General features: G+C 43.7%; 1 long non-coding RNA gene across 3 annotated transcripts; it reads left to right on the forward strand.

The window, feature by feature from the left end:
- The first annotated feature begins 22067 nt into the window (after positions 1 to 22067).
- LOC106021953 lies at positions 22068 to 54802 on the forward strand. 3 transcript variants are annotated; one of them, XR_005877181.1, is made up of 3 exons: positions 22068 to 22439; positions 24332 to 24534; positions 54511 to 54802. It is a non-coding gene; the product is annotated as an uncharacterized LOC106021953 (long non-coding RNA). The 3 variants fall into 3 exon arrangements; XR_005877182.1 differs by lacking the exon at positions 54511 to 54802 and adding an exon at positions 28179 to 28464 and having other exon boundaries at positions 24332 to 24508; XR_002384886.2 differs by having other exon boundaries at positions 22069 to 22324.
- The last annotated feature ends 6146 nt before the right edge of the window (positions 54803 to 60948 follow it).

Below are 60948 nucleotides of genomic sequence, written 5' to 3' on the forward strand. Positions count from 1 at the left end.
AATTACTTTTGATACTTCCCTCCTCTTTTAGAAAACAGTAATGCCTCCTAACTTTGACTGTTTGTCGCCTGCTGTCCAAAGTCTGTGCCTAGCCACTCTGTTCCCCAATTCACTTTAGTAACCAAGCTCCTAATTCACTCAATTAACTTCCTCCTTCATCACTTCCTAATTAGCTTAAGTGACTTCTTTCCTAAACCTGGCCGTTTTACAATCTGCCCTGGCCAACCTGTATCTTCAAGACGATCTTTTCTTTCTTTCTTTCTTTTTAGATCAAAACCCTTTAAATGCTTGTAACAGAACAGAGCCATTTAAAGATAAGTTATACTGTGATAAAAGTATAGGTTTAGTGTTCCATATACATCAACTGATTTATATTCCCAATACGGTATTATCAAGGAAGGCAATGTGAGTTGAATCCAATTTCCCCCCTTTGATGCTATAGGAAGGAGATGGAGCATTTGACTAAAGGCCTAAAATCCATGATTTAATGAATGTGAGGTGCTCATTACAATTTAACAAGTGAGAAGCTGAAAGAAACTAAAAAGAAAATCATCCAGGGACTCCAACCTTCTAAATTACAAATGCATAAGACTATCTTCCATCTTTGGCCAATATATGTGTGTAATGTTGAGCAGTGTGAAATTTTCAAAAGCATGCAATCCTAACAGCTATTCACATATAACCTCGATATAACAATACATTACATTCATATGTAACATTCATATGTACTACATTCATGTGTAACCTCAGTACAACAATATATTAAAACCCCACGGGAAATCTCCCAATCGTCGTCGTCATAATGTCTTGCTTGCTTGATTTCTGTAGGGAAGCCAAAATGTTCCACAATCCTTCTAATGAACCTTGGACATTGAATATATGTTTTACATGAATTTTTGACAAAGATTTGGTAAAATTTGTGGTTAGTTTCTAGGTATATGGTTCAGGGGGATTTTGTTACTTTAACATCTTCATTTTATAAGCTAGATTTATGGTTTCAGATTATAATAATGAACATATGTGTTTGCTTTTTCTGAACTCTTAGAATCCCCTAAGTGATTAGAAGGTCTTTTGGAATTCATAAGCGGTCCCTTTCAACCATCCAGAGTTGCTCTCATACAGGGTGACTCTGGTGGGGGTCTCAAGGTAGAGTCAGGATTGGACCCAGGCACCGGAAAACCCAAACATGTGATTAGAAGGCTGACATTTCAGAGGGCTGGAGAGGGAAGCCAATCACCATAGGCCAAAGATCTGACTAATTGTGCACATGGAGTGAGACTTTGGTATGAACTCTTTTGCTAGGGGAATTCGAGCGCTTCTAGGATGGTAACACTGACATCCTGGGCCAGGGATACTCCTAACAATGGCCTAGAACTTCTGCAGTCATTTTGCCCTGTGCAACTCCTGGATTTAGTTGTTCCTAGCTGCGTTTTACAAACTTGGAATAAAATACGGTCTTAATTACTTTCTGAAGCTTTGCAATGTGTTCTAGAAAAATCTAGCAAAAACAAGGGCACTCACTGGAACTCCTGAACCTGCAAACCAGTAGTACACAGGTGAGAGAAGCGTGGAGACCTAGAGAAAAATCTGTCCAATCCTTTTCTGTATTGAGTAGACATCAATGACTTGGCTAGTGCAGGTGTGGCCTGTGCTAGCTCCACTATTGAAAGAAACGACAGAGCCCACACAAACTTATCCCACTCAACTCACAATAAAAATTCCTGCCCAAATTCTCTCCGATAAACTCTCCAGTGGTTGTGGGGTCTCCAACACCAGCTGAGCCATGTGAGAATTGCGCAAGGGGAAATGTCTGAATGGAAAGAGGTAACAGTCACAGCTACAGTTAAAATATTTTGCCTTTTCAAATTTTGCAGACGCATAGGATGGCTTTAGCATGTGACTAGATGGATGTACCCTTAGCAGAGGTACATGAAATTGAAGATTCTCAAAGTTCAAACCTTATAGACTGTCTTAGTTAGGGTTTCTACGGCTGTGAAGAGACACTATGACCATGGCAACTCTTATAAAGGAAAACATTTAATTGGGGCTAGCTTGCAGTTCAGAGGTTTAGTTCATTACTGTCATGGCCAGAAACACGGTGGCATGCAGGCAGATGTGGTGCTGAGAGTCCTACATCTGGATAGGCAGGCAGCAGGAAGAGAGAGTGACACTGGGTCTGGCTTGAGCACCTGAAAACTCAAAGCTCCAGTGACATACTTCCTCCATCAAGGCCTCCCCTACTCCAACAAGGCCACGCCTCCCACCACTCCCTGTGAGCGCATGGGGGCCATTTCCATTCAAACCGCCTTGTAGACTTCCCACTGAAGTTTCCTGTCAAGTGCAGGGCCAAGGGCAGACCAGGTTCTTAGAAGCTTGAATCTGTACAAAGACTAATTCATCTGCGTGCAAGCCCGAGGGGAGTGGGGGCGGGGGCAAATAAGTTGGTAGGGGCTGGGAAGGAGTGAATGCGTTGAATCAATTATTATAAGTCAGGGATTGTCTATGTGCTTTCATTATAAAATGTGTTCTGATTCAGGAAGGGAAATAATAGGTTCCTCCAGTTAGAAACAGTTGAGTGACTAAATCTTAACAGCTCTGAAAATAGCTTTTACAGCACATACCTCATAGTCTCTCCTTGCTGCCTAGAAGCAAAGCGAGGGCTAGCAAATCCCATGGGCAATGAGGGGGCCTTCCTCCTGCCTTCTGGCCTCATTTGGGATATCCTCATAAAGCCTTGGTGTCAGGGCCCCGGCTGAGCATCACTATCATTTGAGATACAGCTCGGATATGGTGAGGCCTTCCTCGTCCCCAGATCACCTCAGGTTCATCAGATAAAGACGCAAAAGGGAGCTTTAAAAAATGCTATTGGCACTGGCACATACCATCAGGAGGACGCCTGCACAGACTGTTCAGGGAGAGCTTCTGATACCAAAAGGGACTGACATTTCCAGAAGCGGAAAGAAGAGCCTCAGCTAGCACGTGCAGACGCACTCTGTCCCGACAGTTCGGATCACTGGTGGTCTAGCCTGGGAAAGGAAACAGAAGCCGTTTGCTCTACCTTTTCTCTCCTGGCCTGGGCCCTGCCGTGCTGGCCCCGGCTCCACACTGGAAAAGAAGTTTAGTTGGGAGTTAAGGAGTGGGTGTCACAGTTGGCTAACGAGCAAGTCTAAAGGTTTAGGAACTAAAGCTAATGAAAAGGTACGCAAAAGATAAGGAGCTATGGGCAGGGGCGTCAGGAGGCCCTGCTCTTTAGGGTGTACTTGGTGGCTTCTTCAAAACTAGGTAGCTCTTCCCAATCGTTTCAAAATCACATGGGAGGTATTTATTCTCTCTCTCTCTCTCTCTCTCTCTCTCTCTCTCTCTCTCTCTCTCACACACACACACACACGTACACTACATATATGAGACAAGGTTTCACAAAACCCAGGTTATCCCTTAACCTTTGATGTAGCTGACCTTGAGTTCAGGTTCCTCCTGTTTCCACCTCTGAAGTGTCAGGATCACCACTGTACACCACTATGCTGTGTTTTCTGAGTTCTGGAGTTCAGGCCCAGAGTCTTAAGAATACTAAGAAAGCACCCTACCAATTGAGCAATACCCACAGCTACAAGATGGCTGTTGCCAGGATGTCTTAGCTTCTGAACCCCTTCTTGTGTTTGGAGGATCCTATTTTCTGAGAGTTTCTGAAAACACTGCCTGCTTTTAAAATGCCACTTTAGAAGCAGAAAATGCCAGATCTTCATTTCCCAGCTCTCCTACTGGAAACTGGTAAGTTCTATAATATGGGCAAAGCCACTTAAGAATACCTACCTGTCTTTGATTTGGAGTCAGTAAGACAGACATAACTACTGTGGAGGACACCCCCCCCCACACACACACTCCAGTCACTGTTAGTCAGTTCATCTCCGTGACCAAATTGCAGCTTCTGACATAGTGATCACAAGTAAAAGACTATTTTAGAGGGCTTGAAGGGCACTGGGAAATTCATGTAGTTCTGTAAATTATTTAAATATGAATTAGTGCTGTATTTTTTTTTTACTTTAAAACAATGTTGGCAGCTGTCTTGATCACCACTCTTCATAACAGCCTGAAATACCTGGGGAGCATATCCTATTTTATAGTACAGGACACCGAGGCCCAGAGCCTAAGTGCCCCGCTTAAGCAACAAAGCCTATTCGAAGGCAATGCTGGAAACGAGGAGCTGCAGCTGTGACCTCTCACTCCCTTCATACATGATCACAGTGGCAATCATAACAAGCACACAGAGAAAGCCAGCTCACCAGAGCGTCGTCCCAAAAGAACCAGAAAGGAACACCCAGCATTAATGCCACTTAGGCAGCCGCAGTGTCACGGATGCCCCCAAAGTCCAAGACAGGACCAGGAGGTTGGAGTCTGACAGCTTTAATAGGACCTCCCTCTGTCTACAAACCAGCTTAGACCGCAATCAACTGCAAAGGCCAGCTACAAGACACGTAGTTATTGAGTTTTCTCTAAGAACGGAAGCCCTCTCGTGAGAGGGGAAGACTGTAACCAAAATGTATTATATGAAAAAGGAATTTTTTCTTGGACAGGGTTTTTCTGTGTAGCCCTTGCTGTCCTGGGACTCATACTGTAGACCAGGCTGGTCTCAAACTAGGAGATTCACCTGCTTCTGCCTCCTGAGTGCTGGGATTAAAGTCGTGCACCACCATTGCCTGGCTCATATGAAAAATCTTTTAAAATATATTTGAAAAGAATGATCCCTGGATGTAATCTTAGCACCCTGGAGACTGAGTCACGAGGGTTGCCTATAGTTTGAATCTAGCTTAGGATACCTGAGTTCCAGTCTAGCCTGGGTTACAGAGTGGGACCCTATCTTAAAAACAAACAGACCACCAAAAGATTTATGGTTTGGCAAAACACCGGTACCAGTATTCAGGAGGTTGAGACAGGAGGACTGTGGGGTTGAGATTGGTCTGGGTTTTATACTTGGACCCCCATCAAGAAAGAAAGAGCTGAGCATAGTGGTACACACCTTTAATCCTAGTACTGAAGAGGCAGAGACAGGCATAACTCTGTGAGTTTGAAACCATCCTGGTCTACGGACCAAATTCCAGAACAGCAAGGACTACCTGAGAGACCCTGTCTCAAAAACAAGGGGTGGGAGGGAGGAAAGAAGGGAGGGAACTTATGTCAGCTTATCTTAAGGGAGGCTACTTAACAGCTAAAGCACAGTCAAGGAGTAATAATCGGAGAAGTTTTCTGGTAAAATCCCCCAAGACGTATCCACACCAAGTAACATACTGGAGACAAATGTACTGTACAGAATCTGCTCTTGCTGCAGCAGAAGGCTGAGGCCTCAGGTACAGAGTCAGCACTATGAAACAGAGTAACGTGAACAATCATCACTCCCAGGATATCAGCCACAAAACAGTAATGTGCACTTAATGAGAATTTCAAGGAGCGTTCCTTAATTTGGAAGAGGTGCTGTCTATAGGCATTGTCTGCAGTTATTGCAGGCAAACACTGAGAGTTCAGCTGTTGTGTTAAAAATAAAAGGTCGGGTTCCATCTCAGAGCTTCTCCTAGAGAGATCATATTCACAGTGACAAATAACACATGCTTTGGGAAGATAGCCTTCTGGGTACACTGTTTTAATTCTGGTTTTTTTTTTTCTTTTTTAAAATCTAGATTCAGATTTCATTGCTATTTGTTTTGTTTTGTTTCATGAGACAGGATCTCACTATATCACCCAGGCTGGCTTGGAAATAAATAGCCCAAGGCAGCCTTGAATTTGAGGTCCTCCTGCCTCGACCTCCTGAGTGCTGGGATGACAGGCATGAGCTATCACACTGGGACTTGGATTCAGCTTACATGTCTTGTTGATGGTTTCTATGCTGTGTTCTTCAAGACAGACAAGACACTTCAGACAGCTCACAGCAGAAGGCAAACACTGGTTGTGGTGAGCCTCACAAGGCCAAGGACACAGCCCAGTGAAAGGGATGGTTCACTTTCCCTTACAACAGACTTAAAATCAGATTTAGATTGTCAGAGTTGCCTGAGGTTTTCAGGGGGCTCCCACTATTCCTGACACCTTAAGTCACCTCAGGACATTTGCTGAATTAATGTCAGGCATCAATCTATTACTCACTGGGGTGAAATTCAGGTTTCCTCTTTTGTCCCTTCTCTGCTGTGGGATCCCCTATTACAAGCTCCTCCTGGCTTCAAAAGTTCTCCGTCATCATTTAGGATGCTCTTCTGAGAAGGAATGCTCCTCCAGTGGGATTCGCTTGATGTTTTCCTTGTGACTGAACTAGGGTTATGGGCAGGAGGATCCCAGAGGCAAAGCACTATTCTCTTCAAACTGTATCAAGGACACATACTATAGTATAATAGCACAGCTCACTACCATACACATTTGGGAAAGTCACTTTTCCCTTCAAATCTTAGGTATAGTCTTCCAGATGTCTGTATAATCTTGATCTGCTTTCTCTTTCAATGAGTTATTATATTTTTCAAAGAGAAATTGGAGATCAGATATTCAGGAGTAGACAGAGTCTTTAATGGCAGGGGGACTTCTGGTCCAGAACTCCTTCTCATCTATGTCCATTGCCTTTTCCTCGTTCCCCTGACAAATCAAATTATCTCCCACCTGTGGGACTCTTCTCATGCCAGAATACAAGCCAGGTGACTACTATCAGTAAAAGCCAAGAGGAATCACCAATTGTGTCAATCATATCATCCAGTACATTTTTAGAGAGCTTTAGTTTGGCTAAATATAGTTGCAATCCATTTCTGTTGCTAAGCATTGCATTTTTATTAGGTGAGGCACTTGGTTTTAAAATGCAGAGTCCGGGTCTCATAGCGAAGTGCTTGCATGAAAAGACCCAAGATGTCAACAGCTCCAGTCAGTTTGAGCTCAGCAAGGTGCGGTGCACTTTACTGAACCCCCGGTTCCAATGGGCCAATGGAGAAACCTGCTCTATCGTATAGCCTGCTCTACTTCGTCTCTGTCTCTGTGCCGCAGCAGAGCTGAGCTATGACTGTGACTGCTCAGCTGTGTCTGTCTATAGTCATGCGCTTCAGGTGACAATGAAACAAATAGCTCACACAGAGGAGCAAGGGCAATCTGCAGGAGAGGGAAGCAAAAAGTTGTCCAAAGCCCTTCTTGAGGGAGAGACTCTAGCATTAAATCAGACAGCCTTCTGCAGTCTCTGGCTGCTGGAGGGTGTGGCAGGTGATACAGGCAAGTTTATGTAGAGAATTCTTCTCTGGCAGTTGAGGAAAAGCAGCATGGCTCTTGTCTGTCTGAAGCTTACGAGTCTGTGTCTTACGAAACAGGACCGGACTAAGTGTGCCAGTCAGGCTTCTTACTTCCCAATACGACACCAGAAATAGATCACTTAGACAGAAAAGGCATATCTGGGTAGAAATTGGATAGGGGGGATCCACCATTTGTTTGTGTGTGGCCCAGAGCTAAGTATACTTTGTAAGTAGTTGGGCTTTTTTGATATGCCTATGCAACTCACATTGCAGGGTACATAACAAAATGTAGGTGCACAGCCAGGCCCGTTTGTGTACATTCGGTTTGTGGCTGTGTTCGTGTTACTGTAGCAGAATGGAGTAGTTACAACAAAGCCTGAAATGCTTTCCAATGTCTCATTTGGTTCAGTATCATAGCCTGTGTGGCTTAAGAAACAAAAATGTGTTTTTCTCACAGTTCTGAAAACAGGAAGTCCAAGATCCATGTTCACGGCTGATTTCTTGAGAGTGCTCTTCTTTGATTGTGGGTGATGGTGTTTCCCTGGTGTGTTGCAATGTGGCAGGGAAATGGCTAGCTCTCTGATAACTCACATTGGGGCTCTAATTCCATCATGAGGACCCGTCAACTTCCTGACATCACCCAACCAAGCGCTTCCCCAAAGGGTCCACCTCCAATAATCATCACCTTGAAGGCTGTGATGTTGACTTGCTAAGTTTGGACAGGGAGGGAACACAATTTAATTCATAGTAGCTTAGTTTGCTACACCTTTACAGAAAAGGTGGCCTATCTTTGCTTACAAGGAGACACAAGGACTGTCTCTAAGACAGTGTTTCTCAACCTGTGGGTCCTGACCCCTTTCAGGGTCAAATGACCCTTTCATGGAGGTCATCAAAGACCACTGAAATCACAGATATTTACATTATAAATTCATAACAGTAGCAAAATTACAGTTATGGGATAGCAATGAAAATAATTTTACGGTTGGGGGTCAGCACAACATGAGGCGCTGCACTAAAGGCCTTCAGCGTTAGGAAGGTTGAGAACCTCTGCTCTAAGAGGATACTGTCTTGTTGCTTGATCCCACCTCACAAACTGTAGAACCTGATGCAAAATGCTCAGTGTTTTCTAGTTATATAATTGCTTTCTAGAACAAAGCTGAAAAATTTGTATTGTCATATGAAAATATCCAGAACCCAATGGTCTAAAATTTACAGTATCATATACCTAAAAATAAAAACCCATAAAAAAATCAGCTGAAGTTGCTAAAACACACACACACACACACACACACACACACACACACAGGTAAAGACATTACTGATAAGAATATTAAAACAACTATTGTTACTACGTTCAAGATACTTAAAAAGTTAAATAGACAAAAATATGTTAAATCAAAATTCTAAAGACTAAGAAATTTAAAATCTGAGAAGAAAATCACAGCAATGGGATTCATGGCAAAAGATTTGCAAATTTGAAGACAAAGCAAAAGAATGCGTCTAAAAGTAAAGCCCAGGAAGAAAATGTCAGAAAAAACTTCCTAACAAGGACGAAAGTATCCTTGCTTAGAACTCGTGACAGCCTCAGAGACTGATAAACACGCCACCAGTATCCTTCAGGTTCGGGGAAGGACACACAATTTGAAGAAATTAAAAATTTCCAGCTTTGTTGAGAATAAGAAACAAATGGGTAGAAGAAGCCTAAGCACAAAAATGTCATGAAGAAAACACCACAAAATCCTATCCCAATCAAATCGCTCAAAAATCAGCCATGAAGACAAAATATTTCAAGACAGTCAGTAAAAACAGACAAATGTTGAGAGGAGCAAAGGTAGGGATTGCCATAGATTTCTCCTAAGAAATAACACAATGGAGTGACATCTTTAAGCAGTTGAAAGAAAGCTAACCTGTCATCTAGACACTTAGTCCAGGGAAAACATCTCCCAAGGATGAAGGGGAATCAGAGGTGTTTTTTTGACATATAAAAGCTGAAAGAATACATTGCTACCAGACTTAGCATACAAGAAACATAAAGGAAAAGTTTGAGGCAGAACAAAAGTAGCACCAGATGGAAATATGGATATAGATAAAATTGGAGACTGACAAAAGGGGTAACTCTGTGGGAAAAATATATGAGGTTATTTTTCTTAAGATCTGAATATCTTTATAACTTTAAAATTGATGGTTTAAACAAAAATACCAATGTTTTGTGGGTATTACAGTAGATGCATAAGTAAAATACTAGAAGCAATAGCATACAAGCCAGGAGGAAGAAATGGATGACATCCTTACTGGAATCATATGGTATGTGACTAGGTGTATCCTAGGTGAATATAATTTTATATTTATATATATAGATATATAATTATTATTCTATATATATTATAAACCCTTAAACACCCACTAAAATAGCAGCATTATAGGTAGTAAGTTGATAAAGGAAGCAAAATATAATCATAACATACATTCATACAATTGAAAAATGACATCACTAAGTTGGGAAGCAAAAGAAAATAAAGAGAATCAAGAATATATAAGTCAAATGGAATCTGGGCATAGGAGCTTGCTTATATCTATAATCCTAGCATTTAGGAGTCCGAGGCAGTAGGATTAGCACAGGTGTGAGGCCACTCTGGGATACATAATGAGTTCCAAGATGTCCTAATCTGTGATATAAAACCTTCTTTAAAACAAAGCAAAAAGAATCTACAGGCCAAAAAGAAAACAAGCAGCAAGATCTAATCATATGAAATGTAAGTGGACTAAACATTATGATTAAAAGACAGAGACTGATCATGGTGGTGTTTGTCTGTAATCTCAGCACTCAGAAGGCTTATGTAGGAAGATTGTGAGTTCAAGGCCAGTTTGGGGTATGTACTGGTAAGCTTTAACAGTCAACTTGACACAACCTAGAATTTCCTGGGGAAAGAGTCTTAACGAGGAATTGTCTTGATCAGTCTGGTCTGTGGGCATGTCTATGGTGGGTTACCACAATAGTTATTTGAAGTGGGAAGCCTGGGCCTTGAAATGTGTGAGAGTGAAGAAAGCGCGTTGAGTATGAATAGCAGCAGGCAAGCTACGCGATGCTTTTCTTCCTGTGTACTCCTGACTGTGGGTGTGGTATGACCAGTGGTCTTAAACTCATGCCACTGGGATGTTGCTGCAATTATGGACTATAACATGGAATTCTAAGCCAAATAACCTCCTCCCACTGCTAAACTGCATTTAGTCGTCAGGGTATTTTATTACAGTAGCAGAAATTAAAGTAGAACAGACTGTCTAGCAAGACTCTGTGTCTAAACAAACAAAAATAAAATAAAAGTATTCATGAACACACACTTACACACACACCAAAGAGAGAGAGAGAGATATGGATTAAATAAGAATAAACCTGAAGTAAGCAAAGAAAAGAAACGATAGAGATCAGACAGAAGATTAGTGAAACAGAAAACCAGGAGAAACTAAATAAAAAATCCAACTTAGTCTTCTTGTTTTGGAATAAGTTCTTCTGGAAGACATATAGGATAATGAATTTACATCCTAGGTGTTCATGTTCTTCTGAATATATATAAAACTCTGAAGATTCAATTGTATAAAAAGCAAGTTCCAAAGAGATATTTAAGATAAATAAAGACACAAAGCAAATAAGAAGATGCTTGGTTCTATTAGTCATTTGGAAAATCAAAATCAAAAATCGGACCTGATGGACAGTTAAAGCTAAAATGACTGACCATGAAGGAGATGTAGCTCAATGACAGAGTACTTCCTTAGCGTGTTCAAGGACCTGGATTTAACCCACAAAAACCACACAAAAGAAAAAAACCAGCCATGCCGGGTGCTAGAAAGAAGGCAGAAGAACGTTAACACCTGGATACCGCTGCTTGGAATATGAAGGGTGCAGCCATTTTGGGAAGCAGCTTGTTAGTTTTTAAAAGCTGCACACTCAATCGCATTGCCCAGTCATTCACTTTTAGGTGTTTACCTAAGAGAGCAGAAAGCACACATTTTTATAGACTTGCACATGAATGTGTCTAATCCTTCTTTTGTAAGAGCCCCAAATTGGAAACAACACGAATACCCATTGGTAAGCAGGTACTAACTTGTGTATTCACCCAGTGTTTATGGGTCTCTTCACACTTCACGGAGTTACAGCCAGCACGCTCCTAGCCTACAGCAGAAGACGGGTTAAAAGGGGAAGAGATTTATTTAGATAGTTTTACTTAATCATTCAGAAATGAAAACTCGGAGACGCGGGGAAAGCAGCCATAAAAAGGAACAATTAAGCTTGGTGTAGTGTTACACACTTGTAATCCCAGCACTTGGAAAGTGGAGGCGGGAGGATCAGAATTTCAAGGCCAGCCTGGGCTACGTGGCTACATAGCAAGATGTTGTTGTCCCCACAAAAGCAAGAGTACGTGTAATAGGAGTTCATTTATACTATAGACTAGAAAGTGAAAATTATCTGTACTGACAGAAAATACATTGGTGGCTTCTGGTAGATGAGCTGTGTGGAGATAGAGTAGGAAAAGATTACAAAAGAGTAGGAGGAGACTTTGGGGGTGTGTGGATGTTTCCATTCTCTCGATTGAGGTGACGATGTTATGATTACATTCTCATGCCAAAACAGACCAAACAATACATTTCAAATATAAATTATTTATTGTGTATCAGTTACACAATAATAAAGTTGTCAATCACAGCCGTAGTTCAAAAGAATCTGGCGTTACCTACACTGAGTTTTCCGGTCTTTGGGGTCTTTTCCCGACTAATATTGTTTAGTCCTCACAATGGCTGGACCCAGGAACTGGTAGGAATGTTTTTTATTTATTTGTTTGTTGATTTCTCTGTGTGGTTTGGGAGAAGATAAAGGCCTGCTCCCTTCTTACAAGTCTTTGCAAACAACTCAAGGTGATAGCAGGAGGCCAGTCAGGGTGTTAAGTTTCTGCTCACTCTCCCAGGCCTTTGGGGGTCTCCCAGCGTTAGCCAGTCTAGGGCAGGCATCTTCATTTTACTTTAGAGAAACATCAGGGGTTTCTAAACTAAGCAGGGCACTTGCAGATGTCCCTGTCTCTTGGCACACGTGTAAAGCCTGTCTTCTGAGAGAGGACAAAGAGATTATGTGCCTTGCTTAAGAACAATAGGCGATGTCGCATCCTGTTAATTCCACGGCTTCCCAAGAGAAGAAAGAATTTTTACGATGAGATGTCAGAGGGTCCCCCACGACAGCCCTCCTCTGTATCTAAGCAGCACACTCCACCTCCCAGGGCACCACATCTTATCTCTAATTGTGGGATGGAAGGTTTTGTCTTACTAAAAGAATCTCAGGCATGGCAAGAATGGAAAGTATTTTGGTGGTGGTGGTGGTGGTGGTGGTGGTGGTGGTGGTGGTGGGGTGAAGTCACATGATTGCATACTTCAGTTGTGTAGGGAAGAAAACTAACTACTGCCAGTCAGTATGTTCCGGAAGCTATTTGCTTTCCAGAGGCATTTGGTGTTGAGTGCAAGTGACTACCTAAGGACCCCAAACTGCCAGTGGGTTCCATGTTAACGGCCTTTTTCTCTGTGCCCCTGCATTTATCGTTTTGTGTGCTTATATCTGCATAGTGAGCAGTTCTTCTATTTCCCTGTTTCCATGGCAGAAGTTCAGCCGCATCCCCTGGCTCCAAAGCCTCCATCCCAACAGGCCACATAGAGGCTGGACCATAATGTGACATGTGAGTTCCCACTCAACAAACGTCCCTGCTTTTTACCAAATCTGGCCATTGTATTAATTGCTTTTCCTCCTCCGTGTGGCAAAAATACCCGACAGAAATAACTGAAGGGGATGAAAAAAAAATTACTTCTTTTTAGCTCATTTCCGTGCTTCATGGTAGAAAAAGAAGCTGGACTGGCCGTGCCATTCACAGTATGGAAGAGGAAACAGGAAACACAGACCAGAGCTGGAAGTGACTCTAGCCTTCAAAGGCCTGTCTGGAGTGACCTGCATCCATCAGAGAGGTCCCATGTCCCAAAGGTTTCACGACCCACCAAACAGCACCACCAGTCAGGTACCTGATTTTCAAACATGTGGGTCTGTGGGAGCCACTCCAGACTCAAACAAGAGAGCTGTCTTTCAGGTCTCCCCTTACGAGAGGTTGTTCAGGACAGCGGTCCATGTTGCTGGCCTAAAACCTGCTAGGAAAGCAGCCTTTGGCCTCAGTCCTCTGGAGACCTAGGAGAACCCGGTCCGTGGGCAGAAACGCAAGCCATCCTCTGGTAAGTTGTCTCTCCTCAGAGAGGACACCTTGTTGAGCATCTCCAAGATTTGAAGAGAATGAAAGTGCTTCTTTAATGTCCATTACTCGGTGGCAACTGTGAGGGCACTAGTTAATGGCCGACTTAACTATGGTGGTTTCAATGAGAATGGTCCCTCCCCATAGGCTCATGTTTGAATGCTTGGTCCCCAAAAGATATGGAGATGTGGCCTTGCTGGAAGAGGTGTGTCACTGGGGGTGGGCTTTGACATTTCAAAAGTCCATGCCATGCCTAGTCTCCATCTATCCATCCATCCATCCATCCATCCATCCATCCATCCATCTATCTATCTATCTATCATCTCTCTCCTCTCTGTCTCTCACTTCATCTCTATCTTTGCCTGCTGCCTGCAGATCAGGATGTAAAGCTTTCAGGTACTGCTGAGAACCCTGCCTTTCTGCTTCTCATCACAATGATCATGAACCCTCTAAAACTGTAAGCAAGGCACCAGTTCCATTTCACAACACTCACAGGATGGCTTAATAATCTCTGTAACTCCAGTTCCGGAGGACCTGACACCCCTTTCTGGCCCCCACAGGTACTGCATGCACAAGGTGCACAGGCAAATCACCTATACACATAAAATAAAAATAATTTAAAAGTGTCTTTTGAAAGAGCAACATTAGGCTAGTTTATTCTTTATGGCAGACCATCAGTTCCAATACAAGGAAACATCAGTTGGTGTAGGGTTGGATGGGATAGGCCCTTTTCTTATTCATCACAATCCTATGGCAAGACAGATTAACAAGAGAAGCCAAACAGACTCACTTAGTCAAAGGTTCAAATAGCACATGAACCTCTAGAAAAGAATGCCAGGCAGGCCTGGTGGCACATGCACTCAGGAGAGTGAGTCTAGAAGATTGTGTTAAGTACAAGGTCCGTCTGGATTTCAGAGTAAGCTCCTGTCTCAAAAACAAACATAACACAAACTAACACACTAGGAAGACCTGTCTGTCTGTGCTGTTTGATAGAGAGTGGACATGAGTGAAGAAGGTGACTGGATAAAAGTAACCCCTCAACTGGTGGCAGGAGGGCATCTCACCCCCTCCTTCGAGGACTTCCAGATTCTCCTTGGCTTTTCTGCGGAGAACTTCATCTGCCTGTTTGGGGCAGGAATCTTCTGGAATGTGCTTTCTCGAGAGAGAGGAGAAAAGGGAGAGAGACCACTCCAGGACTTAATGGCTTGCTTTAGAGGGGAGGGCTCGAGTTCTGAGACTCACCTTGGGGAAGAGTAAATCTGGTTTCATTTTCTGTTTTTTTAATGATTTTTTTTTTTACTTTAGCTCATGCCTTTAATCACAGAACTTGGGAGGCAAATCTCTGAGTCTGAGGCTAATCTGGTCTACAGAGCAACTTCTAGGACAGCCAGGGCCACATAGAGTAAACCTCTCTTGAAAACTACCACCACCAACAATGAAGAAGGATTTTTATTATTTTTTATTTTATGTATATGATGTTTTGTTTGCATGTATATCTGTGCACTATATGCATGCCTGTTGTCCTCAGAGGCAGAAGGAAGCATCAGATCCCCTGGAGTTAGAGTTACAGGTGGCTGTGAGGCACCGTGTGGGTGCTTGGGACCAAACTCGGGTCCTCTGCAGGAGCAGCCAGCTCTTTCCCACTGAACCATGTCTCTAAACCCTAATTTTGGTTTCTCCATATCAGTTCAGGGGAGACAGGCAGTGAATAGGAGGGCAGGCAATCAGAAAGATCTTGCTTCTGAAATTACAATTTTCATTTTAAAATATTCAAGATTCCCAGGCGCCATACTTCAGGGCATCTCACATCAGAAATGTTGATGGTTGACTTTGTGTCTCTGTGATGTGAGAATTCATTGAAAAAATAATAATAAATCTATAAGCTTTGTCAGTTTTACTGGCTTTGATTCACCAAGTGCTACCCATTTGGCTTGGTGGACACGGCTGCCAGCAGTCACAAGCACTTTCCTTCAGTCTTAATTACTGATATTAAACGTTTAGATCACACACTAGAGTTCACATAATAAAAGTGTAGATGAGACATAAAATGGCACTAAAAGGGTTAAAGAGGTGGAAGGTTCAAAGAGCCCTTGTTGAAAGCAAGATCAGAGAACTGAAGCGAGCACCAAGAAAGACACTGCAGGTGATCAGAAAGGATACGGGGAGACCAATCTGAAAGGAGAGGCAGACCCTGGTGGTCTCAAACGCTGAACAGGTGCAGAATGCAAGGCTCAGGGCTGGGTCTGGATAAACGAGGGTCTGAATAGGTCACATCCTGCAATTAAATCAGTCAGGACTTGAGCCCCAGGACAGAATCCAAGTGAAGAATTAGTTGCCTGTGGCTCATGCATGTCCTGGAGTGTTTGATGATTAGACAGTGAGTACTACTGTGTCCAATTGGGAGTGTCCCTCTGGTGAGGGGGTGGCATCCATTGTTGGTCTGATGTGCTTGACTACTTCAAACCCTGGCTTTTCTTATACTTTTCCCCCTCAAGTGTATGGATGTCTTCCTGCACGTATGTCTGTGTACCACTTGCATGCCTGGTCCTCTTGGGGGCCAGAAGAGGGAGTCTGATATCCCTGCAATTGGAGTTACAGACAGTTGTGAGCTGTCGCGTGGATGCTGGGAATTACACCCAGGTCCTCTGCGAGAACAGCCAGCACTCTTAAGAGCTGGGCCATCTCTCCAGCCCCTCTCATGTTTCCATGTGTTTCTTATTTCATTTGCTAAGTTCAAAGGAGGCTGCATGTCATCTTCATAAATAAGTTCCTTGTCAGTACTGTGCCATGGTTTGTGCTGGACAGAGGGTTTTTGTTTTTTATTTGTGTCATTCTGCCTCAGTGTTTGTGCTCAAAATGGAGCAAATTGCTCCATGACATATTAAGGGATAGACTTAGCCTGGGTAGCCAGTGTTTTCTGAACTATGGAGCAACTTTGAGCAAGAGCCACTTGAAAACTACTGTTCTATTCGGCATGGTGTAACGAATGGCAGAGCAGAGCCTGATCTGCATTGTCAGAACCTTGACCTTATAGAGTCTTAAAATAAGTCATATTGCTGATGCAATGCTGTACAAATACACCCTTGGCTGCCAGAGGGCAGAGGCAGGAGACTCCTGACAGGGAAAATAGTGGAACCCTGCCTGAAAAGTATAAAAGGTTGGGGTGTAGCTCAGTGGTAGAACACTTTCCTAGCATGCATGGGGACCTGGGTTTGATCCTTAGTATTGCAAAAACAGAAATAAAAATGATTTAAAATAATTCAACAACAACAAATAAAACAACATATAGACTAACCATAAGTGAGCCCTCATGCTTAAATTTTAACCATCCTCAAAAAAAAGTACCCAGGGATTTTTTTTGGGCAAAAGTTAAATCAAAATTTTGAGAGTTGAATACATAAACATAGAAATAACAATAAAGAAAGGAGATATGATCAAAGCACTTCCTTGTCTAGTCTCTGTCTCCCAGGCTTCTCCAGAGAGCAGTGTTAACAGTTCTTAAAATACGCATGCCATATACATAGCAAACACTGTAGAAGGAAATATCTATAGCATACATATGTATCACATATCCTTCGTATTATTACGGATTTCCTTGTACATACAAAAGACTGTGTTGTGTAAGCGATGAACAAAGATTATGACTAATATGAATACTGCTGCATCCGTCAGGGTCCTGGCAACAGATGGCACGCTGAAACTGTGAAATTGGGGCAGTTTTAATAAAATGACTGTTTGCAAAGTTGCAGGCAGATTTGGGGAAACCAATAAAAGAGAGCGCAGCACTCAGTAGCTTATCTGGAGTTTGTGGTATTTAAAACAGACTAGATTCTGAGAATGCTCTTTAAGAAAGAGGATACAGAATTGCCAGTGCAAAGGTAGGTACAAAAGCAATTCAGCATGAGGAGAAATCAGGCATATCAGATCTCAAACTTATAAAACTTATGTTTAAAAACATCACAATCTAACTGCCATTACCATGTAACTACCAGTTGCATCTCTACTGACTTCTTTCCTGCTTTGTATGAATGTGGAATACTTGTGTGTGTGGGGTGGGCATGTGTGTGAGTGTGAGTGTGGAGTATGCATGTGTGTGAGTGTGGAGTGTACATGTATGTGTGTGAGTATGCATGTGTGTGAGTGTGGGGTGTGCATGTGTGTGAGTGTGGAGTACACATATGTGTGAGTGTGGAGTGTGCATGTGTGTGAGTGTGGAATATACATGTGTGTGAGTGTGGGGTAAGCATGAGGGTGAGTAAAGGGTATGCATGTATATGAGTGTGGGGTGTGCATGTGTGCATGTGTGTGAGTGAGGTATGCATTGTGTGTGAGGGTGGAGTAGGTGTGTGTGAGAGTGAGTTATGTGTGCATTTGAGTATGTAGTATGCATGTGTGTGAGTATGGGGCACATGTGTGTAGGTATATGGTATGCATGCATGTAAGTATGGGGCATGCATGCATGCATGTTAGGGAGGGGTATGCATGCATGTGAGCTTGTGCATGTGGAGGCCAGAGGAGAGACACCAGATGGCCTACTCTATCACGCTGCCATTCTTTTGGGACAGGGTCTCTCACTGACGCTGGTGCTGGGGTGGCCCCAGGAAGTCCCAGAGAAGACTCCCCCTGCCTGTCTCACACAGGGCTTGGTCACACATGTGGTCACACTCAGCATATCACATGGGTGTTAGGATCCAAATTCAGGCCCTGTGCCTGTTCAGTAAGTGCTCTTAGCCACCAAACCATCTCTCTAGCCCACTCTTTTGTTTTTGTTTGATCACTACTTATATGAGATTAACATTATTTTCTATAGACAGAATGGAAGGCTAAATTTTTCTTTGCCCTGTGTAGAAAAAGCTAGCGTCATTCCTTTTAGGGGTGCACAACTTTGACATTTCAACATGACATTGTTACCCACAAAGTTCATCATGCTCAAACACCATGCAACTGAATTACAAAAATAAGTTAATGAGTAAATTGTAAAATAAATCACAATGTTTTAAGTAAGTTTAATGTTTTCTGTTGGGGCACATTCATAGTTATCCTCGGCCACATACGACCATGGGAAACTCATCTGGACACTGTTTCTGTGTGTTTTCTACCCAGTGGGTTCATGGGTGTCTCCCAAGAAGGGAGGAAGGGCACTGTAGTAGTGTGACTGGAAAACAGAGCGCAGCACCGTGTGTGTGTGTGTGTGTGTGTGTGTGTGTGTGTGTGTGTGTGTATGTGTGTGTGTGTGTGTGTGTTTCAAAGATCAAGGCATTTTACAAGGCTAAGAAAACACCCAATTCATTTGCATGGACAGGACTAGTTTCGTCACTTCCTTATCAGGAGGTACTCAGTCTCCTGCTTGCACAGGACAAAATTGAAAATCCTTTCTCAACAGCCTCTTCAGCCCCATTCCTTCTTATGTTCTGGATTTATCCCTCATCCCCTCCCACACCGGGTCTTCTTAGGTTACACCCGGGTAATCCCACTGTTCTGAGATGTGCTATCCTTAGTCTCCAGCCTTTGAATAGAATTGGTCCTAAGTTTGTCCACCTGGGGAACTGACGCCCTGCCTTGAGTGGCAGACAAAAATCCTACCCAAAAAAGCCTTTCTCAGCACAGTGTCTGGGCTTTTTTCTTTGCCACAGTCTTCTTCTCTAGTGTGGTTGCTGTAGGTATAGGTCCTCACTGGCCTGCAGAGTTTCTTAAAACCATGAACTAGGACTTCCAACCCTTGCATGCTGTCACTGCTGCACAGGGCTGGCACACAAGTAGCCACTCTGTAAGCGTGTGATTTTGTTTTGTTTAAACAAATTCTCACTACATAGCCCAGAACTGCCTAGAGTAATGATCCTCTTGAATTAGCCTTCCAAGTTGTGGAATTACAGGGGTGTTCCACCATGCCTGACTAGTAAAATGGGCTTTAAAGATGAGTATAAAGCAACTGCTATATGCCTAAACTTGTGCCAAAATTCTGTCTCATTTTTGTGCTGTTAACAATCTATGTTATTATCTTTATTCTTTTTATTCTTGTTTGTTTGCTTTGAGACGGGGTTTCTCTGTGTATCTGTGACTGTCCTAGAACTTATTATGTAGATCAGGCTGGCCAGGAACTCAAGGATCCACCTGCCTCTGTGTCCCAAATGCTGGAATTAGAGTCACGTGTCACCATGCCCAGCCCCCCCTCTGTGCGTGTGTGTGTGTGTGTGTGTGTGTGTGTGTGTGTGTGTGTGTGTGTGTGTGTGTGCAGTGCTGAGGGGCTGTTCCTCAGAAACTGTGTATCTTGATCCTTGTTTGCTTGTTTGAGACAGGGTTTCTCTGGAACTCTGAGACAGGGTCTTTCTGGGCTGGCTGAAGGATCTTCTCATCTCCACCTCCCTAGCTTTGGGATTATAAACATGCCTTTAGCTGTGGTCTGTAACCCCCTCCCCCATTCTGCTTAAACAATGACAATTCGCCAGGACTGATGAGACTTATTTTTCTGCATCATGCCCATATCCCTCTACTGGTCCTCCATGACAGCGATACTGGCTACAAGAGATGTCTATGAGTGCCGTATTGTTCCTCAGTCCATCTCCAGCCTTATTTCCCTAGCCACACCTCCTCAGGCCAAAAGGAACACATTTCAGATCCTTCTCCCTTCTGTTCTATGACTTCCTCAGCCTAAGAGTTTCTGATTCTTGGATTGAGGACCCCTCTGCAGATATTTCTTGAATATAGCTAGTGCTGCCATTCATTTCTTTGTCTGTCCCACTCTCTGACTTTATAGCATGCTGGTACATGCATGTTTATTATTATTATTATTATTATTATTATTATTATTATTATTATTAATGTGGTTTCTGGGGGATCAAACTCATGTCTTCATGTTTTGCAAGGAAAAGTCACTTAGCCAACTCTGCTGTCCCCAGACTGTGAATGTCCTGATCCTTGTAGATTCTATCCCAAAATAAATCACTCCAACATATGGCTTATTTTAACTTAAAAACAATGGAGAAACAGCACAGGCAAAAAAAAAAAAAAAAAAAAAAAAAAAAGTCCCTGTGCCCTCCTCCCTATTTCCCTAAAAGCAAGACATAAATTTCCATTTGTGAGTCTGTCTCTCCTGACAACCCCAAGGTAACTCCAGAATCACCAAGAGGAATCAATTTAACAAACTTTACTAAAATAGCCCTTATTTTCCGCTAGTCTCCTCGCTCCCCATGTACTTACCTCCCACAGCTTGCCACCCCTAAAAGCCCTTGCTATTTCTCTATTCACTGCCTTTTGTTAATGCTGTAAAAGAGCCTTGATTCTAACCACCCCTCTAGTTACTATCTCTGAGTTTCTCTAAGCCAAGGGTATCCTGGATTTGCAAAGTCTGCCTTTTGTAAGTCAGTTTCCAGCCTCACTGCAGAATCTGGGGGGAAAATAGAGAGGTGGGGGGCTGCTTTAAACTACCCTACAGTTTGCAGAGAAAAGAAACTCAATACGTTTAAATAATTTGGCCACACTTGTTTCAACCCTGTTCTGTCTGATGTCAAAACGGTGTGCTGGAGCTGGGCGGTGAGGGCGCACGCCTTTAGTCCCAGCACTCGGGAGGCAGAGACAGGAGGATCTCTTGAGTTCGAAGGCAGTCTGGTCTACAGAGTGAGTTCCAGGACAGCCAGGGCTGTTACAAAGCAAAACGCTGTCTCAAACCAAAACACAAAACAAAACAACAACAAATCTGTGTTCTACTCAGCCCAGGCTCCTTTGTTCTTTAAGCAGTTAAACTATAACTTGAGCAGCCGTTAGTATCTGCCTATGGCAGGGCTGACCCAACCTCTGAAGTAATAGAATAGACAACTCCGGCTTCTCTGAGTGATCACAGTCCCTGTTAAACTTCTGTCCCAACCCCATTGACACTCTTCTTTTCAAGGTCATGGGTGCTCTGTCCTCTCAAACCCAATGGCTACCTTCATCTTTTTTTTTTAACTTTCAATTGGGTATTTCGTATCCTTCCTGCCCCCTCTCCTGATCCCTCCGTTTCCTTCCCCTCCCCTCCTAGCTCTGCTCTTTTATCTTTAAACACTAAACTTCCTGAGAGAGCGCCCCCCCCCCCACCTCTTGCCCTTGGTAGGATCTCTCTCAGTCCTGTGAAGTTAAGGGGAATCCACACGCTGTTATGGCAGCTGCCTCCAGTCTCGATGTCTGCAAACTCAGAGGCCTAAATTAGTCCATGGGATGACTCGTTCCAGAAGTGTGTCCTCAAATTTCATGGCGACTCTTTGTTTCTTCCCGGAGAGACGCTCTTCTCCCACTGCTCCAGTTAGCTCTGCTGTGTGACAACCTATTTCAAATATTAATGGTTACGGAATCCAGACAGAGCATCATGGGACTGACTGATGTGGGCTCCACATCTCAGACCTCAGCCAGGGAGAAGCTGTGGTTTGAAAGTGAAATACCCGCCCCACAGGTGTGTGTGTGTGTGTGTGTGTGTGTGTGGTGTGTGTGTGTTTGAACTCTGACTTCCGGCTGGTGGTGCTTAGAAGGTTGGGGAACCTTTAGGCGTGGTGGAGCCTCACTGGAGAAGCGGGTCACTAAGGGTCAGCCTCCAGCTTTTAAAGCCCGACTCTACTTCCTGTTTTCCGCTTCCCACCACGCATGCTCACAGTGTGACTGGCTGCCTCGTGTTTCTGCTGGCGTACTTTTCCCTTCCACCACGGCCTGTAAGCCAAGACAAACCTTTCCACCTTTAAGTTGCTTCTTGTCAGGTATTCGACAGAGTTGCTAACCAAGTGTAACTCATGAAGAAGACTCGGAGATGAGGGTGACTAAACAGAGGGAGCTGGAATCGTCTGGAAGGTAACTTCACTCATACATCTAGTAGTTGAAGCCAGCTGCCAACTGGACCTTAGCTGGGGCTATTGACGGGAACATTTGCACATGGTCACATGACACAGCCCAGGCTCCTGCCAAGGTGAGCAATCTCAAGTAATGTATTTCTCAGGTCTATCAAGCAAGGATTCAGTGTAGGAAGATAAGACCTACAAGGCTGTGAGATGAGGCAACTTGGAGTCTGTCAGAGGGCTTGATCATGCCTAGCCAATGAGGGGCAACCATACAATGTCAATGGATCAGAAGGCAGTCTAGGGCTGGCAGGAGGGTATACAAGGCTCTCCCCATTGTTGGATAAACGAGTCTGCTGTTTGCCTTTGATCTGACTCCCTGTGTTTGAGGCCATGCCTTCTCACCCCCTCCCCCGAGGGAGCTCTTAGGACCCAGCAACGACTCAGCACAAAAAGGAGAGTTTGCACGGCTTTGTGCAGCCTAATTTTGGGAGTCCTGGGGTCACTTCCACGTTACCCTATTGGTAGGAATACTATTGGAAGGGCTTCGGTCTGGGGGGGGAGGGCAATACAGCACACTGAGGCAGGAGAATAGCGGTTGTAGTAAGGTCTAGAGAGCCTTGCAGAAGGGCTACAAAATTAGTGCAGGAAAGAAAGTAGTTTCAAAGAAGAAACACTCACACTCCCTCTACCACCAACTACATACAGCCACTGCCATAGGCACAAGAGCCCTCCAGAGTGTCCGAAGGTGACCTAGGGTTCATTATAGTACTATAATACAAACCCCTAGGTGGAAACCTAATACTAATGAAACCAAAGTGCATGAAGTTGTGTGTAGAACTACATGTGACAGATGAAACCTAAGTGCATGAAGTTGTGTGTAGAACTACATGTGACAGATGAAACCAAAGTGCATGAAGTTGTGTGTAGAACTACATGTGACAGAGCACGTGTGAGAAAGCCCGAGAATGACTGCCCGGTTCTTTACAGCGCGCCACTGTTGAATTTCTAAACTTCTTTTTCTTCTCTGGCACACATCCTCCCTTGGAAAGTGTATCTTTTAATGAACTATCCCTGCCTCTGACACTACCCTCCTGTCCCTAATCCTCCATTCCAGGACGTAATAACCTGAAAGTCCTCCAGACATGCCCACTGAACTCCCAGAGCAGACACTATCACCCCCCTCACTGGGTGGCATAAATAGTACAAACATACTATCACTTCATATCACTTACTGGTCTCATTGCTTCCATATTTATCTCTTTCTAACACATTTTCCATATAGCAGTCAAAAGTGATCTTGCTAAAATGAGGCTCGTCATTTTCTCTCAGGCAGCCATTTGCAGCCAGGACTTACTCTCATCTTTAAAAGCCCCCAGTAACGTCTGGGTCCTCTCAGAATTTAAGGTCACTGTCTTGTCCCTCCACCCTCACCCAGCACATCTCCCCTGGACTCAGTCACACCGCCGCTATGTCAGAGCATGGCTCAGTTTCTGCTCCACGGGTTCGCTCCAGCTGTATTTTTACACCCTTCCCCAACCCAGCTTTCTCCTTTGTCTAGATGTGGCTCTGAGAGACCTGAGCACCCACTAAGGTGACTTTTTTTTTTTTTTTTGGTTTTTACAAGACAGGGTTTCTCTGTATTGTTTTGGAGGCTATCGGTCCAGCCCAGCCTCGAACTCACAGAGATCCACCTGCCTCTGCCTCCCGAGTGCTGGAAGTAAAGGCGTGCGCCACCACCACCCGGCAACTTTTACATATTTATTCCACCTTTATTCACTTCCACATTGCCCCATGTATTTCCTGCAGAGTTCATTTTACAATCTAAGATATTTATTTAAAATTTCACTTTTTTTTATGTTGGACTCTTATTAGAATGTAAACTCCATGAGGGTCCTATTTGACAGCTTTATCCAGAGCATCTATCCCAGTGCCTGGCACATAGGTGCTGAGAAAAATAAAATACTTGTTTAATATAACAAAAGCAGGAAGGTGGATAAGTAAATAATCTATTTTCCCAAAGGCAGAAAAGAGGAGCCATTTCCTTCTGCGTGCCTCTTTAGACAACGAGAAAGAATTCCCTTAAGAGGTCACCGCCTTGAGAGCCAGGGACCAGTTGCAGCCCTTCTGAGGTCCTGAACATCTGATCCATGCCATGAATAGACCTGGCGTCTTGAATCACAGGCTATCCCTGAAGGAGGTAAGCCTGCCAAGTGATCAAAACAAGTAAGTCACCTGCACTCCGTTAGTGACTGATGTAATTAAACCAGGCTGCTCTCTGAAGCTTGTGGGGGTCTGTGACGGGTTTCCCTGGAGCCTCATTTACTTTCAGGCTGTCACTGGCAACTGGGCCTGACCATTGCTTTCAGATAATCATCTCTGCAATCATCCCACAATTCCAAACATTCAAAGTCACCCACACGATGGTTTCCAAACTCTCTGGACTCATTACAGCACCACACTTAGACTTTTTAATCCCCTACCCCCCTCTGTGAGCTGTAGACATCTATATGAGGAATCTAAAGAGAATCATAATGAAAATCATAAATGAAGAGTCATAATAAAGTGACTCTGAAAGTATCCTGAGACTTCTGCCAGCTTCTTCAAGCTGGTAAATAGCCCTAGGCATCAGAAGGCCTGCACGCTTAGCACCTAAGGCCTAAGGACAGTCTCATTAGACCCACGCTCCCAAGTTCCCTTTACAGGATCATTTGGCCTCATCAAGACATTATCTTCCTTCCTTTTTATCCACATCGCATCTCACACAAGGAAATGTACCCCCAGCTTCCCTCCGAGGAAGGTTCTGCTCTCGCTGTATTTTACCTCTTACTGGGGGCTAGCTCGACAAGTTTCCTCTCTGTTTTACTCTTGAGAAGGTGTTTAGGTCCCTCACAACCTGACACCTTAATTGATATGAAATGGAAGCTTACCTCTATCTTTTCTTTTGAAACTCAAGAAGGGTTTGTCATTTATGACATGAAAAGAACAAAAGCAAAAACCTGCAACAAACAAACTATATCTACTTGGCGAAGATCCCTGTTGAGTTTGAGACACTCCCTTCCAGTGTTGGTTTTGATGGTGTCAGATTTTTGTTCATTTCACTGGCTGCAGTGTCATATGCTTGAGGTCACAGTTCCTCTCAATGGCTTGGCAGCAGGTGTGCAGTATGAGAGTCACAGAGCCCTGAGGGGTGGTGTAGCTGGCTCCCATGCTGCACCTGTTGCAACATCATGGTGCGGTGGCTGTCTCACGCCATTCTGGGAACAGTGTGACTTCTGAATGTGGGATCTGCTTAGCTCTCCCCATCCCCACCAAGCGTTTAGACGTTTAAATTTAACTTTTTTGATATCTAAAGAATGGTTTCATGGCCAGGAAAAAGAGAATAAATGTTAATGAGCAACATTTTTATCCATTCTCTAAGCCTTACTCGAGTTGCCCAATTCAGATTGGAAATCCTTAGTATCCACGCCTGATAGAGCAACCTGGAGAATAATTTAATGTGACTGTTTTTATCATCTCCAGTTTCTTCAAGGAAAGGCAAATATTTACTCCATCCGATACTTTGTCTCCAGTCAACTGAGTCTTTTAAAGACAAGGTCTTTTTGAGGGCTTTGTTTCTCTTAAGAACTTTGTTAAGTTTCCTGTTCTGCCGTGGTCTTCATGCTGCTCCATCTGTTCTGGGTTTCCAGAGTTTTCTTTTCTTTTTTTTTTTAATCTCCTCAGGAAATTCAATGGAAAAAGGTAGCGCTTGACTGCCAATGGATTTTTGTTTCTCCTCTTTCTGGGAAAGAGCCAGTGTACGTTTAAAAATAGACTAGAGAAATATCTACGGCTTGAGATTTATTCAATTCTCCATTTGCTGTAAAGTAAAAAAGCAGGATTGGTACATCTGAACTAAAATAACCCTGTAGTTTTCACCTTTTGGAGCAAACACTTCACCACTACAGTCTTCAGGACATGCCAGCTCCACCGCAATAACCACGTTTTCTCACTTTTTGTTTAGCCTGACAAAAGGAAAGGAGGAGCTTTAGATTATTACAACTGTTCCACGAGAAACACTTGCCAGTCGAATATATGTACACACACACACACACACACACACACACACACACACACACACACACACACACACACACATATATGCAGTTATTATGATCCCAACATCAGATATCCAGGGAAATAAAAATGTCCAGACAATAACAAAAGAATTACTTTTGAAGTTTTTCCTTAGTGGGGAGAGGGCAACATTGAGGTATGACTCAGATAATAAAATTTATAAAAGCTAAGTATACAATCAGAGGATTCAGAGTAGCTGATAAATTAAACAATATTTTTTGGGGGGGGGTTGAGACAGGGTTTCTCTGTATTGTTTTGGAGCCTGTCCTGGAACTCACTAGGTAGACCAGGCTTAGTCTCGAACTCACAGAGATCCGCCTGCCTCTGCCTCCCGAGTGCTCGGATTAAAGGCGTGCATCACCACCGCCTGGCCTTCAAACAGTATTTTTAAAGTCGTTTTTAGACACCCCAGAAGGCCTGTGTTAAAAACCCAACAAACCATTGGGATGAGCATGATGCTTGAACTTCTAGTGACAAATGTGGTTTGAAGGAAAATGGCCCCCTAGGAAGTGGTACTGCCAGGAAGTGTGGATTTGTTCGAGTACTAAGGGGGCTATGGTTACTCCGGTAAGAAGCAGAACTTGGCAGCTTCAGCCCCATAGTTCTAGCTTTAAGAAAGGGATTATGGAAGCTTCCTTCTTGACTAAGGAAAGCTGCTGAGATCAGGCATGTGTCAGGGGAATCCCTGTTAGCATCCAGGCACACCCTGACTCAGGTGCAAAAGGTCCCTTTAAGAGACATGCTCCGCCTACTCCCACTCTCTTTCTCTCAATGTTTCTCTGAAGAGCCAAGCAGGCCTTTGGCCACCCCATCTCATTTTCTCTCCCTCCTCTCCCTTCCCCTCCCTTTCTCGCTCTCTTCCCCCACTAAAACTTCTCATATGAGTTTTGTCTGCATGGTGTGCTCGTCTCTCCCTGCTGTAATTTGGATTCACCCGCCAAGATCCAATCTCTCACCATATAACAGTCCCTGCATGGAGGCCTAGAGCGACCATTGTGTGAAGCTGTGAGGGTGAAGCCAAGATGTTGGAGATGCCAGAGCCATGGGATACCTGCAGAGAGAGCTGTTAACAGTGGAACCCGCCTGAGAGAAAGAAGTGTGTTGCAGTCAACTATCATGCCCAGATCTCACAGTCCCCCAAAATAGATCAAGGAGAGCGAATCCTGTATGCAAAGGCAAAGAGCCTTTATGCAAGTTCCAACTTGGACTCTCCATGTGTCCAACACACTAGCATGGTCAGAGAGCCTCGAGCTCAGGTTGGTGCCGGGAATTTCTAAGGTTCAGGACCCCTGATTGGCTGACATTTGTGTAGGGGTGTCTCAGTGAGAGGAGATAGGAGTGTGCTGGACTAAGGGATATCTTATGATCCTATCTACAATGGTTGGCATGTCAGGTTTTCACCCTCGGATGGTCCTGGGTGGTACCTGGGTGTCCCAGTTTGTGGTGTTTCCTGGAATCAGGTATTGTCTAATGGTAAACTGAAACTTCAGGCCTACTTTCTGGCTGGTCTCTATTGAGCCTGCCACGGCAGGTGTGTACAAAGCTGCCCTGGGCCCTACATCAACAAAGCTGAAAGGAGTTTTGATATCAGACACAGAGAAGCAGAGTTCGGAGTTTGCCCAGTTGGGTTCTGGTCTTGCTGTGGTTCAGTGTTTCTCACTGCGCTCCCCTCCCTGCATTTTGAAATGTAATGCATATCCTGTGCTATTATATGTTGGAAGCATGTGATCAGCTTTTTGATTTTGATTTTACAGGGATTACAATGGTATGACTCTCAGAAGAGAATTTGAACTTTAGGATTTTAAGTAAGTTTGAGATTGCTATAGACTATGGGGACTTCTGAAGCGGAACTGAATTCATATTTGGGTTATGATATAGCTGCAAGAACCTGTGGGGGCCAGGGAGTGGAATGCGGTGGTTCAAAAGAAAATGGCCCCTACAAGGAGTGGCACTCTTAGGAGTTATGGCTTTGTCCGAGTAGGTATGGGCTTGTTGGAGGAAGGGTGTCACTGTGGGGGTGAGCATAGAGGCCTCCTATGCTCAAGCTACACCTAGTATAGAACACAGAGGCTCCTTCTGCTGCCTGCAGATCAAGATGTAGGGCTCTCAGCTCCTTCTCCAGCACCATGTCTGCCTGCATCTCCTGCCATGATGACAATGGACTAAACCTCTGAAACTATAAGCCACCGTGGAATATTCCTTTATACTGATATGTCACAGTGATTGGTTAATGAAGAAGCTGGCTGACCAGTAGCTGAACAGGATAAAGTCAGGCAGGAGAGCCAGACTGAGGATGCTGGGAGGAAGAAGGGTGAGGAGTCAGGCGTCTTCAGTCAGACACAGAGGAAGCAGGACATGTATGAAATGAGTAACAAGCCATGGCCCACATGGTAGAACTTAGAGAAGAAAGAGGGGTTAATTTAAGTTCTAAGAGCTAGTTAGTAAGAAGCCTGAGCTATTGATTAATAATATTCATAATTAATATTAAGACTCTGAGTGGTTATTCGAGAGTGGCTGCTGGCACAGGAAAACTCAGCCAACACTATCCCAACGAAATATTTTTCTTTTTAAGAGTTGCCACAGTCATGTGTCTCTTCACAGCATTAGAAACCCTAACTAAGACAACAAATTAAAGAAGGTGATTCTGATGCATTTGTATTCAGTGGGCCATCTTGCTAGCTCTTACCTAAACTACTTCCTTAAAGATCCCGTCTTCAAAGCCCACACCCAGTGACACACTTCCTCCAACAAGGCCACGCCCACTCACACTAGGCCACTCCTCTCTGTGAGCCTATGGGGGCCATTTTCATTCAGATCACCATGGGGGTGAATTAAAATGAGAAGAGTGTGAACTGTAGAGGCTGTGTAATCCAAAATGACAGTGAAGTCACACCTTCTGAGAACAGACAAGGAAAGGGGGGAGCACTCTGGAATTTTAGCCAGCGAGAACATCTTTCTAATAGACTTCAAGTATACCACAGTTGTAAAGGCTTTAGCCACAGGTCTGGCATGATTGAGGAAGCCCTTTGGGCACAAGGGAAATAGTGAGCGATGAATTCCAGAGTCGCATGCCCTCTCTTTTCTGCTATTTAGTAAGTCTTCAAGGGCCAAGGAGTGTAGCCCATGCCTTTAATCTCAGCACTGGAGAGCAGAGGCAGAGGCAGAGGCAGGTGGATCTCTGTGAGTTCAATGTCAGCCTGGCATACAGAGTGAGTTCCAGGACAGCCCTACCCCCACCTCCAAAAGTCTTCCTCCAAGGACGAAAGTGAGATACATTAAGACTACACAGTGATCCTGCTGAGGACCAGAGTTCAAGCCCCATAACCCATGTCAAGGGGCTCACAGACACTTGTAACTTTTTTTTAAACTCTTTCTGAAGTAGTTTTATTACATAGCAAAGGTGACTGCTGTGTTTACTATATTTACTACCTGTTCCTTTGAGCATAAAGTCCCTTGTCTGGGAACAGGGAACAGAGAGGCTCTGAGATCTGTGTTTACTGACCGCTAACATCATCATACAGAATGAGCTTTGAACCAGGTGTGGTGACCATAACATTCAGAAGGCTGAGGCATAGGTAAATAAAAATGAAGTTGGGATTAGAACATGATTCTCCTTCATGGAAAAATTATGAATAAAGTAGATAAAAAAGTAGAAGGACATCTTCAAAAGCCAGCAGTACACTTGTATTTTGTGTTTTCAAGATAAGATTTCACATGTCAGCCAGGCGTTGGTGGCTCACGCCTTTAATCCCAGCACTCGGGAGGCAGAGGCAGGGAGATCTCTGTGAGTTCGAGGCCAGCCTGGTCTACAGAGTGAGTTCCAGCACAGCCTCCAAAACAATACAGAGAAACCCTGTCTCAAAACAACAACAACAACAAAAAAGATTTCACGTGTGCACAGCTGGTCTTGAACTCATCAAAATCCTTCTGAGAGGCAGAGTTGTAATCTGGGGAGCATACCTGGCGCAACTAACTCAGGACTTCCTTTGTTCACTAGCCAGAGGACACAGAAAGGACCGGATCTTCAGGTTGCTTTAAATGTTATATAAAGATGTGCCAGAAAGATGACTCAGTGGTTAAGAGCACTAATTGTCTTTGCAGGGCATCCAGGTTCAATTCCCAGCAACTACATGGCAGCTCACAACCATCTTTAACACCAGTTACAAGGGATCTGATGCCTGCTTCTGGCTTCTTTGGGGACAGGGTGCACATATATCCATGTAGGCAAAATACACTAATAAAATAAATCTAACAAAAAAGTTTTTTATGTTAAGTGTGCAGCCATAGAGGAAGACCCTTGATATCCTCTGCCTTCTACGTGCTTACACACACACACACACACACACACACACACACACACACACACACTCACACACACACGAGAGAGAAGGAAAGGAGGGAGGAAGATGCTTTTTAATGAAATATAAAATATTTCCATTTGTAAAATAGACAGATTATTTCCTTATTAGCACATATGTCCTCATTTGGAAACACCACTTTGGACCACTTTCCTATAAATTCATTTGTATTTGCCCCAAGAATACGCAGCTGTCTCCCCCATCAGCAGGCAGACTCTGGTGGACAGGGCTGCTTCCACCTTGCAGTCTGTGGTAGAGGGAAACAAATAAAACAAAGGATGAAAAGTACTTTGAACAAGAGTTCAAAGTTGGGCTTGGGCAGAGATCGGCTACCATTTTGAAAGATGGCTTACGTTTATTAACAGGAGGATGTGTAGGGTGTGTTGTTGTTGGTCAGACAACAAAGCCAAGGTAGTGTGCACTGTGGGAAGATAAGGACCAAGTGGTGTGAGTTAAGGTTTTTGTTGTTTGCTCATATTTTGTTCTGGTGATGGTAGCAGGTCAAGTTTTTGTCTCCTCTTCCTCCTCCTCCTTCTTTGTTCTTGGAGATAGGGCCTCACGATGTACCTATTCTGACTGTGAATGCCTAGTCCTTCTGCCTCAGTCTCCCCACGGCCAGGACTGCAAGTGTGTGCTCTTTTTTTCTTTTATCTTTTTGTGTACATATGTGTGTGGCGTGTTCGAGTGTGAGCGTGTGTGTTGCATATGCTTACGCTGCGTTCGGGCCGTCTCCCCAGCCCCTTGCACATTTTTATTTTGTACTTTTTTTTTTGTAAGGTACATGTCATTTTTATAAAGATGGGGAAAGTCAAATGGGATTCTGAAGTTTCACCGGGAATCTGGAAATTCAAACCTTTCACAGTTCTTACCTCTTCGATGGCCAAGGATGTTCCTGCTTAGCGGAGCAATGTAGATGGGCAGCCCTGAAAACATGCTGGCTGGTTCCTGAGGGATCCCAGCTAAGGAACCCTCTGGGATCCCCACACAAGCCCCGGGGAATGTTGGGAACAACCTAATGGCACAGCATTATGGGATTTTTAGAATAATTATGTTACCTGTGAATAAAAGGAATATTTTCAGGCATTGAAATCTCAGGTTTTTAAGAATACTTAGTAACGTGGGGAAATGATCAAATTGTAGCATTAATTTTTAAAAGTCACATGTGGTGTTAGGCTTCTTGGAAAGAGAATTATATATGCAATTTAGCTTCTTAAAGGAAATAGACCCAATTGTTAATAAACATGATCACCAGATGATAAAAATACAAATACTTTTGACTTCTTTACTCCTTTCTCTGTTTAAAAAAATCCCAACCATGACTTAGTTTTATAATTAGAACACAAAACATTATTATTACAAGAGTCTTAAAAGAATGTGGCTTATGGAATGGAGACTATGTCATGGCGTCAGTGCTGAGCACACAGCCTAGGTAGAGATACTGGCTCTACCTGCTGGCAAACCACTTTCCTCAAGGGGGAGAGAAGCTGTTCAGCAGGCCCTGGGTTCAGTGCCCCGCACTGCAAACACAATTGAGATGACATTATTTACCTCACAGGATCACTGTAAGAGTAAATAAATGAGTTGCCAGGTGGTGGTGGCATACACCTTCAATCCCAGCACGTGGGAGGCAGAGACAGGCAGATCTCTGTGAGTTCGAGGCCAGTCTGGTCTACAGAGTGAGTTCCAGGACAGGCTCCAAAGCTACAGGGAAACCCTGTCTCCAAAGGAAAAAAAAAAAGTAAATAAGTCAGGGCACTGGAGATACGGCTTGGTGGCTTCCAGAAGACCTGAGCTCAGCACCCATGTCACCTGGCTTACAACTGCCTGTACTCCAGCTTCAGGGGACCCAATACCTCTGTTCCCCTCAGGCACCTATACATGTATGGCATATACTCTCTGTCTCTGTCTCTTCTCTGACACACACACACACACACACACACACACACACAGACACACACACTTGATTAAAAAGAAATCCTCAAAAAAAGAGTAAGTTAATTTCAAACAGTTCTTGGAATAGTACTTAGTATATAAAAGCACCCTTAATTAATACTATTATTATTGTAGGTTCAGAACGATGGCTTTTTCCTGTTTGTAAACTCATCTACTTCAAGGGGGTATTTTCTGAATACAACCACAGACTCCCAGAATGCTAGGGAGCCTGCATAGAACATTTACTATAAGAAGTTCCCACAGCTTTCCCAAGCATCAGGTGTTCCCGTTAAATTAGGCAATGGAGGTAAACACTACAGAGAGTCAACTTGGTCTTAATGCTGGGGAGGGTGTGACCAGTGAGTGGCTCCTGCTTACTCAGAGAATAGAAGGGTAAAAATGCCTGACTTTTCCTTAGTGGGCTCCAAATTTAGAGTGGTATTTCACATTTTACAGCTGAGTTTAATCCCACGATTCAAACTGGAGCATAGAGTCGATACAAAACCACTAGCTAGTATGGGGAGGGTGGGAGAGCGGACCCGAGATGTGAGCCTATGATTATTGGGCTCTGTAATTGCATATCTGTGTTGTTTTGTGTTGCTGTAATGAAAACAGACAAATACCTGACAGGAGCGATTTAGGGAGGAAGGATTCCTTCGGGCTCACAGGTTTGGAGGAATATCAGTCTGTTACGGGAAGAAGACAATGTGGGCAGGGGCTCTGAAGGAGCGGACTCCGCTGGCAGAATGCGGCAGAGATTCCCCACCAAGCATCAGAGTAGGGGGCTGAGCACAGGCCGGAAGCGGAAGCAGCTATAACCCTTCAGGGGCCTGTCCCTTGTGACCTATTTGGCCGGTCCTCCCCGCCTCCAAAGACTCAATAGCCTCTGAAATAGTGCCTGCTGCAAGCCAGGGACTGAGCATTCAAACGAAACTCAAGTAGGGCCACAATTCAGACTCAAAGTTTAACACCATTTAACCAACATCACCGCCTAAGTCCTTCCAACTGAGAGAAACCAGAACTGGGAAATAGAAAGAATCTGTGTGTCCCTCCTGAACCCCTCTGTGTAAAACAAGCTGGGTTTCAACACGTCTAAAGACTAGCCGCTAACCCAACAGACTGCAGAGCAGAATGGAAACTCTTCCTTCATAAAAGGAAGTATGACTGGGCGGTGATGGCGCACCCCTTTAATTCCAGCACTCGGGAGGCAGAGGCAGGCAGATAGATATCTATGAGTTCGAGTCCAGTCTGGTCTACAGAGTGAGTTCCAGAAGAGCCAGGACTGTTACACAGAGAAACCCTGTCTCAGGGGAAAAAAACACAAACAAAAACGACAACAACAAAAAGGAAGTATGATCAGGCCCGAGTCCCCTGTGACTAAGCATTCTGAGTCCTGTATTGCCCTTACCATAGGGAAATCAGGCTTCTTAGTCAAGATGAGAGGCTTAGCAGTTTGCAGCCCCTGTAGTAGTTAATCTGCGCCATCAATTCCTACCATCCATAATCCTACCTTTTTTACATCTTCCTTCTTAAATACTAGGATGCCACCACCTCTGTGAAGCCTGCTGCCCTCTCTGAGGACAGCTGTCTATCCCCCAACCTCACTCCCATCCCTAACTTCATCCCCTCCTGGGACTGATCCTTCATGCCATTAATTCTCTGTGTGTAATTGTTCTTTGAGTTGTCACACCTGAGTTATCAAAGACTTCCTCTTTATTTTTAGTAACGGAAAAACAACTTGAGATAGCATGAGTACAGTGATCAGCATCGACTGGTATACAATAGGTGCTCAATAGATGTTTTCCACTGTCACCATTCTCTCAACCAGTAAACCCAAGCCTCAGTGAAACTGCTCAAAGCCCCCGGTTCCTAAGCAGATTCCTTGAGTAAGCAAATGAGCAGACCCACCTCTGCCTTGGAGGAAGGTGTTGTGTCCTATAGTGACCTGTGTCTCCTGGGATATTTTCTTATTTTTGTTTATACCCTTTTAAATAACTGTAATAACTGGTCACATGACTGGATAGAGTAAATAGCCTGGCTGATTTTCTCTACTTGCAAATGAGATTGATAGATTGAAATTTTACCTCTGGGGCAGCCACAGGAAACAGGTGTCCCACCATCTGTTTCCTCTTGAGTAGACTGAGGCTGCCAAGGGTTGTACACTTAGCTAAATAGAGGTCTCCAGGAGGACTTCACTTGGCCCACTTGCCAAGCGCAGGCTTCTTTTCTTCTTGCTGGTTCGTTTAATTATTTTTATTTTTTATTTTTTGAGTGTCAGTAATCAACGTCCCCAAAGAAGTCCAAACTCTTGCTTTTTTGATTCACAGCAAAGCCTGGAAGATCTCATTTATTCCCCACCTATCCAGGGCTAACCTAGCAGGGAATTCAGAATAGATGCTCAGAAAGTATTTCTTTGATAAATACAGTTGCTTTTAAGGAAACAAAGAGAAAGAAATGTCTAAACGCTAAGCCCTGAAACTTTGTGATGTCCACATCTTTAAAGGCACACAGCAGAGGACAAATGAAAAAGAATTCACATATCTAGGTAAAATTATACAACTGAAAGAGTGCTTTCTTCCATAGTGGTATTTACATCTTAATTAATTAATTAGCATTAACTAAGCCCTTACTGTAAAACCGGTGCTATTGTCTAATCTGTTTTTTTTCCCTTGAGGTAGGGTCTCATGTATCCCAGGCTAGCCTCCATTCAATTCCTAATCCCTCTGCCTCAAATCCTGATTGCTGTGATTACAGTTACTATACTTGGCAAGACTAATTTTTTATTTAAAAAATTACTGTCTATTCATTGTACAAAATAATGAGCTTTATTATGACATTTTCATGTATACATATCATGTTTTTATTACGTTCGTTCACATTCTTCCCTTACCTTTACTCTTCTTGTCTCTCCTTCCTGGTCCTTTTCTTATTCTCAGATAGTCCTCCTTTTCCCTTCATGTCTTGTTTTTTTTTTTGTTTTTGTTTTTAATCCAGAAATCCAGATGTCATCCTGTGTCTGGCTTGTCTCTCTCTCTCTCTCTCTCTCTCTCTCTCTCTCTCTCTCTCTCTCTCTCTCTCTCTCTCTCTCTCTCTCTCTCTCTCTCTCTCTCTCTCTCTCTCTCTCTCTCTCTCTCTCTCTCTCTCTCTCTCTCTCTCTCTCTCTCTCTCTCTCTCTCTCTCTCTCTCTCTCTCTCTCTCTCTCTCTCTCTCTCTCTCTCTGTTTTTCCAGACAACCAGACAGGTTGTTTTGGAACCTGTCCTGGAACTTGCTCTGTAGACCAGGCTGGCCTCGAACTCACAGAGATCCACCTGCCTCTGCCTCCCGAGTGCTGGGATTAAAGGCGTGCACCACTAATGCTGGCTGGCTTGTTTCATTTAACGTGGTGGTTTCCAATTCCATCCATTTCCCTGAAAATTACATAATGATGTACTTCTTCATAGATAAAAATACTTCATTGTGTATATGTATATATCTCACATTTTCTATCCATTTATCTGTCCATGGCTACCTAGGCTGATTTTACAACTTAGCTATTGTGAACAGAGCCATAATAAAAACAGTGGGCAGAGAGCTCTGTTGTGTGATGTGTTCAGTCTTAACATCAAATCTTGAGATGCTACTATGATAATGTTTTTATCCATCTTACAAATGGATAAAAGCAAGCTTAGGGGGACTATGTGATTTTCTTAAAGTCACAGACTAATTATACTGGAACACATGCAAACACGTGAGCTCCAAAGACAGTTTCTCTGGCACCAAGAATAGTGTTTGGCATATAGGAATGCTAAATAAATATTTGTTGAAGAGTGATCCAGAGCTGTCTGACTCCAAACCGTTTCCATGACATTACCTGCTACTCTGTAAATTAGGCTTGTAAAGAATATAGAGAAAGCAACCCACCTGAAGGGCATTTGGAAGGGACACTTGGGAAGTAGCATTTGTCTACAGCCAATAACAGTCCCGAAGTGAGGTGAGCTAGGCAGCTGCAACCCGATTGGAACTACTTCATTATGCATTGTATTTCTCTAGATCCGATCATCTAAGATGATCATGGGCCTTGAATTGTGTGCCTGTGTGTACCTCTCCCTCTTAATCTTTATCTCTCTCCATCACTCCATGTGGGGTGTGTGTGTGTGTGTGTGTGTGTGTGTGTGTGTGTGTGTGTTTGAAGCCCAAGACCTTGCACATACTGAACACACATTCTATACCACTGAGTCATATTCCCAGGATGACCTTGAACTTGAGAATGAAACCATCTGTGCATTATCTAGATAGCACATATGGTTTTTGCCAAATAGATATATAGAAAGAGACAGGACCTTTTTACATATACCAGGATGTCTTTAAACTCACTATATGGCCCATACCGACATTAACTTAGTGATCCTCTGGCCTTGGCCCTCAAAATGATGGCTTGTATCACCATCATTTTATTTTTAATCTCAAAGACAATATTTTTGCGTATCTTACTGTTAATAACAATGAGCAGCTAGGCAACTCATACCTATTTGTTAAGTATCTAACCAGGAGTGTTTCTAGGCAAGGTATACTATAAAATAACTGTAAACATATATGTATATAGATATGCATTATATGCATACAAAAGTGTACGTATTTATACAGTGTTAAAGAGACCATGTAGAAGTGACCTAGCACATCTCACACCCACGGACAACCAAACAGGCTTGCTGTCTAAAATAATGGCTTTCTTATGGTTCCATAGGCCAAGGCTAGAACTTGTGATTTCATTCCTCCCTGGCTTCCAAGATCTCCATCCTTCTTTTTCCATTAAAAGGAGACAAAGGAGAAGAGGGAGAAGAAGAAAATCAGGGCACAGGGGCACAGACCTTTAATCTCAGCAATCAGGAAACAGGCCCCAGTCTCTGAGTTTCAGGATAGCCTGGTCTATAGAGTCAGTCCTAGAACAGCCAGGACCACACTGTCTCAAACAAACAAACAAACAACAACAACAACACACACACACACACACACACACACACACACACACACACACACACACACACGCCAATCTTTTCAAAGCATCCCTTTCGGAATAACAGTAAACCAGATCCTGTTGGGAGACATTCGGCGTAGGAACCACCCATCCTAAACTCCAGGAACAGCAGAAAATTCACATAAACTATCCCTCATCTGGAAAGAAGTCACTGATCTCATCCCAACCTCCTGTGCCCAGGAAGTCCCAACAAAGGCGAGTATGTGGGGCCACTGGAGCCGCGTGCACCGGCTTTTCCCTGGCTGACACAACGGCCTGTCGTTGCCTGGATTCCTGTACTGTGTCCATGTTTTCCTTGGCGCTGGAGCGCCCTCTCAGATCCACAGTGACTCCACTTTCCAAGGAAGAAGAGCAAGCGAAATGCCCAGGGTCTGTGCTTATTTCTTGCCCCTCTCTCGTCAGCGCACTCCTGCTTTTCCCTAAACGTTTCATCTTGTAGATCGCTTATTGTTTTCTAAATATAGATGTTCTCAACCTCAGTGAAAAGACCATCTATTAAGAGCAGAACGAAGGCAAATAAGGGGCCCAGCAGGCATAGCGCAAAACAAACAGAGGGTGTACTCGGCTCTCCTTATTCTGCTGCATAAAAGAAGCCAGATAAGGCTCCTGGAAATGCGTGCTAAGTATCAAGTCGTTTTCCTGGTGTACAGCAGTGTGGCTTTGGAGATGACTAACTCAGCTCGGTAGTCACACACCTGCTTAGAAGAGGGAAAGAGGGACAAGGAGAGGGGTTCCAACTTGACCTGCTCGTCCTCCTGCACCTGCCACGACTCGAGAGCAGAATATCACGTCCCAGCTGGCCACTTGTGTTGAATTCTGAGCCCCCAAGACACCCATCGTCCTTGGAATTAAAGAATTACAAGTGGAATTTTTGCACCTGCAAACTGGGAAGAAAGAAAAAAATCATAATGCAAGAATTTGGAAGGGATCCCTTGAAACGTTTCCATCACCCTTGTCAGGCTGTGCTGTCTGTCCCTGGTGAGAGCCAGCCATGCACGTGAGCGAGGGCTCTTGAGGACCATTTAGCTTTTGCACTGAAATTAATTTTGGTTCGACAGATTAACCAAAAAGATGCTTACCGGCTGTAGGTGTGCCAAAGCCAGCACTAGGAGAAAATCTAGACAAATTTTACAGGGACGGTTAATGGCTCCTGCAAAATTAATTTAAACTGAAATAGGATAAGAACATATGGAAAGAATCAATCATTCCCCATTTTGAGTGAATATTATTTTAACATGCATAGATTTCTGAAATAATTTTCTTTCTTTCCCTTAAGGGTTGGGATGCACTAGACACCAAGTCTTTTTTGCAAAAAAGAAGGGTTCCTTCCTGCCAGGAAAGAGGAGAAATGTGTTTTATAAATCCTTTTCTTTCTGCTGCCTGAGATGTACGTCTGGGGCTCCACACACTGATAAAAAGCCCTCCTAGAAAAGGCAGCTCTGCTCATGGGATAATTATGCTTTCCTAGGGTCTGGTCACTGGCTCTGGCTTCCATTTAGAAACAGATCTGGGGCCACTTATTATGCATGTCCACATGAACCGGACGGTTTATGGAATTTAAATGTACAATGAGAAGAAACTGCAGCGGCAACAGCAACAGGGTGGAATTATAAATTATTTTCCCAAGCAGAGAGAAATGGAGAGAAATGGACTACAGTGACAAACCCCACAGCCCCATAGTCACACTCTTGTACTCCTGTTCAGCGTGCAAAGCCTTCCCCACCCATCAGCTCCCCCTCCCTACCCCCACCACTGAGAATGGACCAGGCAGGTGCACTCTTAAGAGATGGGTGTAGTGGGCAGGAGTGACATTAATGTGATTTCCTCTCTAAGAGACTTTCCTGGTAATATTTATAGTTTATTCACCTAACCTCATTTTTACCTTGTCTCAGAGAAAAATTTAAAGATGTTTTTATTTTATGTGTTGTGTTTTCCTGCATGTGTACATTTCACTGTGTGCATGCAATGTCCACAGAGGTCAGAAAGGGGTGTCAGATGCCTTGGAACTGGAGTTGCAGATGGTTGTGAATCACTGGGTGGGTGAACCCAGGTCTTCTGAAAGAACAGCCAGTGCTCCTAACTACTGAGCCATCTCTGCAGCCCTCCCAGAAAATATTTCAGATAACAGTACTGGGGAGCTGGAGAGATGACTCATCGTTTAAGAGCACTGGCTGCTCTTTCAGAGGTCCTGAGTTCAATTCCTAGCACCCACAATGGTGGCGTATAGCCATCTGTGCCCATCGCATTAGTCCTTCTTCTGCTATCCGTGAAGGCAGGCCACACACACACACACACACACACACACACACACACACACACACACACAATAAATTAATAAAAATATTAAAATATTGATAGGAGTCCCTTTCCAGAGCTGGGGAGATGGTTCAGCATGCCATGTTCCTGCTAGGCAAGCCTGCTGACCCTAGTCCCATCCCGGGAACCAACACTGCAAAAGCTGGCCTTTGACCTCCACGTGTACATGACAGCACACACATGCTCCCAAACCCACCACACACTCAATAGCAGCAACATTATAAAGTCCTCCCCACATCATTCAGAGATTGACCTAGCAGCTTATAATTATTCATTTGTTATTTGACGACTGTAGATAAAGATTGTGTTCTGTGGTTGTACCGTTCTAGGCACAGACTAAAAGATGACGCTGTGTGGGGAGAAATGGGTAAATGAACCCCTACATGTAATATAGCCATGCTATTTCTGCAAAACAGTCTAGCGGTCTTTCCCCCTTTTAAAATGAATGCTTTTTATTATTTTATTTTTGTGTATTAATATTTTCTTTTGAGCACAGATTGACTTCAAATTTTCTATGAAGTCTTGAACCCTTGATCCTTCTGTCTCCCAAGCACTGGAATTACAGGTATGCACTACCACACCATGCTGGGCATTGAACCCAGTACCTGGTGTGCGCTAGGCAAACAACCTACTAAGTGAAGTTCACCTCCCATCCATGCCCCCTCTCTTTTCAGCTTGGATTTGTTGCCATGTGTACACACGCCTATTATGTGCCAGACATTAGTCTAAGAACTGTTAATACAAACTAGGATACAAAAATCCAAAGAAGAATTTCAAAACAACATCCCACAACTCTGGGGACAACAGGATTGAAACCAGAAAGACATCTATTTGTAGTATTGGGGCCAGTGGAGAAGTAGCAAAGTAGTGAGAGAATTGAAAGAAATAAAAAAGTATCCCTATGAGGCTGGGAAGACACGCCGAGAGTTTTGCGGAGAGCAGAGGAACCAGGGTTGGGGTGTGAGCCCAGTGATGATCTGTTTCAGCCTCCCTCAGGCTAGTCTTACAACTATGCCCTCTATCCCCAGCACTCACTGTCTGTGGAGCAGGGGTCTGGCGGGTAGTTAGTTCCAGACTCCAGTCTACGGGGTTCGGACATCAACTGTACAAAATCTGCAAAGTGGATGATGTGGAAATGGCTCTGTAACTAAGAAACGCGGTGTGAGCGAGTCAGAGAGAAGGGCGAGTCCTCAAGGAGAACTGCGGACAGCTGGGTAAAAGGATCGGGCAGGGCAGCCAGAAGGGCGACGCTTCAGTCTTGCTGGACAGAATCTCAATTGCATCCTCAGCCAATGTCTGTGGCCGTTAGTCTACCTACTCCGTTGCCAAGCTAATTCCAACCAGGCGGTGGCTGCCTTCAAACCTCTGCCTCGCCCAGAAGCAGACTTCGGCAAGCATAACTTAGTCAGTGAACTGACGTGAGGAGGGAGTAGAAGAAAGACGAACAGTCTGCGCTCCAAGCATATGAGGCCTTGCCTATACGCTCTGAACTTTCCTTTTCTCTCATCAAAACATTTCCATATTTCCCTTTTGATTTCTCCTTTGACCCATTGCTCAACTGGGAGTGTGCTGCTTAATTTCCCCAATACTTGTGTTTCCCAGATTTTCCACAGAGAAAGGACAATGTTAAAATGTCTCAGTTTGGGAGGCCCCACATGAACCCCGGTTGGAGAGAGCAGAAGGACACAGGGTGGGGAAGCAGTTTCCCAGGGAGTGCTCAGAATGAGGTCGTATCTGTGAGCCCCTCGCCACACCCCTCAGAGGAACAGATGTTTCTTCTATTTGTGGGACATCTACACACAGTCTCAGATCTGGGAAAGTGCGACATGTAGCAGAAGTGATACTCTCTTAGATAAAAAGCTAGACAATCATTCTGCTTTTTTAGGGGGCGTCCGGGAGCTCTTTGGCCAGTTTCTTCATCTCCCTAGGTCTCAGTCCTCACCTATAAAATAAGGATGATAGTCACACCTGCTTCAGAAGGTTATTGCAATAACTGTGATAATTCCTAGCAGACACAGCACCACAGAAAGATTCTTTTATTTTGAGACAGGATCTGTATTCAAGACTTTCTTCTAGCCTGATGATTGTGCATGCCTTTAATCCCAGCACTCGGGAGGCTGAGGCAGGTGGATCTCTGTGAGTTCAAGGCCAGCCTGGTCTACAAGCCTACATAGAGAACCCTGTTGTTGTTTTTTGTTTGTTTTTAAAGACTTTCTTCTTGTTCTGACAAGACACTTGACTAAAGTGACGTAAGCAAGGAATGGTTTGACTCAGTCTGAGGTTCAGTCCACAGGGCAGGAGGGCATGGCAGCACAGTTGCTCTGGCTGCGGTAGCTGGAGCATAAGGCAGCCGGTCCCCTTGCATCTGCAAAAGTAGAGGGATGCGAATACGTGTCTTCAGCTCACATTCTCTTTATTCTGTCTAGGACGTGAGCTTACGGGATGGTGCCGCCCACAGTCAGGGTGAATCTTCTCTTCTCAGTCACACCTCTCTGGAAACACCTTATAGGCAGGCCAGAAATGTGTCTCCTAGGTGATTCTAAATCTTGTTGACTATCAAAATGAGCCATTACTGAGTCTCACTAGGTGGCCCAGGCTGGCCTTGAACTTGTGATTTTCCTACTTCAACCCCTGAGTGTTGGTTTAATATGGGAAGATTTTAGTAAATGTCAGGCAGGATTCTTACTAACACCCTGGGGCCTAGGATCTGGAGCTTTAAATATCAACTCTGCTACAAACCCCCAGCACTTCCTGGGTTTGAACGATGACTCTCCCCTGGAACAACCTGGTGGCTTTGGCTGGTCCCTTAGTCTCTCCGAATCCCTGCACCTGCATCTCAGTGTCCATGTCTCTCCAAGAGGATTGAGGGCTGACGTGAGTGGATGAACTCACATAAAACACTTCCAATAGTCACACATTCCTGCTACACTCACAGAAGTTAAATTCTTGTTAGCCTTGGAGAGAGAGGAAACCCAATAAAAGACAGTTTAGCAGAAGCAGCTATAAGTTGTGATCGGTGCTAGGAAGGTGATGAAATAAAGCTAAGGAGAGAGAGAGCATTGGCGTTTCATTCAGGGGTGGTCAGGTAAAGCCTTTCCCAAGAAGGAGGAATCGGAGCTGAGAGCTGAAGGGCTACGAAGAACTGAGACACACTTTGTTTTCTTTTGGTGTTTTGAAACAAGGTTTCTCTGTGTAACAGCCCTGGCTGTCCTGGAACTCGCTCTGTAGACCAGGCTGGCCTCAAACTCACAGAGATCTGCCTGCCTCTGCCTCCTGAGCACTGGGACTAAAGGATTGTGCCACTACCACCCAGTACACTTTGTTTTCAACTTGGCCAAAGATGAATGGAAAAGCCTTCCTGGCAGAGGGAACAGCAGATACAAATGTCCAGAAGCAATTTCAGATGGAATTCCTAACAACTCCAGCAACAGCAGAGCTGCCGACCGCGAAGGTGTCGTGTTTGCATGGGCTTGACAAAGCTGATACCAGATGATGAGACACAGTACATGTACTAAATGTATGTAACAGAACTTGCACACGCTAGGCAAATGCTTTACCACAGAGCTACACAATAGTCCAGACAGAAACAATCTAACAGGGAACAGATTTATTTTGATATATGGTTACAGAGGTCTCAGTAGAGGTCATGTGGCCCTAGTGTTTCAGGTCCTCCGGTGACACATAGCATCTTGGTGGGGGGGGCATAGTAGGCATGCTGTTTATCACATGGCAGACAGGAAACAGAGAGTGCTGGAGTTCTAGGAAACATGACATAGCTTTCCAGGGAGTGCCCCAGTGACCTATTTCCTTCAACAAGGCTCCACCTTCTGATTTCCATCACCTCCCACAATGCCATCATATTGTGAACCTATCCATTAATTGGTCAATTGATATTTGTATATATAATCATGTATATTTATATATGTTACATATAAAAATGTTTAAAGCATGGAAGCAACTGAACATCAACTTGTGCTGCAGGTAAATCTGACTTTGTGAGTCTCAAAATAGGAGTGAGTGCCTGCTACCTTTTCTAGACGTTGATTTTAATATCTTAAGCATGTCATTTATTAGGAAGCCTTACATCCGATCAATATTTTAAAACTATCCAAGTCTATTAGTGTCCACTTATATGGATTGCAGATATTGTGGATATTAAACAACTATAGCATACAACCAGGAACCCTAAGGATACAACTGCTTGGTGAGGATTGGGTCTACCAGCTGGGGACCAAGCCTTTTGGGGAACCTTTCATTTCCAAACTATAACATTGCCATGTAATTGGCCTGGGATTTTTTTTTCTCTAAAGATTCTCAGATAAAAAATTGTCTTGAGTCTCAGAAGAGACTTTGGACTTTGGGCTTTTGAATAATATTAGACCTCATAGTGGGATCAAGATGCATGATGTGAAAAACACAAAAAATAAATAAAAGAAAGTTAAAAAAAGAAAGAACTCTTAGGATTTTTAGAACTTGTTCCGGCCTGCCTTCCATGCCCTGCTCGGAGCCTCCTGAGGCTTCGGGCCTGCACACAGGGGAACCTGTCCTGGAGGAACAGCCCATCCAGAGTCTGCCAACGACGTGGTACTAGTCCCACTCCCACCCATGGGAAGAGGAGAGCCATCTTGGACCTGCTTGCACCCACCGGAAGAGAATCTTAGCCCTGTACCCACCAGGAGAGGGAGAGGCCCAACAGCACCCACTGGAAGAAGAGATGGGAAGATGACATTGTTAACAACACAGTCAACAACAGAAAGATCAATATTATGCCACCAGAGTCTAGGGGCTCCACACCAGCAAGACCTGAACATCCCAACACAGATGAAGCAGAAGAGAATTAACCTAAAAACAACTTTATGAAGATGACAAAGACCCTCAAAGAGGTAATGAGAAAAATCCCTTAAAGAAATGGAAGAAAAAAAAACAAACAAAAAATTCAAGAAATGGAGGAAAAGACAAACCAAAAATTGCAAGAAATAATTCAAATGGTGAAAGGTTTGAAAGCTGAAATAGAAATAATAAAAAACACACAGTCTGAGGGAATGCTGGAAATAGAAAAGTTAGGTAAGCAATCAGGAACTACAGATGTAACTATAACCAAAAGAATACAAGAGATGGAAGAAAGAACCTCAGGTGTTGAAGATACTCTAGGAGAAATAGATTCATTGACCAAAGAAAATATTTTTTAAAGATTTATTTATTTATTACATATACAGTGTTCTGCCTACATGCCAGAAGAGGACACCAGATTGAATTGTAGATGGTTGTGAGCCACCATGTGGTTGCTGGGAATTGAACTCAGGACCCCTGGAAGAGCAGTCAGTGCTCTTAACCTCTGAGCCATCTCTCTGGCCCCGACCAAAGAAAATCTTAAGTCCAACAAATCCCTAATACAAAATATCCAGGAAATATGGGACACCGTGAAAAGACCAAACCAAAGAATAATAGGTATAGAAGAAGGTGAAGAAAACTACCTCAAAGGAGCAGAAAACATATTCAACAAAATCATAGAAGAAAACTTTCCTAACCTAAAGAAAGACATCCCAATGAAAGTACAAGTAGCTTACAGAAAACCAAATAGAATAGACCACAAAAAACTCCCCTTGCCACATAATAATCAAAACACCAAACAGCCAGGCGTTGGTGGCACACACCTTTAATCCCAGCACTGGGGAGGCAGAGGTAGGCTGATCTCTGAGTTCGAGGCCAGCCTGGTCTACAAAACGAGTTCCAGGACAATCTCCAAAACAACACAGAGGAACTCTGTCTTGGGAAAAAAAACAAAAAAACAAAACAAAACAAAAAAACAAACAACAAACAAAAAAAAACCCACCAAACATACAGAATAAAGAAAGAATATTAAGAGCAGCTAAGGAAAAAGGTGAAGTAACATATAAAGGCAAATCTATCAGAATTACACCTGACGTCTCCTTGGAAACTCTGAAAGCCAGAAGGTCCTGGATAGATATTCTACCAACACTAAGAGACCATGGATGGCGTCCCAGACTACCATACCCAGCAAAGCTTTCAATCATAGATGGAGAAAACAAGATATTCCATGACAAAACCAGATTTAAACAATACATATCCACTAATCCAGCCCTACCGAAAGTTATGGAAGGAAAACTCCAACCCAAGGAAGTTAACTACAACCAGAGAGACATAAGCAATAGATAATCCCACTTTACCAACAGCCAAAAGAAAAAAAAGGGGGGGGGGATCCACACACAATACAACCACCACCAACAAATCCAAAGCAAACAAGAATTAACAATAAATGGTAATTAAGAGCCCTCAATATTAATGGTCTTAACTCGTCTATAAAAAAGGCCAACAGAATGGATACCAAGACAGAATACATCCTTCTGCTGCATACAAGAAACACACCTCAACTTCAAAGACAGACATTACCTCAGAGTTAAGGTTTGGGAAAAGATTTTCCAATCAAATGGACCCAAGAAACAAGCGGGGGTAGCAATCCTACAAATTAGATTTTAAAATCAATCAAAAGAGATGAAGAAGGTCACTTCATATTCATCACAGGAGAAATCCATCAAAATGGAGTCTCAATTCTGAATATCTATGTCCCAAATACAAAGGCAAAGGCATCCACATTCTTAAAAGAAACATTACTAAAACTCAAATCACACATAAAACCTCACACACTTATTATGGGAGACTTCAACACTCCACTCTCACCACTATATAGGGCCACCAGACAGAAACTTAACAAAGAAACAAAGGAACTAACAGAAGTTATGACCCAATTGGATCTAATAGACATTTATAGAACTTTCCATCCAAACAAAAAAGAATATACTTTCTTCTCAGTGACACATGGAACCTTCTCTAAAATTGACCACATACTTGGCAATAGGTACAGAAAATTTGGAACATGCAAATTAACAAAATAAGAAATGAAAAGGGGGACATAACAACAGACACCGAGGAAATCTAGAGAATCTTCAGATCATACTTTGAAAACTGGTACTCCAAAATATTTGAAAATTTAAAGGAAATGAACAATTTTCTGGATAGATATCACTTACCAAAATTATATCAAGAACAGATAAAGAATTTAAATAGACTTATATCCCCTAATGAAATAGAAGCAGTCATCATCAAATTCTCCCAACCAAAAAAAGCCCAGGGCCAGATGGTTTCAGTGCAGAATTCTACCAGAAATCCAAAGAACAGCTTATACCAATTCTCCTCAAAGTGTTCCACATAATAGAAGCAGAAGGATCATTGCTAAACTCATTTTATGAGGCTACAATTACCTTGATACCCAAGTCACACAAAGACACAACTAAGAAAGAGAACTACAGACCAATATTTCTCATGAACACTGATGTAAAAATACTCAATAAAATACTGGCAAATCGAATCTAAGAACACATCAGAAAAATCATCCACCATGATCAAGTAGGCTTCATCCCAGGGGTACAGGGATGGTTCAACATAGGAAAATCCATCAATGTAATCCACCAATAAACAAACTGAAAAAAAAAACTACACATGATTATCTCACTAGGTGCTGAAAAGGCCTTTGACAAAATCCAACACCCCTTCACGATAAAAGTCTTGGAGAGATCAGGGATAACAGGAACATACCTAAACATAATAAAAGCAATATAGAGCAAACCAACAGCCAACATCAAACTAAATGGAGAGAAACTCAATGTGATTCCTCTAAAATCAGGAACAAGAAAAGGCTGTCCACTCTCTCCATATCTCTTCAATATATACTTGAAGTTTTAGCTAGAGCAATAAGACAACAAAAGGAGATCAAGGGGATGCAAATTGGAAAAGAAGAAATCAAACTTTTACTATTTGCAAATGATATGATAGTTTACATAAGTGACCTGAAATACTCTACTAGGGAACTCCCAACAGCTGACAAACACCTTCAGCAAAGTGGCAAGGTACAAGATTAACTCAAAACAGTCAGTAGCTCTACTATATACAGATGATAAATGGACTGAGAAAGAAATCAGAGAAACATCACCCTTTACAATTGCCACAAACAACATAAAATATCTTGGGGTAATGTTAACCAAATAAGTGAAAGACCTGTATAACAAGAACTTTGAGTCTTTAAGAAAGAAATTAAAGAAAATACCAGAAAATGGAATGATCTCCCATGCTCTTGAACAGGTAGAATCAACATAGTAAAAATGGCAATCTTGCCAAAAGCAATCTACACATTCAATGCAATCCCCATCAAAATCCCAGCACAATTCTTCACAGACCTTGAAAGAACAATTCTCAACTTTATATGGAAAAGCAAAAGACCCAGGATAGCCTAAACAACCTTGTACAATAAAGGAACTTCCAGAGGCATCACCAACCCTGACTTCAAACTCTATTAAAAAGCTATAGTCCTAAAAACAGCTTGGTATTGGCACAAAAATAGACAGGTAGACCAATGGAATTGAATTGAAAACCCTGATATTGATCCACACACCTACAAACACCTGATTTTTTGACAAAGAAGCTAAAATTATACAATGGAAAAAAGAAAGCATCTTCAACAAATGGTGCTGGCATAACTGGATTCTGGCATGTAGAAGACTGCAGATACATCCATACCTATCGTCATGCACAAAACTTAAGTCCAAATGGATCAAAGACTTCAACATAAATCCAGTCATACTGAACCTCTTAGAAGAGAAAGTGGGAGGTACCCTTGAACAAATTGGTACAGGAGACCACTATCTGAACATAACACCAGTAGCATAGACACTGAGATCGACAATTAATAAATGGGACCTCCTGAAACTGAGAAGTTTCTGTAAGGCAAAGGACACAGTCAACAAGGCAAAACGGCAGCCCACAGAATGGGAAAAGATCTTCATCAATCCTACATCTGACAGAGGGCTGATTTCCAAAATATACAAAGAACTCAAGAAGCTAGTCACCAAAACACAAAATAATCCAATTTAAAAAATGGGGTACAGAACTAAACAGAGAATTTTCAATCTAAAATGGCTGAAAGACCACATAGATGCCCCTCACCTGAAGAATGGATAGAGAAAATGTGGTACATTTACACAATGGAGTACTACTCAGCAGAAAAAAACAATGGAATCTTGAAATTCGCAAGCAAAAGGATGGAATTAGAAGAAATCTTGAGTGAGCTAATCCAATCACAAAAAGACAAACATGGTATGTACTCACTCATATATGGATTTTAGACATAGAGCAAAGGATTATCAGCCTACAATCCATACAGCCAGAGAAGCTAGGAAACAAAGAGGACCCTAAGACATGGGCCCCTGGAGAAGGGGAAAGGGAAAAAATCTCCTGAGCTAATTGGAAGCATGGGAGGAAAGGAGAGGGAGGTAAACACTGAGCCTAACTCCTGGAATCCAGTTGCAGAGAGGGAGTAGTGATGAGCAAAGGATTCAAAACCAGGCAGGAGAAACCCATAGAAACAGCTGACCTGAACAAGGGGGATCTCATGAACTGATAGCTGGGAAACCAGCATAGAACTGATTCAGGCCCCCTGAACATGAGTGTCAGTTAGAAGGCCTGGACAATCTGTTGGGCTTCTGGTAGTGGATCAGTATTTATCTCTAGTGTACAAATAGACTTTGGGAGTCCATTCCACATAAAGGGATACTCTCTCAGCCTAGAAACAAGGGGGAGGGTCTGGGCCCTGCTCCAAATTATATGCAAGACTTGAAGATCCCCAATAGAAGGCCTCACCCTTCCTGGGGAGCAGAAAGGGGATGGGATAGGGGAATCAGAGGGAGGCAGGGGAGGAAGGGAGGGAACTGGGATTGACATGTAAAAAATAAAAGCTTGTTTCTAATTTAAATAAAAAACAAACAAAAAAAGATTTTGAGAACTCTAAAAGAAGTTTGCATTATGAGATTGATGTGGGCATTTGAGGACAGGGGGTAGACTGTTATGGTCAAAAGGAACATGTTTGGGTGTCAAGGAGTTGACAAGAAGTAGACTTATGATGTTTACTTTTCACTGTTAATTTGATTTGGAATCACTTAGGAGACTCACTTCCAGGTGTTTTTCCACACTGGGAGAGTGTTTTCAGGGAGGTTTAACTGGAGAGGAAAAATGCACTCTGAATGTGCGTGCCACCATCCCGCTGACTCCGGCCCCAGGTGGACTGAAAATGGAAAATGGAAAAATGAGATGAGCATCAGTGTAGGTCTCTCTGCCTGGCTGCAGACACAACGTGACAAGATGACTTGCTCCGTTGTCACCACAGTGCTCTCCAAATGTGAGCCAAAACAAGCCCTTCTTTTCCTCAATTGCCTTTGAACAGGAATTTTGTCATAACAACAAGAAAAGTAACTAATACAGCTAAAATATTATCACTTCCACGCATGATCATTATCTTCATTTTGTCTTAATTGTCAACATGATACAGCCCAGGGCCTTCAGGAAGGAGAAGCCTCAATTGAGGACTTGCCTAGATCAAGTTGGTCTGTGAGATGTCTATGAGAGAGGGTCTTGATTTTTAATTGATGCAGGAGAGTCCACTGTGGGCAGCACCATCCCTCAGGCAGCGGTCCTGGGCTATATAGAAAAGCTAGCTGAACATGAGCCAAGGACTGAGCCAGCAGGCAACAGTCTTCCATGATTTCCTGCTTTAAGCTCCCGCTTTGAGTTCCTGCCCCAATTTCCATCAATGTTGAATTATGACCTGGAAGTGTAAGCCAAACCCTTCCCAGCCCCCAAGTTGTTTTTGGTTAAAGTCTTTTATCACAGCAACAGAAATCAAACTAAAGCAACCATAAAAACCCATTGAGCTGGTTGGTGGCTCCCGCAGTGGCCTGTGTAGTTCTAGATGCTGTATTAAGGCTAAGGTGATGAAGGATACTGTTCATACCACCATGGAGTTGGTGACCCAGCAAGAGAGACAGACAAGCAATCCACCATGAAACAACACGGAAAATGCACAATCAGGGTTTGTTGTGGTTTGAATGCAAGCTGTCCTCCATAGCCATGTGTTTGGACACTTGGTACCCAGCTGATGTTGCTGTCTGGGAGAGCTGTAGAACCTTTAGGACAGGAACCTTGCTGGAGGAAGTGGCTCACTAGGGGTGGGCCTTGAGATTTAATCACCTGGCATTACTTCCTGTTTACCCCTGCTTCCTGACCGATGATACCTCGTGACCAGCTTTTCTCCCCCATCTGTTACCATGCCTTCCCCATCATGATGACTGCCTGTCCTCCAACTAAACCAAAAGAAACCTTGCCCCCTTCTGTAACATCTTGTAAGATGTTTGCCCATTGCAACAAGAAAAGTAACCAACACTGCGCTATCTTCAAGATGTTACAGGAAGAGAGCATCTTCTGTTGGTGGAGTTGAAAGCTCTTTGCCTGATGGAAGGTAACAGTGACCATGGGTTGGCTTAGTTGGCACAGATTCCTAGGCACAAAAGTCCAGCCTTGTTTTCCCCGTTGCATCTGCCTTCTTTGCTATTCGATAAGCATTGTTACTGGATAGATACTAAAGCCTATTGTTCCTTTGGTGGCACTCTAGCTGATGTTTGTCATTTTCTCTCAGATGAGCCCCAGTTTTTCTTGTGACCTTGAGGATGTAGGAACCAGCATCAATACCCCATAGTTTGTTTCCATCCTATGAGTTGTTTTGTTTGTTTTGTTTTTTATTTTTTGTTTTTCGAGACAGAGTTTCTCTGTCGCTTTGGAGGTTATCCTGGAACTCGCTCTGTAGACCAGGCTGGCCTCAAATTCACAGAGATCCACCTGCCTCTGCCTCCTTAGTGCTGGGATTAAATATGTGCTCCACCATCTCTGGCTGCTAGTGGGGGTTTTTAAGGTTACACAGCATCAAGAAGAGATAAAAGGAGCCAGAGAAGAAGCATGGACTTAATTCAGACAAGCATTCTGGTGCCCTGCTGTAAGTGGAGAATTCTGGATTTCCAGAAGGCTGGAGCACTGTGGCTAGCTCTTTCCATCCTTTGTCTGTAGTCATCAGATGCTACACCCTGTAGCCGTATTTTCCTTGTCTCCTTTCTAAATCAGCCATAAATCATTGTCAATGCTGAGATTTCCACAAAAATTCCCTGTGGTTTCTCTTCGTCTGGCACTCCGACTCTCACGTTGGGTTCCCACTGGCAATAATGTCGGCATCTGCTCTCTTTCCCCGCACTGTTTGCAAATGCTTTGAGATCAAGTCCTTGATCACTACTCCAAAGTTCAACTTCTGCTCTCTCGGAGCCAAAACACACACTGCATTATCCAGTTTAAATAGTTTCCGATCCTCGTCTGGGTGGCAGGCTTCATCAGCTCCCCCTCATTGGCATTCTCCTCCGTCATTGCTCTTAATCCTCACTGGAGGGGAGATTAACTCTGGTCTTGAAGCGTGCGAACAACCGTTCCCTGCTTCATTCCCTTGCACCCACGATATCGTGGACTTGGTTTACAGACTCTCAAAGGCAAGTTATTGGAGCCCATCTGTTTGGTTTTCCACCCTTGGCCTAAGGTGTGTACAAAAGCTTCTGTGGAAGAGCATTTTCTGTAGGTTAGTTTCTTCTCTCTGGCTTGAAGCATGCATGGTTTTCATGTTTGAAATGTGTGTGCGGTTTGGTGTTGGTTTGGGATTTCTAAGTGCAAGTACACATGCCTTTGGGTTCGCTTGGTTTTGTTTACATACTCTCCTGAACCACTTATCTGGACATTTCTTCAGTAGAGCTGGGAATGCCATTCTGAGCACCGTCAGACAGTGACATTTTTACAAGTGGTCCTTTGGGCATAGACACTGTTTCTGGTCTCGTGAGAAATACACGCTTATATGCTTATATGTCAGTATACTCATGCAAAGCTAGTACAGAAATTAATAGGGAAATACGCCTGGTCAAACCCAACAGCCCACAGGAATCACATCTACACCATCAGGAAAGCTCTCCTCAGGTTTTCAAAGATACGTTCACATTTATATGAACATCAGAGGGAATCACAAATTCAAATGAAACTCACTAATATTCTCACGCTACAGACAGTAACATTTGGAAGGTGCCCCTGTATCATTTGCTACCCTGTTTTGAGGCAGGACTATCATCATCTTGTTTACAGAAGGGAGCCTCAGTGACTCATTCAGGGGTTCACAGTCAGCTTAGGGAAAGGGTACAGCCAGACAGTTCACAGAAGAGAAAACTCAATCGCAGATAGAAAAATGTTCAAGACTTCTAGTAATCAAATAAACATAAATTAAGTCCTTAGGTATCATTCTGTCCTATATGTGGTGGGGCGGGAGTGGGGAGGGGTGGGGGAGGGCCACTCTTTCAGCAGCAAAGTCAGGCAGTGGAAGCTTTCTGGAAAGCCTTTGTTAAACTTAGGAATAACAACTTCCCTTTAGCCCAGGAATCACATCAGGAATTTCTTCCTAGAAATTAAACAAACAAAAAAAAAGTATTTCTTAGTTATTCAAAAGAATGGTCCAGATGTAGCAGGGCTGGTGGAAGTGGGAAATGGAGGTATTCTAAAGAGACATTTGTGTCCGCCAGTTGTTCAGACTGTTAAAACAATACCCGACCCCAAATGGGAATTTCCTGAGAAATCTCATGCTCTGAGAAGGAAAAGGGACCAGACAGGGGCATATGTCTCCTGGAAGGAGATTTTTACACAGTTCTAACAACTTGTGGAACCACCTTACAGAATGAGACCCAAGCCCAGGCAAGCAGAAGTCCACGGTGGGCGGGACCACACCATGACCTCGACCTCTCTGACTATATGTCCTTGGCCTCCCACTTAAACTTTGATTTTCCTTCAGGGCCCCAAATGTGGACTTCAGGGCATCACTGGATCTCACTGCCCCTCTTCCCAATGTGGCCACATGGAATAAATCTCCTTTTCCTGCTTTTTTGTTTGTTTGTTTGTTTAATTTGACTCTTATAGTTGGGCTCATTGAGGATGGGTGTCTGAACCTGACTTGGGGCAAAGGTTGTGACCCCCAAGGTTGGTAACAAAAAGGACTAAAAATTTGCTGCTGCATCCTTTATGTTATCAAACAAAGAGCAATCTACAATTCCAAATACAGGCAATATGTTAATAAACTACACAACATCAATGAGCTAGAATACTACATGAGACCCACCTGAGTGCTGAGACCATAATTATGAGTGATAATAAAAGCATTAAAAAAAACTATGCAATGGCAAGTGAACAAGTGTGGACATAAAATTGTGCCTGCTTTATGATCATAACTATGTATTATTATACATATACAAGGATCAGCATGGGTCATAAAATGACAATTCCCGAGTGTCAGATGGCAGGGTGCTGACTCTGTTTCTTCCCATTTGGGTTTCGTTGTTTTCCACATGTTGTAAAATCAAGAGTGGGGACAAAATAGAAAATGCTGTTCTTATCTCTTGGTAATATATAATTTCTCTGATAAGTCATAGAATCTTTGGGTTTTTTGTTTATTTTGTCTTTAACTTCATGTGTATGGGTATTTTGCCTGTTTGCAGTGCCCTTGCAAGCCAACAGAAGATGCTGGATCCCCAGGGATTGGATTTACAGAAGCTTGTGAGCTACCAAGTAGGTGCTGGGAATTGAACCCAAGTCTTCTGGAAGAAGAGCCAGTGCAACCACTGTTAACTCTTCAGCCCCTCAAAATCTTTGACTTTGGGAGCTGGAAGAGATTTTTTAGGCCTTGGTATAGCTTTCTGGTTGTACAATCAACACTTGGAGGTGTTGACAGATTTTTCTGTCCAGCCCAGTCCCACCAACCCTCAGCTCAAATAAACACACAGAGGCTTACATTAATCATAAACTGTTTGACTGATAGTTCAGGCTTCTTACTGGCTATCTCTCTCTTAATTATGAACCCATAGCTACTAATCTATGTATTTCCACATGGTCTCGGGCTTACCGGTGATGCCTGGTTCCCTTTCTTCCTCAGCAGCTACATGGTGTCTCTCTTGACTCACTCTGCCTTTCTTTTCCCAGAATTCTCCTCATCTGGTAGCCCCACCTATACTTCCTGCTGGCTACTGGCCAATCAGTGTTTTGTTACACCAATAAGAGAAACATATATTCACAGCATACAGAAGGCTACCCCCATCACTAAGACAGGAAGGGACCGAGCTGCTCGGTGGCTCACATCTAATTATCATTCAGAACTTCCAAAGGATCCCCAGTATGAGGGTGAGGTGCTTACCCTGCAGGGAAGTGAGGTTGCTTGATCCTCGGCTTGAAATGCTAGTGAAGAATGGCTGGCTTAGCCCAGTTCTACACCCTTCTCTAGGATCTGTCACCTCCCCCTTTCCCCACCTGGAGGAAACTTTAAGCTAAAACAAGAGTCCTGTCTTACTCATATCTAGCAGCACACATTGTGTGTATTTTTGGCACTTCACAAAATGTCAAAATATTTATAAGGAAGATGAATATTTCAATAACAATGGGAAAGCCGCTAGTCATTTTCTAGTGATGACAAGAGCAGGAATGCAATTAAGATTTGATAAATCAATTGAATTTCACCTTCCAACACTTAAGAAGTTTTCTCATACTGACTAGTGAAACCCTCTAAACTTTGTAAAAAAAAAAAAACCCCTAGTTTCTGGAATAGAAATGAAGATCATGAGTAGATACAGAAATGTTCGAACAGTCTTGCAGAGGGCTCTCTTATCTGTAACCACAGAAAAAGAAAACCCCCATGTGCAATCCCAGGTCTGGAGAAGTCGAGGTAGGTGTGAGTTCAAGGCCAGCCTGGACTGATGGCAAAGTCAGCCTCAAAGTAACAAACAAAACCATAAAACAGGATATCCCCAGGAAGAGAGATCTATGTGACTGCCGAGACATTCTATGGTATATGTGTATGTGTGTGTGTACGCGAGTGTGTGTGCCCGTGTGTGCATGCATGGGTCCTCGGGTGTCTTCCTAACCATTTTCTACATTGTCTTTGGAGACATGGCTTTTCATTGCACCCAGAAGTTGGAGGCTGGAGTGGCTGGCCAGTGAGCCCCAGAATCCTGTCTGCCTCCCCAGCACTGGGATTGCTGGTGTGCTCCCCAAATGTGTGTTCTCTTGCTTTCATACCAAACGCTTTACAGACTGTAGAAGAGAAATTAGTAGAATCATTTTATCTCAGGTAAACATTCGAATGAAATAGTTGTTTTCACTGTATCTAGGGTAAACTTCAGAATGACTAGTTGTTTTCTTGAAGAAATCATTGTGGACAACAGTGATTTCTGTGGTTTATAGAGCTGATATTCTGAAGGGACTTTACAGCCTTTGCATGACTTTGGTTACAAGATGGTCCTGGCACACCTGGGTTATCTTGGATTACGGGGTATTGCCAACAGTGCAAATCAGGGACTTTGGTATGTGGAACTCATTTCACCCCCATAACAACTTATGTGTGATGATCAATAAATATGCCTTTACACGGCTATTCATAGAAATGGCTCCTCTCTGCCGCATCTTGTAGTGACACTCTTTCTTTGTCCCAGAAGACACAGAACGCCCCACAACAGACTTAGCTATCTCCCTGGCCCCTGAGACTCTTTGTTCGTAAGCTTCCTTTAGATTAAAATAGCTTCCCAGTGGGCTCCAGGACAGACAGGGAAATGCTGAAGCAGAATCAGAAGGGGCAAATCGGTGGGGACAGCAAGGTTGCTCAGTTGAGAAGCAGGACACGAAGTCAGCAAAGCACCTACGTGAAAGGACTTGGTGCTCACACTGAGATCACAACACACCGAAGTGGGTGGCTTTAGCTCCCTGAGTACAAGGGGACTTCCACAAAACAGCGGCAGCAAAGGGCAACTTTGGGACAGCCATGCCCTGGGACTCTCTGCACTTCACCTTTAGCAGAGCAGAAAGCCGCACAGGCTATGAGTGCCGGAGCAGAGCCCTGCAGTCTCACTGAGTCTGTTGGGAAGGCCAAGAACACCAGTGAGTAGCGGTTCAGGGAAACGCCGAGCAAAGTGAAAATAAGAGAAGAATAAGCAGCAAGAGAGGACACTTTTTTTTTTTTTAAATGAGATCTCACGTCTACACGCAATCCTGTAGAGTCATGTTGTTCTGTGTTCGGGATAAAAACTACTCAAATTTCATCATCTCCTTCTGCCCTTCCCAACTCTAAGCCAGTTTATAATCCATGGAATTCTGTGATATTTTCCTTTAAGTTACATACAATTCAGTGCCTTTCAATCTAACTATATATCAGACTCTCCCACACAATAATAAACACCGTTGCCTAGAATCTGAATCTAACAGTAAACCCAAGGCAGGAATGCGTGTGTAAGTTCCGAGATAGTTCTATGAACAAGCAAGCGAGGAGGTCCAGTGTCCCAAGAGCGGTGAGAAGCCTTCTCATTTTAATGTGTATACAGTCACCCGGGGATCTTGTTAAAGTGCAAATACTGGTTGGGTTGGTTCACTGGGGACCCAGGTGCTGAACAGCTAACAACCTCTCCTGGTGTGCTGATGTTACCATGTACAAACAAAGGTAGATAAGAAATTCTCAAGTAGAGCAGACAGAAATAGGAACAAAACTATGAAATTTTCTTCTGTCACTAGAGAGGCTTCCTCCAGCAACTGATGGAAACAGATGCTAAGACCCACAGCCAAACATTAGGTGAATCTTGGGGAATCCTGCAGAAGAGGGGGCAGGAAGGGTTGTAGGACCCAGTGGTGTCAAGGACACCACAAGAAAACCCACAGAACAAACTACCTGGGCTCACAGAGATTGAACCTACAACCAGGGAGCCAGCATGGGACTGCTCTAGGCTCTCTGCATATACGTTACAGTTGTGTAACTTGGTCTTCCGGTGAGACTCTTGACAGTGAGAGCGGGAGCTGTCTCTGACTCTGCTGCCTGCTTTCGGCACCCGTTCCTCCTATGGATTGCCTCACCCATCCTTAGAGGAAGAGGAGGCTGCAACTGGACATACCATGGCTGACATCCACAGAAAGCCGCCTGTATCTGAAGAGAAACAGTGGAGGAGGAGTGGATTGGGGGTGGGGTGCCTGAAAGAGGGGAACTTTGATTATGATGCAAAACAAGAAAATAAAGAAACAAAAGTTTAAACAGTGGAGGAGGGGTGGATGGGGGGCCACGGAAGCGCGGAGCTTTGATTATGATGCACAGAGTACAGAGCATGCCTGGGGTGGAGGGCTAGCAGTACTGTGGTGGTGGCAGCCTGAGTACTGGTGACTCTTAATTTTCTATTGTTGATAAAGTATCATGAGCAAAAGCAACTTGGGGAGGAAAGGGTTTATTGCAGTCTACAATTCTCAGGCCACACCCCATTATTGAGGGAAGTCAGGGCAGGAACTGAGAGGCAGGAGCTAAAGAGAGGCAACGAGTGGAGGAGGAGCGCTGCTCACTGGTTGCTACCCATGGCTTGCCCAGCCTGCTTCCTTACACCATCCAGGATCACTAGCCAAGGGGTAGTACCGCCCACAGTGGGTTGAGCCCTCCCACAGAAATCGTTCATCAAGAAAACATCCCACAAACTTCCTTATAGGGCAGGTGATGGGACACATTGCCTCAATTAAGAGTCCCTCTTCCCAGATAGGTCTAGGCTTGCGTCAACTGACAAAGCAACCAGTACAGTGACAAGACCTTACACCAAGTGTCAGGCACCGTCCACGTGAGTTATGAGTAGTGAGGAAAGGTGGGAAAGAGAGCACCATGTGTGCAACGTGGTAGACAGGGCAGGAAGTTAGGCAGAAAGCAACAGGAACGCGACTGTGGAAGGCGGGGCAGAGCATGGGGGCCAGCTTGGTTTCTAATGCAAAGCACACATCAGGATAGCGTCTCCCACCTTAGCCATTCTGAGGAGTGCAGCTCAGGGGCTCTGCACATTACACTGCTGTGTCATGGTCACTGCCCATCTGCAGAGTCCCTCCATCTTGCAAAATAAAATTCCGCACTGACCCACCTTCCATGTCATGTATATAATGATTAGTTTATGTATCTTTAAGGTCCACATGTCTACCCTGAGTTGGACTAATGTAGCCCAAGCAGGCTTCCACATTGCTATACAGCCTAGGGTGGCCTTGAAGTCGTGAATCTCTGCCTCTGCCTTTCAGTCCTGGAACTGCAGGTGTGCAGTCCTTCGATGGACAGAATGCCACTGCAGCAGATGCGACATGTTGTTTACTTACCTGATGCTGACAGTCACTTGAGGTAGTCCCACTTTGGGGCTATTACATATAATGACACTACAAGCATGGGTGTGCAAGGAGCGCTGTAGGACTTTAAAAAGTTCCTTTTGAAAGTACAGGCAGCCACAGGACTGCTGGATCACAAAGAAGGTCTGCTCTTAACCGTGACAGGAACACTGCCCCGTTTTCCACTGTCCACTCTCACCAGCAGCGCGGGACTTTCTAATGTCCCCATAGCACTATCTCCCCCTCCTCCCCTCCCCGCTACAGGGAACTGAACCTGGGGCCACATAAGAGGCGACCACTCGACCACTGGGTTATTTTTTTTCTTTTAAATCATGTGTCCGCATTCCTGTTGAGTACAGGTGCCCCTTGGAGGCTAGAAGGAGGTGTTGACTCCCCCTGGAGCAGGAGTTAGGGACGGTGGCGAGCCACCTGTTGTAGGTTCTAGGAGCAGAACCAGGTCTTCTGTAAGGGCAGAACTTGTTCTAAACCACTGAGCCATCTCTCCAGCCCCATTCCCCCCCCCCTTTTTTGTTAGTAGTCACTCTAACGAGCATGAGGTATTTATTATCTCATAGTGGCTTTGAATTTTATTTTCTAATAATGAGAACCCTTAAACAATTTTCACATCATTGGTCACTATTTATACATTCTTTTTGAAGACATGTTCATTCAAGTCCTTTGCCCAATTTAAATTGCTTTTTCATTTCTTTTTGGAGACAGATACTCACTATGTTGCCCAGGCTGATTTCAAGCTCTCAGTCCTGCTAGCTCAGATTCCTGAGAGCTTAGATTACTGGATGCACCATCCTGTCTGGTGTCTTTTGCTTATTTTCTAATCCGATGATTTCAATTGTTGAAATGTAAGGGGTTTTTGTTTCTTTCTTTCTTAATGTTTTTACATAGGGAAATTCTGGCTTCTAAATCCTAGATACATGACTTGCTAGTATTTCCTTTTATTCCATGAGGTAAGCCACTTGAAGCACACGAGTGCTCCTGAGGGCTCCTGAGGACCTCCAACTGCCAGGTTTTACCCACTGAACAGTAACTGGGCTGGGCCCAGTCCCCACCCTACAGAGTAAAAAGCCCACACTCTGGACTTGAAATCCCACCAATCCCCACCCTGGAAAGCTTCACCTTGAAAAGTTCCACCCCTTCCCACAAGAAACTCCATAAGCCCCGCCTTCTGTTCAGATCTCTGCTGCTGCTTGCTAGGGCAGAAGCAGCCTCCCTTCTGGGTGTTTCCCTCATTAAAATCTCTTGTGTGAGGTTTGCTGCGCGGTGTGACTCTGTGGTATTCTTTGGCTCCTGTCTGCCAGGATACCTCTCGATCCCAGCTGTAATGCTCACACATGGGTCACACTTACATTGCTAACTCAAGCTTTCACTGTTGTGTTGTACACTCAAATATGCAGATTTTAACCGTGAGGTGATCCAAACTGTCTAATTTCTCTTTTATTGTGTGCTTTTGGCCATATCCATGAAATAAAGCAAGGAAACAGAAATGACCACATTAATAAGAAAGCCCCCTTTCACTGTGGGAGAGAGTTTCTTGGGGCTAATAAAATGATTATTATTATTACTGTTATTCTACTGCTTAGACTCAAACCCAGGGCCTCAAGTGTGGTATACAAGTACTGCATCACTGAGCTACACTTTCAACCCCAATTTAAACTATAAGATTTCTTTTCTCTTTTCAAAATACACAAAAATTTTAATCAATATCTCTATTAAGTCATGGCTCACCAGAGACAGAACAAATAACACACATACCAAATAGCAGCACACAC

The sequence above is a fragment of the Mesocricetus auratus genome, unplaced genomic scaffold (genome assembly GCF_017639785.1).
Source record: "Mesocricetus auratus isolate SY011 unplaced genomic scaffold, BCM_Maur_2.0 Super-Scaffold_100004, whole genome shotgun sequence".
Taxonomy (NCBI): domain Eukaryota; kingdom Metazoa; phylum Chordata; class Mammalia; order Rodentia; family Cricetidae; genus Mesocricetus; species Mesocricetus auratus.